This window comes from Tasmannia lanceolata, unplaced genomic scaffold, assembly GCF_043159265.1.
Source record: "Tasmannia lanceolata isolate RefF3 unplaced genomic scaffold, GAP_Taslan_0.1 ptg000003l, whole genome shotgun sequence".
NCBI classification, from domain to species: Eukaryota; Viridiplantae; Streptophyta; class Magnoliopsida; order Canellales; family Winteraceae; genus Tasmannia; species Tasmannia lanceolata.
The window spans coordinates 27,800,018-27,872,106 of NW_027518680.1; the positions used below are offsets into that span (position 1 = coordinate 27,800,018).

Sequence of the window (72,089 nt, forward strand, 5' to 3'; positions counted from 1 at the left end):
GATATCAACGAGTATTTAGCCAAGTCTTAGGATGAGAATGAGAGGGTATTGATTCTTAGATTTAGTTGATGAAGGATGGAGATTGAAAAAATAGAAGGTTTCTTATTTTAGAAACTTTACAAAATCTCAATCTTTTAGACTTAATAAACCCTAGAGATGGTGTCAAAGAGCTTTTAGCCAAGTTGTGAGATGAGGATGATATGGTATTGAATTTTAGATTTAGTATACGACGGATGGAGATTGAAAAATATAACTTTTCTTATTTTAGAAACTTTTTAAAACATCCATCTTTTAGACATATGAAACCCTAGAGATGATGTCAACGAGCTTTTAGCCAAGTTTTGGGGTCAGAATGAGAGGGTATTGAATCTAAGATCTTGTTGATGAAGGATCGAGGTTGAAAAAATAAAAAGTTTCTTAATTTAGAAAATTTGTAAAACATCAATCTTATAGACTTAGTAAATCATAGAGATGGTTTAAAGAAGGTTTTAGCCAAGTTGTGAGACATAGGGAATCCTAGAGATGGGGTGAAGGAGCTTTTAGCCAAGTTTTGAGGTGAGTATGAGATGGTATTGAATCTTAAATTTAGTTGATAAAGAATGAAGATTGAAAAAATAAAAAGTTTCATATTTTAAAAACTTTGGAAAACATCAATCTTTTAGACATAGGTAACTCTAGAGATGGTATCAAGGAGCTTTTAGCTAAGTTTTGAGATGAGGATGAGATGATATTGAATCTTACATTTAGTTGATGAAGGTTTAAGATTGAAAAAATGAAAGCTTCTTATTTTAGAAACTGTATAAGACATCAATCTTTTAGACATAGGAAACCCTACAGATGGTGTGAAGGAGCATTTAGCCATATTTTAGGATGAGGATGAGATGGTATTAAATCTTATATTTAGTTGATAAAGGATGAAGATTGAAAAAATAGATAGTTTCTTATTTTAGAAACTTTATAAAACATCCATCTTTAGATATAGGGGACCATAGACACGGTGTCAAAGGGCTTTTAACCATGTTTAGCGATTACGATGAGATGATACTGAATCTTAGATTTAGTTGATGAAGGATTGAGATTGAAAAATGAGAAAGTTTCTTCTTTTAGAAACTTTATAAAATATCCATCTTTTAGACATTGGAAGCTGTAGAGTGGATGTTAACAAGCTTTTAGCTAAGTTTTGGGATGGGAGAGGGTATAAAATCTTAGATTTAGTTGAAGAAAGATGGAGATTGAAAAAATAGAAAGTTTCTTCTTTTAGAAACTTTATCAAACATGCATCTTTTAGACTTAGGAAGCCCCAGAGATGATATCATCGAGCATTTAGCCAAGCTTTGGGATGAGAATGAGAGGGTATTGAATCTTAGATTAGGTTGATGAAGGATGAAGATTGAAAAAATAGAAAGTTTCTTATTTGAGAAACTTTATAAAATATCAATCTTTTAGACTTAGTAAACCGTAAAGATTGTGTCAGGGAGCTTTTAGTTAAGTTTTGAGATGAGAATGAGATGGTATTGAATCTTAGATTTAGTTGATGAAGGATAGAGATAGAAAAATAGAAAGTTTCCTATTTTAGAAACTTTATAAAACTTACATCTTTTAGACAAAAGAAACCCTAGAGATGGTGTCAATGTGCTTTTAGACAAGTTTTGGGATGAGTATGAGATGGTATTGAATCGTTGATTTAGTTGGAGAACGATAGAGATTGAAAAATAGAAAGTTTCTTATTTTAGAAACATTATAAAACATCCACCTTTTAGACATGAAACCCTATAGATGGTGTCAACGAGCTTTTAGCCAAGTTTTGAGAGTAGGATTAGATGATATTGAATCTTAGATTTAGTTGAACAATGATGGAGATTGTAAATTAGAAAGATTCTTATTTTAGAAACGTTATAAAACATCAATCTTTTAGACATAGGAAACCCCATAGATGGTGTCAAGGAACTTTAGCCAAGATTTTAGATGAGGATTAGATGGTATCGAATCTTTGATTTATTTGAACAAGGATTGTGATTGAAAAATAGAAAGTTTCTTATTTTAGAAACTTTATAAAATATCTAACTTTTAGACATTAAAAACCTAAGAGATGGTGTGAAGGAGCATTTAGCTAAGTTTTGAGATGAGGATGAGATGATATTGAATCTTAAATTTAGTCGATGAAGGATAAAGATTGAAAAAATAGAAAGTTTCTTATTATTGAAACTTTGTAAGAAATCAATCTTTTAGATATAGGAAACCCAAAAGTTCGTGTCGAGGAGGTTTTAGATAAGTTTTTAGATGAGGATGAGATGGTATTGAATCTTAGATTTAGTTTATATAGGATGGAAATTGAAAAAATAGAAAGTTTCTTATTTTCGAAACATTACAAAACATCAATCTTTTAGAGGTAGGAGACCTTAGACAGGTGTCAAGGAGCTTTTAGCCATGTTTTGGGATGAGGATGAGGTGATATTGAATCTTAGATTTAGTTGATGAAGGATGAAGATTGAAAAAATAGAAAGTTTCTTATTTTAAAAACTTTATAAACATTCTATCTTTTAGACATAGGAAGCCCTAGAGGTGATATCAACGACTTTTTAGCCATGTTTTGGGATGAGAATGAGAGGGTATTGAATTTAGATTTAGTTGATGGAGGATGGAGATTGAAAAAATAGAAGGTTTATTATTTTAGAAACTTTACAAAATATCAACCTTTTAGACTTAATAAACCCTGGAGATGGTGTCATAGAGCTTTTAGCAAAGTTTTGAGATGGTGTAAAGAAGGTTTTTGCCATCTTTTAGACTTAGTTTAGTTTACGATGGATGGAGATTGAAAAATTGAAAGTTTCTTATTTTAGAAACTTTATAAAACATTCATCTTTTAGACATATGAAACCCTAGAGATGATGTCAACGAGTTTTTAGCCAAGTTTTGGGATCAGAATGAAAGGGTATTGAATCTTAGATTTCGTTGATGAAGGATGGAGATTGAAAAAATAGAATGTTTCTTATTTTTGAAACTTTATAAAACATTAATATTTTAGACTTAGTAAACCCTAGAGATGGTGTAAAGAAGGTTTTTGCCAAGTTTTGAGATGAGGTCAGTTTTGAGATGAGAAAGTATTTGTTTTCATTCTTAGATTTAGTTGATGATGATTGGAGATTTAAAAAATAGAAAGTTTCTTATTTTAAAAACTTTATAAAGCATCCATCTTTTAGACATTGGAAACCCTAGAGATGATGTCATGGAGTTTTTTGCCAAGTTTTTTGGTGAGGATGATATGGTATTGAATCTTAGATTTAGTTGATAGAGAATGGAGATTGAAAAAATAGAAAGTTTCTTATTTTAGAAACGTAAAAACACATCCATCTTTTAGACATAGGAGACCCTAGATATGGTGTCAAGGGGCTTTCAGCCTAGTTTTGGGATGATGATGTGATGGTATTGAATCTTAGATTTGGTTGATGAAGGATGGAGATTGAAAAAATAGAAAGTTTTTTATTTTGAAAACTTTATAAAACATCAATCTTTTAGACATAGGAAACCTTAGAGATGATGTCAACGAGTTTTTAGCCAAGTTTTGGGATGAGAATGAGATGGTATTGAATCTTAGATTTAGTTGATGAAGGATGGAGATTGAAAAAATAGAAAGTTTCTTACTTTTGAAACTTTATAAAACATCAATCTTTTAGATTTAGTAAACCCTAGAGATGGTGTGAATGAGCTTTTAGCAAAGTTTTGAGATAATGATGAGATCGTAATTAATCTTAGATTTAGTTGATGAATTATGCAGATTGATAAAATAGAAAGTTTTTTATTTTAGAAACTTTATAAAGCATCCATGTTTTAGACATTCCTAAATTTGGTGTCCACACATAACATCTAACAGCTATGCCTAAAAAGAGTTGGTATCAGTATCATCTGTCATCAGAATGAGCACTTGAATCCACCGTCTCTCAGGGAGGCGGAGAAGACTAGAGCCAATCTAATGCCAAATAACCGTGCTACTTGTCTCCACATATCACATCTAATCCTAACTCATCATATCTAAGAAAGCGGTAAACAAACGCATGCATAACTATAGCTAAAGAGACAAACCTGTACGATGAGCAAATGCCAGTAAATGATAGCAAAAGTAATAATCAGTAATAGTAAAGAGCTACAGCTAAGCATGTGAGAGCTACAACTAAACATGTGAGTAATCAAATAAGAAAATAATCATAGTCTGAAAGAAGACATACTGTCATGGTCTTATGCAAGAAACAATGATAACTACAAACACAAACCCTATAGCACTAACAACAAACCCTAAGACTCTAATTATTTTTTGCCTGAATCTTGGATAGTCTCATGTTCATCTGAAGCAGCCTACGCATCATCGCCTCTACAGGAATTAAGGCCACATAGTTCTTGCACCTATTCTAAACTACAACGCCTAGCAAATCTGAGACTACTATCCTAGACTCAATCAACTATACTTGACTACTTGTTAATAGCTTATTGCATATGATTACTTAGGTTCCACTTGTTTGTGAGTTTTAAGACTCCATATATGTCCTAACTAATGCTAGTTAGCCCTAAACTAATGCAGGTGGACCCTACATCCTAAGTGTACTGGGCTGTGATCCTAAAGAAGATAATGAGCTATGGAGCTTTTACCCAAGTTTTGGGATGAGGATGAGATGGTAGTGAATCTTAGATTTAGTTTATTACGGATGGCGATTGAAAAATTGAAAGTTTCTTATTTTAGAAACTTTATAAAAACATCAATCTTTTAGACATCAGAAACCCTAGAGATGATGTCAACGAGCTTTTAGCCAGGTTTTGGGATCAGAATGAACGGGTATTGAATCTTAGACTTAATTGATGAAGGATAGAGATTGAAAAATAGAAAGTTTCTAATTTTTGAAACTTTATAAGACATCCATCTTTTAGACATACGAAATTCTAGAGATGGTGTGAAAGAGCTTTTACCTAAGTTTTGAGATGAGGATGGGATGATATTGAATGATAGATTTAGTTGATAAAGTATGGAGATTGAAAAAATAGAAAGTTTCTTATTCTAGAAACTTTATAAAACATCGATCTTTTAGACGTAGGAAACCCTAGAGGTGGTGTCAAAGAGGTTTTAGCCAAGTTTTGAGATGAGGATGAGATGGTATTGAATCTTAGATTTAATTGATAAAGGATGGAGATTGAAAAAATAGAAAGTTTCTTTTTTTAGAAAGCTTATAAAACATACATATTTTATACATAGGAGACCTTAGAGATGGTGTGAATGAGCTTTTACCTAAGTTTTGGGATGATGATAAGTTGGTATTAAATCGTAGATTAAGGTGATGAAGTTTGGAGATTGAAAAAGTTGAAAGTTTCTTATTTTAGAAACTTTATAAAACATCAATCTTTTTGACATAGGAAACCCTAGAGATGGTGTGAAGGAGCTTTTGGCCAAGTTTTGAGATGAGGATGAGAAGATATTGAATATTAGATTTAGTTAATGAATGATGGAGATTGAAAAAATATAAAGTTTCTTATTTTAGACACTTTATAAAATATCAATCTTTTACACTAAGTAAACCCTAGAGATGGTGTCAAGGAACTTTGCCAAGTTTTGGGATGAGAATGAGATGGATAAAAGCTCCTTGACATGATCTCTAAGGTTTCTAATGTCTAAAAGATATCAGTTTTATAAAGTTAATAAAATCTAAAACTTTCTGTTTTTTCAATATCCATCCTTCATCAACTAAATCTAAGATTCAATACCCTCTCATTCTCATCCCAAAACTTAGCTAAAAGCTCGTTGACATCATCTCTAGGGTTTTAAAACCATAAAAGATGGATGTTATATAAAGTTTAAAAAATAAGAAACTTTATATTTTGTCATTCTCCATCCATCATCAACTAAATCTAAGATTCAATAACAGTTCATCGCCATCCCAAAACTTGGCTAAAAGCTCATTGACACCATCTTTAAGGTCTAAAAACTTGTTTAAAAGATGGATGTTTTACAAAGTTTCTACAATCAGAAACATTCTGTTTTTTCAATCTCAATCCTTCATCAAGTGATTCAATGCTATCTCAACCTCATCTCAAAATTTGGCTAAAACCTCATTGACACCATCTGTAAAGTTTCCTATGTCTAAAAGATGAATGTTGTATAAAGTTTCAAAAATCAGGAACTTTCTATTTTTTCAATCTCCATCCTTGATCAACTAAATCTAAGATTTAATACTATCTAAACCTCATCTCAAAACTTAACTAAAAGCTCCTTGACACCATATAGATGGTTTCCTATGTCTAAAAGATGGATGTTTTATAAAGTTTCTTTAGATCAGAAACTTCCTGTTTTCCAATCTCCATCCTTCCTCAACTAAATCTAAAATTCAATACCATCTCATCCTCCTATCAAAACTTGGCTAAAAGCTCCTTGACACTACCATCTCTAGGGTTTCTTATGTCTAAAAGATAGATATTTTATAAAGTTTTTGAAATAAAAAACTTTTTATTTTTTCTCCATCCTTCATCAACTAAATTTAAGAATCAATATCATCGCTAACTCATCCAAAAACATGGCTAAAAGATGGATGTAGGGTCTCATAGATCTAAAAGATTGATGCTTCATAAAGTTTCTAAAATAAGAAGTTTTCTATTTTTTCAATTTCCATCCTTTATCAACTAAATCTAAGATTCAATACCCTCTCATTCTCATCTCAAAACTTGGCTAAAAACTCGTTGACATGATCTCTAGGGTTTAGATACCCTAAAAGATGAATTTAGAAGCTCCTTGACACCATCTCTATGGTTTACTAAGTCTAAAATATTGATGTTTTATGAAGTTTCTAAAATAAGAAACTTTCTATTTTTTCAATCTCCATTCTTCATCAACTGGATCTAAGATTTAATACCCTCACATTCTTATCTCGAAACTTGGGTGAAAGCTCCTTGACATCATCTCTAGGGTTTCTTATGTCTAAAAGATGAATGTTATGTAAGGTTTCTAAAATAAGAAACTTTCTATTTTTTCAATCTCCATCCTTAATCAACTAAATCTAAGATTCAATATCATTTCATCATTATCTCAAAACTTGGCTAAAAGTTCCATGACACCATTTGTAGGGTTTCCTAAGTCTAAAAGATGTTCGTTTTATAAAGTTTCTAAAATCAGAAACTTTCTGTTTTTTTAATTCTCATCCTCATCCTAAAAATTAGCTAAAAACTCCTTACACCATCTATAGGATTTCCTATGTCGGAAAGATTAATGTTTTAGAAATTTTCTAAAATCATAAACTTTTTATTTTTTCAGTCTCCATACTTCATCAATTAAATCTAAGATTCATTAACATCGCATCCTCATCTCAAAACTTGGATAAAGGATCCTTTACACCATCTCTAGGGTTTCATATGTCTAAAAGATAGATGTTTTATAAAGTTTCTAAAAGAATTTTTTTTTTAATACTTCCTCATCTTTCATCAACTAAATCTATGATTCAATACCAGCGCTAACTTATCCCAAAATTTGGGTCAAAGCTCCCTGACACCATCTCTAAGGTTTACTAAGTGTAAAAGATTGTTATTTTCTAAAGTTTCAAAAATAAAAAAATTTATATTTCTTCAATCTCCAACCTTCATAAAGTAAATCTAAGATTCAATACCGTGTCATTCTTATCCCAAAACTTGGCTAAAAGCTCATTGACACCATCTCATCCTAATCTCAAAACTTGGCTAAATGCTCCTTAACACCATCTCTAGGGTTTCCTATGTTTAAAAGATTGATGTTTTACAAAGTTTCTAAAATCAGAAACTTTCTATTTTTTCAATCTCCATCATTCATCAACTAATTCTAAGATTCAATACCCTCTCATTCTCATCCCAAAACTTGGCAAAATGCTCGTTGACATCATCTCTAGGGTTTACTAATTTTAAAAGATTGATGTTTTATAAAGTTTCTAAAATAATAAACTTTCTATTTTCTCAATCTCCAACATTCACAAACTAAATCTAAGATTCAATATCATCTCATCATCATCTCAAAACATGGCTAAAAGCTCATTGACACCATCTCTAAGGTTTAGGAAGTCTAAAAGATGAATATTTTTAACATTTCTTAAATAAGAAGCTTTCTATTTTTTCAATCCCCATCCTTCATCAACTAAATCTAAGATTCAATACCACCGCATCGTCATCTCAAAACATGGCGAAAAGCTCCTTGACACCATCTCTACGGTTTCGTAAATCTTAAACATAGGTGTTTTATATAAAGTTTCTAAAATAAGAAACTTTTTATTTTTTCTCAATCCTTCATCAACTAAATCTAAGATTCAATACCATCGCTAACTCATCCCAGAACTTGGCTCAAAGCTCCATGACACCATCTCTAGGTTTACGAAGTCTAAAAGATTTATGTTTTATAAAGTTTCTAAAATATGAAACTTTCTATTTTCTCAACCTCCATCCTTCATCAACTAAATCAATGATTCAATACCCTCTTATTCTCATCCCAAAACTTGGCTAAAAGCTCGTTGACACCATCTCATCCTCATCCCAAAACTTGGTCAAAAGCTCCTTAACATCATTTCTAGGGTTTCCTATGTCTAAAAGATGAATTATTTTATAAAGTTTCTGAAATAAGAAACTTTTTTTTTTCAATCTCCATCGAAGATCAACTAAATCTAAGATTCAATACCATCTAAAGGTCATCTCAAAATTTGACTAAAAGTCCCTTCACACCATATAGATGGTTTCCTACGTTTAAAAGATGGATGTTTTATAATGTTTCTTTAGATCAGAAATTTCCTGTTTTTCAATCTCCATTCTTTCTCAACTAAATCTAAAATTCAATATCAACTCATCCTTATCCCAAAACATGGCTAAAAGCACCTTGACACCATCTCTAAGGTTTACTAAGTCTAAAAGGTGAATGTTTCATAAAGTTTTTAAAATAAGAAACTTTCTATTTTTTCAAACTCCATCCTTCATCAACTAAATCTAAGATTCAATATTATCTCATCCTCATCCCAAAACATGGCTAAAAGCTCCTTCACACCATCTCTAGGGTCTCCTATACCGAAAAGATGGATGTTTTATAAAGCTTCTAAAATTAGAAACTTTCTATTTTTTCAATCATCATCCTTCATCAACGTAATCTAAGATGATATTAAATCTTAGATTTAGTTGATCAAGGATGCAGATTGAAAAAATCGAAAGTTTCATATTTTAGAAAGTTTAAAAAACCTCCATCTTTTAGACATAGGAAACCCTATAGATGGTGTCAATGAGCTTTTCGCCCAGTTTTGAGATGATGATGAGATGATATTGAATCGTAGATTTAGTTGATGAATTATGGATATTGAAAAAATAGAAAGTTTCTTACTTTAAAAATAATATAAAACATACAACTTTTAGACATAGGAAACCCTAGAGATGATGTCAACGAGCTTTTAGCCATGTTTTGGGATAAGAATGAGAGGGTATTGAATGTTAGATTTAGTTGATATCCATTGAAAAAATAGAAAGTTTCTTATTTTAGAAACTTTATAAAATATTCATCTTTTAGACTTACTAAACCCTAGAGCTGATGTCAACGAGCTTTTATCTAAGTTTTGAGATGACGTAATGGTATTGAATCTTAGATTTAGTTGATGAATGATGGAGATTGAATAAATAAAAAGTTTCTTATTTTAGAAACTTTATAAAAAATCCATCTTTTAGACATAGGAAACTCTCGAGATTGTGTTAAGGGGCTTTTAGCCAAATTTTGAGATGAAGATGAGATGGTATTGAATCTTAGATTTAGTTGATAAAGGATGAAGATTAAAAAATAAAAAGTTTTCTACTGTAGAAACTTTATAAAACATCAATCTTTTATACGTAGGAGACCGTAGAAATGGTGTGAAGGAGTTTTTAGCCCAATTTTGAGATTAGGATGAGATCGTATTAAATTTTTGATTTAGTTGATAAAAGACCATCTTTTATGGTATTGAAACCCTAGAGATGATGTAAACCAGCATTTTGCCAAGTTTTAGGCTGAGAATGAGAGGGTATTGAATCTTAGATTTAGTTGATGAAGGATGAAGATTGAAAAAATAGAAAGTTTTTTTTTTTTGATTGGCAAAATAGAAAGTTTATTCTTTTAAAAACTTTATAAAACATCAATCTTTTAACTATAGGAAACCCTAAAGATGCTGTCCAGGAGCTTTTAGCCAAGCTTTAAGTTGGGAATGAGAGGGTATTAAATCTGAGATTTTGTTGCTGAAGGATGGGGATTGAAAAAAATAAAAAGTTTCTTATTTTAGAAACTTTATAAAACATCAATCGTTTACACTTAGTAAACCCTAGAGATGTTGTCAAAGTGCTTTTAGCCAAGTTTTGAGATGACGATTAGATGGTATTGAATCTTAGATGTTGTTGATTAAGGATGGAGATTGAAAAAATAGAAAGTTTCTTATTTTAGAAACTTCATAAAACATCCATTTTTTAGACATAGGAAACCCTTGAGATTGTGTTAAGGAGCTTTTCGCGAAGTTTTAAGATGAGGATGAGATGGTATTGAATCTTACATTTAGCTGATAAAGGATGGAAATAAAAAAAATAGAAAGTTTCTTAAAGAAACTTTATAAAACATCCATCTTTTAGACATAGGAAGTGCTAGAGATGGTGTGAAGGAGCTTCTAGCCAAGTTTTGAGATAAGAATGAGATGGTATTGAAACAGAGATTTAGTTGATGAAGGACCATCTTTTATGATCTTTAAACCCTAAAGATGATGTCAACGAGCTTTTAGCTAAGTTTTGGGATCAGAATGAGAGGGTTTTGAATCTTAAATTTAGTTAATGAAGGACGGAGATTGAAAAAATAGAAAGTTTCTTAATTTAGAAACTGTATAAAACATTGTAAGCCCAATGATTTCCACCTTGGCATTCCCATCTTATTTTGATGATTCCAATACACAAGTGATTTATGATCACTAATGTGTTTGATCGTCTAAGTTGTAGATCACATTAGTGCTAAGACAACATTGCTTGGATTGAGGCCAAGAAGATCTCATTGGACCACATCATGAAGGCCAAAGACATCGAAGTCCAAGACGATGAAAACTTGAAGAATCGCATTGAAGATCGAAGTAAATTTAGATTGTATAAGATCCAATCTTAATTTAGATTTTAAGAGGCATTAATAAGTTAATCTCACACACCCTAAATATATAAGAGATTGTCCTTGTGGTGTTCTAACACTTTGGAACCCTCATAACAATCCCAAGTTGGTAAGAAATTGGAAGCCCAAAAACAAGAGTTGAAAATATGCTGCTGATAGGCTTCTCGGAGCTCCGAGCTCGGAACTCCGAGACATTCCTCGGAGCTCCGAGAAATGGTCCAGTAGACATTTTCCAACTTCTGTTTGTATTCCCGGAACTCCGAGAACAATATAACGGTCGAATTTTTAGTCATTGGAAATTTTCCAAGAATTACAACAATGCCACTGAACGGTCATATTTTGGTTTTCCTATAAATATGGGTATTCCTAACATACCAAACATCAATCCTAACACTCTAAAACTCTACTTGAATATCCAAAGAGTGAATCAAACTTGTTTATGCCTCTCATCCTCTAAGATTAGGATTTGGATCTATAGGCTCAATTTGTACATCCTCTACAATTTGTAAACCCTTGTGAGGGATTGTTTTTTGTTCTTTCTTTCTTATTCAAGAACTTTGTATCGGGCGAGTGTTCAGAGAAGCGTAGCCCACTCTCCGTGGTGAAGATCGCCACCAAGGTTAAAGGCGATTGGAATTGTAATTGGCATTGATCTTCGCCGAAGTTAAGAAGATCACATAGTGAAGCCATCAACGGGTTTGGTTGGTGGAGTGGAGTAGGCCTCGCGTTTTGAGGACCGAACCACTTTAAATATCGGGTGCACTCTCTCTTGAACTCTAGCTCTTTATTTTGCATTGCACCTTTAGATTTAACTTGTGTGCTTGAATTTCATTATTGATCTCTTAATTTCAAATTTTGGGTTTGAGTTTTAAAAAGGTTAAAACTTGCTAGCAACCTAAATTTCACCTCCTCATTAGTTGCCAATTCGGGACCACCCTTGGATTTTCAAACATCTATCTTTTAGAGATAGTAAACCCTAGAGATGTTGTGAAGGTGCATTTAGCCAACTTTTGATATGAGAATGAGAGGGTGTTGAATCTTTGATTTAGTCGATGAAGGATGGCGATTTAATAGCTAGAAAGTTTCTTATTTTAGAAATTTTATGAAAGATTAATCTTTTACACTTAATAAACCCAAGAGATTGTGTCAAGGAGCTTTTAGCCAATTTTTGAGAAGAAGATGAGATGGTATTGAATCATAGATTTAGTTGATGAAGGACTATCTTCTATGGTATTGAAACCCTAGAGAAGATGTCAACAAGCTTCTAGCAAAGTTTTAGGATGAGAATAGAGGGTATTGAATTTTAGATTTAGTTGATTAAGGATGAAGATTGTAAAAATAGAAAGTTTCTTATTTTAGAAACTTTTTAAAACATCAATCTTTTAGACATAGGAAACCCTAGAGATGGTGTGAAGGTGCTTTTAGCAAACTTATGAGATGAGAATTAGAGGGTACTGAATCTATGATTTACTTACTTAAGGATGGAGGTTGAGATTATGATGAGATGGTATTGAATCTTTTATTTAGTTGATGAAAGACCATCTTTTATGGTATTGAAACCCTAGAGATGATGTAAACCAGTATTTTGCCAAGTTTTGGGATGAGAATGAGAGGGTATTGAATCTTAGATTTAGTTGATGAAGGATGAAGATTGAAAAAATAGAAAGTTTCTTCTTTTAAAAACTTTGTAAAACATCCATCTTTTAGACATAGGAAACCCTAGAGACGATGTCAAGGAGTTTTTAGCCAAGTTATGAGTTGGGAATGAGAGGGTATTAAATCTTAAATTTAGTTGCTGAAGGATGGGGATTGAAAAAATATAAAGTTTCTTATTTTCGAAACTTTATAAAACATCAATGTTTTCCACTAAGTAAACCCTAGAGATGGTGTCAAAAAGCTTTTAGCCAAGTTCTGAGATGAGAATTATGTGGTATTGATAGTTGATGATGGATAGAGATTGAAGAAATAGAAAGTTTCTCATTTTAGAAACTTTATAAAAAATCAATCTTTTAGACATAAGAAACCCTCGATGTTGTGTTAATGAGCTTTTTGCCAATGTTTGAGATGAGGATGAGATGGTATTGAATCTTAGATTTAGGTTATAAAGTTTGAAAATTGAAAAAATAGAAAGTTTATTATTTTATAAACTTTATAAAACATCCATCTTTTAGCCATAGGAGACCCTAGAGATGGTGTCAAGGAGCTTTTAGCCAATTTTTGAGATGAGGATGAGATGGTATTGAATCTTAGATTCAGTTGATCAAGGGCCATCTTTTATCGTATTGAAACCCTAGAGATGATGTCAACCAGCTTTTAGCCAAGTTTGAGATGAGAATGAGAGGGTATTGAATCTAAGATTTAGTTGATAAAGGATTGAGATTGAAAAAATAGAAAGTTTCTTATTTTAATACTTTGTAAAACATCATTCTTTTAGACATAGGAAACCCTAGAGATGGTGTTAAGGAGCTTTTAGCCATGTTTTGAGATTAGAATGAGATGGTATTGAATCTTAGATTTAGTTGCTGAAGGATTGAGATTGAAAAAATAAAAATTTTCTTCTATTAGAAACTTTATAAGACATCAATCTTTTACTTTTAGGAAACCCTGGAGAAGGGGTCAAAGAGCTTTAAGGTAAGTTTTGAGATGAGGATTAGATATTGAATCCTAGATTTAGTTGATGAAGGATGGAGACTGAAAAATAGAAAGTTTCTTATTTTAGAAAATTTATAAAATATCAATCTTTTAGACTTAGTAAACCCCAGAGATGGATTTAAGGGGCTTTTAGCCAAGTTTTGAGCTGAGAACGAGATGGTATTAAATCTTTGATTTGGTTAATGAAGGATGGAGTTTTTAAAAATAGAAAGTTTCTAAAAATAAACATCAATCTTTTACCCTAAGAATACCCTAGAGATGCTGTTAAGGAACTTTTTGCCATGTTTTGATAAGAGGATTAGATGGTATTGAATCTTAGCTTTAGTTGATGAAGCCTAGAGATTGAAAAAATAGAAAGTTTCTTATTTTAGAAACTTTATAAAACATACATCTTTTGGACATAAGAAATCCTAGAGATGGTGTGAAGGAGCTTTTAGCCAAGTTTTGAGAAGATGATGAGATGATATTAAATCTTAGATTTAGTTGATAAAGGATGGAGATTGAAAAACCAGATAGTTTCTTATTTTAGAAACTTTATAAAACATCCATCCTTTAGACATAGGAGACCCTAGAGATGGTGTCCACGAGCATTTAGCCGAGTTCTGAGATGAGGATGAGATGGTATTGAATCATAGATTTAGTTGACGAAGGACCATCTTTTACGGTATTGAAACCCTAGAGATGATGTCAACGAGCTTTTATCCAAGTTTTGGGATGAGAATGAGAGGGTATTGAATCTTAGATTTAATTGATGAATGATGGAGATTGAAAAAATAGAAAGTCTCTTATTTTAGAAACTTTATAAAACATCCATCTTTTAGACATAGGACACCCTAGAGATGGTGTCAAGTAGCTTTTAGCCAAGTTTAGAGATGAGAATGAGAGGATATTGAATCTTACATTTAGTTGTGATGGATGGAGATTGAAAATATAAAAAGTTTCCTATTTTAGAAACTTTATAAAACATAAATCTTTTACACTTAGTAAACCCTAGAGATGGTGTCTAAGAGCTTTTAGCCAAGTTTTTAGATTTGGATTAGATGGTATTGAATCTTAGATTTAGTTGATGAATGATGGAGATTGAAGAAATATAAAGTTTCTTATTTTAGAAACTTCATAAAACATCCATCTTTTAGACATAGGAAACCCTCGTGATTGTCTTAAGGAGATTTTAGCCAAATTTTGAGATGGGGTAAGATGGTATTGAATCTTAGCTTTAGGTGATAAAGGATGATGATTGAAAAAATAAAAAGTTTCCTGTTTTAGAAACTTTATAAAACATCAATCTCTTAGACATACCCTAGAGATGGTGTGAAGGAGCTTTTAGCCAAGTTTTCAGATTAGGATGAGATGGTATTGAATCTTAGATTTAGTTGATGAAAGACCATATTTTATGGTATTGAAACCCTAGAGATGATGTCAACTAGCTTTTTGCTAAGTTTTGGGATGTGAATGAGAGGGTATTGAATCTTAGATTTAGTTGATGAATGATGGAGATTGAAAAATTAAAAGATTCTTATTTTGGAAACTTTATAAAACATCCATCTTTTAGACATAGGAAACCCTAGAGATGATGACATGGAGCTTTTAGCGATGTTTTGAGGTGAGAATGAGAGCGTATTAAATCTTATATTTAGTTGCTGAAGGATGGAGATTGAAAAAATAAATAATTTCTTATTTTAGAAACTTTATAAAACAATCAATCTTTTACACTTAGTAAACCCTAGAGATGGTGTCCAAGAGCTTTTAGCCAAGTTTTGAGATTTGGATTAGATGAAGGATGGAGATTGAAAAAATAGAAAGTTACTTATTTTAAAAACTTTATAAAACATCAATCTTTAAGACATAAGAAACCCTCGAGATTGTGTTAAGGAGCTTTTAGCCAAATTTTGAGATGGGGATGAGATGGTATTGAATTTTGGCTTTAGTTGATAAAGGATGAAGATTGAAAAAATAAAATATTTCCTATTTTAGAAACTTTATAAAACATTAATCTTTCAGACATAGGAGACCCTAAAGGTTGTGTGAAGGAGCTTGTAGTTAAGTTTTGAGATTAGGATGAGATGGTATTGAATCTTAGATTTAGTTGTTGAAAGACCATATTTTATGGTATTGAAACCCTAGAGATGATGTCAACCAGCTTTTTGTCAAGTTTTGGGATGAGAATGAGAGGGTATTGAATCTTAGATTTAGTTTATGAAGGATGGAGATTGAAAAATTAAAAGTTTCTTATTTTAGAAACTTTATAAAATATCCATCTTTTAGACATAGGAAACCCTAGAGATGATGTCATGGAGGTTTTAGCGATGTTTTGAGTTGAGAATGAGAGCGTATTAAACCTTATATTTAGTTGCCGAAGGATGGAGATTGAAAAAATAAAAAAATTCTTATTTTAGAAACTTTATAAAACATCAATCTTTTGCACTTACTAAACCCTAGAGATGGTGTCTAAGAGCTTTTAACCAAGTTTTGAGATTTGGATTAGATGGTATTGAATCTTAGATTTTGTTGATGAAGGATGGAGATTGAAAAAATAGGAAGTTTGTTATTTTAAAAACTTTATAAAACATCAATCTTTAACACCTAGGAAACCCTCGAGATTGTCTTAAGGAGCTTTTAGCCTAATTTTGAGATGGGGATGAGATGGTATTGAATTTTAGCTTTAGTTGATAAAGGATTAAGATTGAAAAAATAAAAAGTTTCCTATTTTAGAAACTTTATGAAACATTAATCTTTTAGACATAGGAGACCCTAGAGATGGTGTGAAGGGGCTTTTAGCCAAGTTTTGATATTAGTATGAGATGGTATTGAATCTTAGATTTAGTTGATGAAAGACCATCTTTTATCGTATTGAAATCCTAGAGATGATGTCAACCAGCTTTTTGCCAAGTTTTGGAATGAGAATGAGAGGGTATTGAATCTTAGATTTAGTTGATGAAGGATGAAGATTGAAAAATAGGAAGTTTCTTTTTTTAGAAACTTTATAAAACATAAATCTTTTTTTTTTTTTGATAATAAGCAGGGGTTAGGCAGGACCCCAACCAGGCATTATAAAAATAAAAAGAGATACAACTAGGGGGGCTGAAAAGCCAACAAAAAGGGAACATGCTCCCAACAACAGAGAACCCAAAGAGCAGAAATACGAAACATGGGTACTTACAATCTAAAGTACTCACATCCATCTTTCAGATATAGGAAACCATAGAGATGATGTCATTGGCCTTTTAGCCATGTTTTGAGTTGAGAATGAGAGCGTATTAATCTTAGATTTAGTTGCTGAAGGAAGGATTGAAAAATTAAAAGTTTCTTATTTTAGAAACTTTATAAAACAATAATCTTTTACACTTAATAAACCCTATAGATGGTGTTAAAGAGCTTTTAGCAAAGTTATGAGATTTGGATTAGATGATATTGAATCTTAGATTTAGTTGATGAAGGATCGAAATTGTGTTAAGGAGCTTTTAGCCAAATTTTGGGATGAGGATGAGATGGTATTGAATTTTAGATTTAGTTGATAAAGGATGAAGATTGAAAAAAGAAAAAAGTTTCCTACTTTAGAAACTTCATAAAACATCAATCTTTTCGACATTAGAGACCCTCAAGATGGTGTGAAGGAGTTTTAGCCATGTATTGAGATTAGGATGAGATGGTATTGAATCTTAGATTTAGTTGGTGAAAGACCATCTTTTATGGTATTGAAACCCTAGAGATGATGTCAACCAGCTTTTCGCCAACTTTTGGAATGAGAATGAGAGGGTATTTGAAGTACAGGTGTGACAATCCAAGAGGGGGGGTGAATTGGTCAATGAGAAATTTTAGGCTTAATTAAGGAAGATTAAAAATTAATCTTCTAATTAATCACTAATTAGTCTAACCCTTGTTCGAATATGTATATCAATAAAAGCTAGGATTTAGTCTTTCTAATCGTGCACATTTACTAACCCTTATTCAAATGGATATCATAACGCAATTAGGGTTTATAACATTTAACACAAGTGCATTTACTAACCCATGTTCAATTAAAGCATAACAAAAGTAAGGTTTGAAATTACCAATCACCACACGTGCAAGAGAGAGAGGGAAAGAGAAAAGAGCAAGCATCCACAAGGCACAAGATTTGTACTGGTTCGGTCACAACTTGACTTACTCCACTCTTCCAAGTTTACCTCCTTGGGATCTCCACTAAAATGATCAAGCCGTACACCTGACTCCTTCATCTCCAAAGGGAACAAACCCTTTATTTTCCATTCTCAAGGGCCAAAGCGAAGCCCCTCGCACGAAGCCTTAGCAAGGGAATCAAACCCTCACACATGATTCACCGTTCTTCACGGGCCGAATTAGATCCCCTTTTCTTCACCTTTCTTTACGGGCCGAAGAGAAGACCCTCTCATGAAGAACAAATTAAATGTAAAACTCTCAATGCCTCTTAATAGGCGGATTACAACTTTGTAAGCACACATTCACTCAAAGAAATAAACAAATAAAATCGCTATGGAGTGCCTCTTGATAACATGTAGAAATGGAAGATAAAAGAGGTTTTTAGCATTTGAAATAGAATGTTTAAGCTCAAGGAGAAATAGGATTTGATCTTTCTCAAAATGTTCAAAAGCTTATAGAGATAGATTTTAATGATGTATATATAGTGTATTCGAAAATATGACCATTTGGGGTAAAAATGTAAATAAACGGCTTGAAAAAGTCAAGCAGAAAATGCCCCAACGGCTAGTTTGCTCGACCGCGGCGGTCGACCGGGCTACGGCGGTCGTCCACCTCTATCGGGCGCCCTATTCTATTTTCAAATTTCTTACCGTCGCGGTCGACTGGCCACATGGCGGTTGCCCGGCGAAGGCTAACTGTTTACTCAAAAAATTTGGCTCAAAAACCTATCCCGGTTGACCGACCCGCGGCGTTCGTCCGTCCAAACCATGTAGGATTGTTCTGTTTTGAAACAGATACATATTCGCGGTCGCCCAGCTTAACTCGGTCGACCGGCCCGATAAAATTCGAGATGGCTTGGATTTCTAGGTTCCATCCCACGGTCGCCTGGCCTAGCCCGATCGACCGGCCCTGGTAAAAATTTCATTTTAACTTTAAAGATCAGGGTCTTTTGGGCTATGGTCTTTGGGCTTAAATCCAAGGTTTTCAAACCCATTTTTGGGTGTGTTGATAGTTTTCAAAGATGTAAAATGTTAAGTATAAAAACCATTTGAAAATCTTTTGAAAGTGCATTTAATCATAAAATCAAGAGGACTCCAAATACATTCTAAAAATAAGAACCTTGAGTCTTCTTGGAATGTCTTGGCTCCTTTGCACTTTCTTAGACTTCTTCAGCTTGGGTGAATATCTTGTCCTTGTCCTGGCTCTTGTGACTTGTCCTCCAATCTTCAATGCATGTTGAGGTACATGAGGTGTCACCATGGCATGTTCAACTCCAAGCTCCTTCTTGACACTTGCTTAGGGAACTTGTGGAATCTTCATGATGAGCTTCTTGATTCGAACATCTTCAAATGAAGATGTCTTCAATGTCGGTGCAATCTCTTGGTTCCTTTGCTCCTTGATCCACAAGCCATGTGTTGTGAAGAGTTGTGTAATGGCGACTATGACATGAAAATCCTGTATACAACACAACACCTCAAAGCAACACATCAGTCCATAAATGCTAATCAATTTAGTTTGCTAGTATCAAAACAAGAAGTTAAGGTGAATGATTAACACATGGAAACCCTTGGGCTTATAGTATTGAATCATAGATTTAGTTGATGAAGGATGGAGATTAAAAAAATAGAAAGTTTCTTATTTTACAAACTTTATAAAACATCCATCTTTTAGACATAGAAAACCCTAGAGATGGTGTCAAGGAGCTTTGAGCCAAGTTTTGAGTTGCGAATGAGAGGGTATTTGTAAGCCCAATGGTTCCATCCTTGGCATTACCTTCTTGTTTTGATGATTCCATACACAAGTGATTTTTATCAACTTTTTTTTTTTTTGATTTTGCAAGAAACCTTCGAGGGTTTTCTAGTGTGAGAAGCTCTGGGTTTTCTAGTGTGAGAAAATCTCCTCTTCGAGGAGATCATCTTCTTCCTCCGGCCAGCCGGCTGGAGGCCAAGGGCCCAAGCCCTTCTCGGTTTTCTCCTTCTTCCTGGGAAGCTATTCGGTCTGCTGTGAGAGATTTTGGAGGAATTCCAGTCCATGGAGATTCCTCCTGACCCGGGAAAGTCTGCTGTTTTGGACGGCCGTTTCTGGGCACATCCAAAACCAGCTGGTCTTGGCCATTCTCCCTCACCCCATGGAAATGTGCCTCAAGCAGTTTGTGGGCTTAAGGATAACTATTTCTTAGATGGGCTCCCTTCCTGTGTTGACGAAAAGCCATCTCCTCTCTCTGAACCAGGTATGAATTCTGTCCAGCGGGTGGCATACCTGAAAGAACTGTTCCCTCTTGAGGATCCTGAACCCTCAACCCATTTCAGGAGAGGTACTAGAGTGCACAAAAGGTTTACCATAACCCCAGCTCAGATTACAAGCTCTCTGAAAAAATCAAAGCAGAATTCTACAATTCCTGTGAAAACTCCTACTCCTCGAAAATCCCAAAGACCTGACCTCCAGTCCACACAAGAATTTCGTGCTCCTCCCCCTCCATCCTTGAGCTGCTTCTTACCTCTGAATCTGCAAGTTGGAGAAGAAGAGACAGCTGGAGGGAAACCTTCCATTTTGGGAATTTCTTCCATTACCCATTGCCCAACAGTTTCTGCTGTGACCCCTGACAGTCAACACCTACCACCTGACGTCTCCTCTGTCCCAACCTTATCTGTTCCCTCCTCATTCCCAACCAGCTCTGTTCTCTCTTCAGAACCCAGTCCTTTTTTAAATCAAAAGCTGATTGCAGCAGCAAAAACAGAGAAAATCAGCATTGCACCACACCCCCACTCATTTATCTTTTCCACCCCTGGGAATTATTCCCGCCCAATTGCAATTTCAAATGAAACAACTCCTTCTCCCAGCTCAGATTTTCCCGCCCACTCTGTTGGGACAGATCCAACGCCCATTCCCATGCCCCTGAAAACTGATGGGTCTGATGCTACTCAATCAGCAACAGGAGCTGCTACTACCCAAGCTAAAACCAGTCCTTGGAGATCCCTCTTTGGGGAAAAGTCTACTAAGGGTCTTCCAAAACTTGAGTTTGTAAACCCTGTAGCTGCTGATTCGGGGAAGAAGAGGATTTCTTTCGAGAATGAGGAGCTTGAGGAGATTGGCTGTAAATGGAGAACTTCTTTGGTGGGATACTTTATTGGTAGGAGGCCGTACTTCATGAATCTGAGAGAAAATCTCTCACGAAAGTGGAACCTTAAAGGAGAGCTGCAGATTTTTACTCTTTCTGGAATGGGTTTTATTTATTTCAGTTCACCTGTCTGGAGGATTGTGACTCAGTGCTGGAATCAGGGGAGCACTCCTATGCGGGGAGACCTTTGATTTTACGAAAGTGGAAACCAGGGACACCTCTCGAGAAGCTAAACCTTACCTCAATCCCTGTGTGGGTTCGTCTTCCAGGTTTGCCTCTTGAGTTCTGGAGTGCTAAAGGATTAAGTAAAATAGCCAGTTTCATAGGGAATCCTTTGTACATGGATTCAAGGACTGCTGAAGAAACAAGACTAAGTTACGCTCGTATGTGTGTGGAAGTGGAAGCAGGGGCAGAATTTCCCGAAACCATTCCCATACACACCCCTTATGGGATCCACAACCAAAAAGTGCAATATGACTGGAAACCATCAGCCTGTAAAACCTGTATTGACTTCAGTCATACCTCGGAAGCATGCCCCAAAAATGTTCAGGTTGCGCAGCACAACCATAAGCAGGAATGGCGACCAGTAAAAAATCCCTCTAAGCAACCCCTACAAGCAGTAAAACCTGCTAGAGACCGGGAGGAAAGGCCAGTCAAACCCACCTGTATATTCCCCCAAGTTGTGGAGCATAGCAGAATTCTAAGTGGTGTCAGTGCCCATGTGGTGGATACAGCAATCCAGATTCAAAACAGCTTTGATGCCCTGGCTGATGTTGAAGGAAATGAAAATGAAGAGGGGGAAGAGAGTGAGGATCAAGTCGAATCCAATATAGACGATCGAGATAAATTGGTAGGCTGTCTTGGAAAAGAATTCGTCCATGTCTCATCCTCATCAGGTGGAATTCCTGAGGAAAGCCCAGTTATGGTTGAAGCTCAAGTTCAGGAGGCTCAGGACTTAAATGGCCATGATAGTTCCCAACTCCATGCCTGCGTAATGCCTCCTTCTGGCAGGCCCATCAAACTTCTCCCACCCTGTTCTGATGGTAATTCTAGGAGCTTGGAATGTTAGGGGCCTTTGCTCCGAAACTAAAAGGGGGGATATAAAGCGGATCATCCAAGAGAATAAGCTCTCCCTCTTGTGCCTGTCTGAACCCAAAGCCAAGGAAGTCGACGTGCAGAGGTTCTTGTCTGAAATTAGCAAAAATTGGAAGTGCCAAACAAATTATGAATTCTGTGGCAAGGGAAGAATCTGGGTCCTCTGGGACCCAAAGGTGATATCCTTTCAAGTCCTCTATATGAATTCCCAAATTATCCACGGGGGATGTTACTGTATCTTGACTGGTCACTGTATTCATCTATCTGCTATCTATGCATCTAACGATGCTCCCGAGCGCAGGCAACTCTGGTCATCTTTAGTGGGGCTTGTTCCGGCTGCTCCGGTTCCTTGGATTGCCTTGGGAGATTTCAATATCACTCGTTTTGCAGATGAGAGATGGGGAGGAGCTGATCCAAACACCTCCGACATGAATGAGTTCAATGCTTGTATTGAGGACTGCTCTCTTCTTGACTTAAGATCCGTTGGGCAAACTCTCTCTTGGACTAACAGTTCTCGCACTGGTCACCTTAAACTTCGTAGGCTTGACAGAGCTTTAGTGAATGAGGAATGGCTACATGGGTTCCCAATCTCCTATGTTCACTACAAAAATCCTGGGTTGTCTGATCACTCCCCTATCATTGTTTCCACTTCCCCAGTGCAGTCTACAGGGGGAAAACCTTTCAAATTCCATAACATGTGGCTTTCTGATACTTCCCTCTATGAGGTTGTTGAGAGAGCTTGGCACCTGAAGATCAGTGGAAATCCAATGTTCAGAATCTTCAAGAAACTCCAAGGTACTAAGAGAGCTATAAAAATCTGGAATCATAATAGCTTCGGGAGGATTGACATCCTGGCTCCTCAATTCAGAAAAGATTTAGATGAGATCCAAACTAAGATTGGTCTGGACCCTCGGAACCTTAGCCTCAGAGCTGCGGAACAAGACATCAGAGAGAAGTTCACCCGGACTGCCCAGCAGGAGGAGAGTTTGTTTCATCAAAAATCCAGAGTTGACTGGCTTAATCTTGGTGACTCTAATACTGAATATTTTCACTCTGCCATGTCCATGCGCAGAAACCAGAACCAGATTCAGGCAATTGAAGATGATAATGGTGAGCTTTGTACTGAACCCAAGGGAATTGCGGATATCCTGGTTAATCACTTCTCTTGCTTGCTTAACCACAATTGCCCTATGACTGGAGATCTTCCTGCCCCCCAGTATAAACTGTCCCCTGATGATGCCCGTGACCTTGTCAGACCTTTCCAGGCCGAGGAAATAAAGGAGGTGGTTTTCAAGTGTGATGGGAACCGAGCCCCTGGTCCTGATGGCTTTAATGGGGTCTTTTTTAAGCACTTCTGGTACCTAATTGCGACTGAGGTTGTTGAAGCCATCCATTATTTCTTTCGAACTGGCAACCTCCTTCCTGCATTCAATACCACTTTCATAGCTCTGATTCCAAAATGTAGTGGAGCATCCTCCCCCAACCATTTTAGACCCATCTCCTTGTGCAATTTCTTCTATAAAATCATATCCAAGCTGCTGGCGTCTAGACTCAGCAAAGTTCTGAACAGGATTGTCAGCCCCAATCAATCTGCTTTCATCAAGGATCGGCTTATCCAAGATAATGTCCTCCTCTCCCATGGCCTGTGCCACAACTTCCACAAGGCCTCGAACACTAAAGCCTTATGTTTAAAGCTTGACCTGAAAAAAGCTTATGATTATGTTATTCATGAAGCCCTCCTTGGATTCATGAGAAAAATTGGTTTCCGCACCTTGTGGTGCACCTGGATTTCAAAGTGCATTGCCTCTCCTTCTTTCTCGGTGCTTCTCAATGGTTCTCCGAAGGGCTTCTTTCAGTCCTCTAATGGGCTAAGGCAAGGAGATCACCTGTCCCCTCTGTTATTCTGCCTGGTAATGGAAATCTTCTCCTGCATGTTGAATTCGGCTCAAGCCTTGGGTAAAATCAAAACTCCGTTTTCCAAAGGAAATCTTAATATAAATCATGTCATGTATGCTGATGATGTCATGGTTTTCATCACCCCAGACCTCGAATCTGTTGCAGGGATCAAGGAATGTCTCCAATCTTTCAAGCGCATTGCTGGTCTGGATGTTAACTTCCAGAAAAGTGAAGCTTTCTTGTCCGGCACTTCTGCTCAGCTCAAAGACCTGATTTGCTCTTCCCTCTGCATCAAGGAAGGTTCGCTCCCCATTAAATACTTGGGTCTCCCTCTGATTACCAAGAGACTGTCCAGCCACGATTGTCAGCCATTATTAACCAAAATTCGGAGCAGATTAGGCATGTGGAATAACAAAAAGCTATCCCGGGCGGGGCGAATCGAATTGATCAAAGCTGTTCTCACCTCATTCCAGATTTATTGGTCTGCTACCTACAACATCCCCAAGGAAATTCTGCTCGAGATTGAGAAAATATTCAGAAATTTCCTCTGGGGGGGGTTTGACCAACAGAATCAATACTCTCCAATTGCTTGGGCTTCGGTCTGTCGACCAAAAAGAGAAGGGGGTGTGGGGATCCGCAGCGTTGTTGATATCAATAGAGCCTCTCAATTAAAACTCCTCTGGCACATTGTTCAGAACAGGGAATCTCTGTGGGTTAGATGGTTCAAAATCAAATACCTCAAGAAAAGTTCCTTTTGGAATAGGCCTATGCCTTCGAACCCGGCCTGGGGGGTGAGAAGTATCTTTAATTGTAGAACTTTGGCGAAGCCCTTTATGTGCTACTGTGTGGGCAAAGGTAGAAACATCGATTTTTGGACTGACCCATGGCATCCGGATGGACCCGTCCACACTCAAACAACTGAAGGCGAGCTGTTCTGTCTAACTAAGCAGACATCCATTGAATGCATGCAGCAAGATGGAAGTTGGGCTCACATCCTCCACCAAGCTCACTTGCCCCAACTCCACAGGATTATGAAAACTGGGCTGTTCTCCCATCACGAAGTCGACAGAATTATTTGGAAGGGCAACCCAAATGGGAAATTTTCTCTCAGATCTGCTTGGAACCAATGTAGAACTCGTTGGGCTGAGGTTCCCTGGTTCAAGACTGTCTGGCATAAAGGCCATATCCCTAGGTACAGCTTCACCACCTGGCAAGCAATGCAAAACAGGCTCAGTACTCGGGACAGGCTATGCTTCCTCGGATCCCACAGAGATCTCAGCTGTCTGCTCTGTAATGCTGGCCCTGAATCGGAGAACCATCTCTTCTTTCGATGCTCCTATTCGGCATGGATCTGGAGATCTATTCTGTGGCGGTGTGGGTTCAGGAGGAAGCCGCTCAAGACCCTCTTACAGGAAGAAATGTGGATCCGGGAAAAGTTTAAAGGGGATGGGCAAGCCACCTCGATTATGCGACTTAGTTTCTGTGTGGTGGTGTACATGATATGGAGAGAAAGGAATAGCCGGCTGCACGGGAAGCACCCTTGCCATAAGACGAGTACCCTCCACAGTTGCCTCAGTATCATTCATTCTAGGCTTGCTCATCTTCACCTGGACGATGTTATTAGCCGGAAAAATGTTGCAACTGCTGCAAATTTTGGTCTTCCTTGTATCCAAGTGAAAATCGACGCTGTCTTCTGCTCCTGGATCAGGTCGGATCATGAATTTTACAAGATTAATACTGATGCTGCTGTTCACAATGGGATGGGTGGAATAGGGGGCTTAATTCGGAACTCGATGGGGGAGGTCCAAGTCATGTTCTCTCTTCGGTCGGGCTGTGAGGAGATCCATCTTCTGGAAATGAAAGCCATCCTCCATGGGATCATACTCGCGCGCACGGAAGGGTATGAATCAATCTGGATTGAATCCGATTCTTTGGTTGCAGTAAATGTGATCTTAGAAAAATGGGAGTGTCCCTGGAAAGCCATTCCAATTGTTGAAGAAATTCGTGACGCCCTCAGAAACACTCAGAACTGGAAATTGTCTCATATTTGGAGAGAAGCGAACGGGGCCGCAGACTTCCTGTCTAAGCCCGACTGTTGTTGCAAAGGAGCTGTCCTCCTCCCTTCTACTATCCCCCCAACTCTTAGGGATATCCTGGATCTTGATGCAGCCGGCCACCTTTACCCTCGTGTGTAGGGTTATCGATGTGACCTTCAGATCCGCAGCGGTGATCAATGCTGTGGTTAGTTGTTGGTGTTGGGGGGCTATATGTACCCCCAACTGTGGGATTCTTCTGCACTGCTCTTTGATTCTCCTTTTGGCTCTATGCCTTTGCTGCCCATCTGGGCCCCCCTTGTAATTCTTGCTTATTGGTTTTAATATATCTGGTCGGGGTCTGCCTAACCCCAGCTTACCAATCAAAAAAAAAAAACAAGTGATTTTATATCACTAATGTGCTTTTGATTGTCTAAGTTGTAGATCTCATTAATGTGCAATCAAGGAAGCTTGGATCAAGGCATTGAAGCTAAATTGGAATGCATTTGGAGTGCCAAAGCTAGGATGATCCAAGAAGCTTGGTGGACTTGAAGCCTTAAAGACCAAGAGAAGATTGTAATGCTTTTCAAGTCAATAGAGTTTGTACTCCTCTCTTTGTTTTTAGAGATGTCAAAGGCATTAAACATAGGATAAAATTTATTTGAAATTGTATTTGAAAATGTAGGATTAAATCCCAAAGTCCATGGCCCAAAAGTCCCAAAAGTTTTTAAAGTAAAAAAGGAATTTCATATAGGGCCGGTCGACTGGGCTATGCCGGGCGAGCGCGAGATGGAACCTGGAATTCCTGGCATCTCGAAACTTATCGGGGCCGGTCGACCGAGGTAGTCCCTGCCGACCGCGGATGTGTTGTTGTTTCATACAGAAACAATCCAGTATGGTTGGGGCGGACGCCCGCCAAGAGTCGATCGACCGAATAAAGGTTTTGAGCCAAATTTTTTGAGCGAACAGGTAGTCATCGCCAGACGACTGCCATTGGGTCGGTCGACCGCGACGATAGATAATTTGAAAATAAAAAAAGGCGCCCGATAAGGGCGGGCGACCGCTGTGGCCCGGTCGACCGTAGTGGCCTGGCAAAAGTGTCGTTGGGGATTTTTGTTGTTGACTTTTTCAACTCCGTTTTTTACAGTTTTACACCCAAACGGTCATATTTTCAAATGGGCTTTATATACACTATCTAAACCTTTCTAAACCATCTTTGAACATTATTTTGAACATTCTAAAGATCAAACCAAAGTGTTCTTAGTGCCTCTCTCATCTCTAACCAAGGAAGTGGATTAGGCTTAAATTTGTACATCTACATCCATCCTTTGTAACCCTTGTAAAGGGATTTTTAGTTTTCTTTCTTTGAAGAACATTGTATTTTTGGCGAGTATGAAGAGACGGGTAGCCATCTCAACAGCGAGTGTTGGAGACGCAGAGCTTTCTCCGGTTCGTGGCAAGTCTTACAAGGCGGAGCCGAACCATTATAATTTGGTTGATTCCCCGCCATTAAGGGAATCCGTAGTGAAAGCACCAAGAGGTCTTCGTGGAGTGGAGTAGGTCCTTGAGTGACCGAAACTATAAATCTCGGGTGTACTCTCTGTATTTCTCTCACTCTCTTATTTTGTGATTGTGCATTTGTGGTTTATTTTCATTTGTGTTTAAAGTTTTAATTTGCCATTTAGTTTTTCATTTCCGCAATTTTTTTTGTTTTAAAAAAAACCTAATTCACCCCCCTCTTGGGTTGCCATCACCCTTGGGATTTCACTTGGTATCAAAGCACAAGGCTCTTATTTAGGTTTTTGAAAAAAAAATTAAAAATAGAAGAGAAAAAGATAATGGCAACCCCATCTGGATATGTTGAAGGACAATCCGTTTATAGACCCACATACTTTAATGGTTCAAATTATGGGTATTGGAAAATCCAGATGGATTTCTTTTTACAATCCTTAGACTTTGAAATGTGGGAGTTAATTGAAGATGGATACATTCACAAGTGATAGAAGTGAGTGGTCGGTCGCTCAAAAGAAGAGAGCTGCGTTGAATGCTAAATGAGGGAACACAATCTTTTGTTCTCTATCTCCCGACGAATTCAATCGGGTGTCTACTTGTAATACGGTTAAGGATATATGGACAATCCTTGAAACCACTCATTAGGGGACTTCACAAGTCAAAAAATCTAATGTTAGTCTTCTTGTTAGTGATTTAGAAGCTTTTAAAATGAACGAAAATGAATCTATTTCCGAAATGTATTCTCATTTTACTAATATTGTTAATGAGCTTGAAGGTTTAGGTAAAACCTATGCAAATTTAGAATTGGTGACGAGGCTTCTCCGGTGTCTTCCATTTAGTTGGGACCCTAAGGTCACGGCGATCGAAGAATCTAAAGATCTTGACAATGTGAAGTTAGATGAGTTAGTTGGATCCCTCATTACAAATGAAATGAAGATGAAGAGAAGGGAAAACCAACAAGCCGAGGTTTCAAAACTCAAGGAGAAAGACAGAGGAAAATCCATTGCCTTCACCGCCAAATCATCTTCTTCCTCAAGTTCCGATAGCGATGAATTGGAAGCTTTCAAGAAGTTTAAGAAGATGTAGAAGACGAAAGGAAGAAAAGATAAGAAGAAAAAGGAGGAAAAGAAGGAGGATGACCCAATAAAATGCAAAATGCTATGAATGTGGCAAACCCGGACACATAAAGCTGGAATGCCCTCTCCTCAAGAACAAGAAGAAGAAATATCGGAAGAAGTTTAGAGCACACGTGGCAAATTGGGATTGGCTTAGTGATAGCACTAGTTCATCATCAAGTAAGAGCTCCAAAGAAGAAAAATCGAACTTCTGTATCTCGGCCCATGTTGAACCTATCGTATGTCTAATGGCCAACATCGAAGAAGATAAAAATGAGGTATGCTCCCATCCATCTTCTAGTTTAAGTTCTAATGATAATGAAATGATTTATAATGATGTTTGTGAAGCCTTGGATTTGCAAATGTCAAAAAATAAAGCTTTAAAGAAAAATCTTTCTCATATTTAAAACAAACTTGAATCTTTAAATCAAAACTTTTCTTCTAAGTTTCAAGCCCAAGCCAAAATGGAAGGAGATTTAAAGTTTGAAAATGAGACCCTTAAGAGTCGCTTGAGTGAACTTGAGACTCATGTTTTGAGCTTTCAAAACATGGCAAGTTCATCCAAGTCTTTTGAAGAGGAAAGATTTGAGTTTTCAAACTATTTAAATCATCTTCAAAATGAAAATGAGAGTAACAGCCCTAAAACTAGCGAGCTTAAGCTGAGAAGGTTGGACCGAGCCTTAGTGAATGATGAATGGATAAATACTCTTACAGATTCCTTTGCTATCTATCGATACCCTGGAACTTCTGATCATGCCCCCCTAATTATTCATCTCGCTGAGAGACATAATGAGATCAAGAAGCCATTCAAGTTCTTTAGTGCGTGGCTTATGGATCTCTCGATCTTTGAATGTGTTGAAAGAGCTTGGAGTATCAATTCTAAAGGTAATCCCATGTTCCGTCTCTCTCAGAAGCTTAAAAATACTAAACAGGCTATCAAGATCTGGAATCAAACAAAATTTGGGAGGGTTAATCTGATTGCCCCTGCTGTTAAGCAAGACCTTGACGATGTTCAAATTGCCTTAGCATCTAACCCAACTGATGTTCACCTTAGAAGCAGAGAATCCTCTCTCAAGGAGCGATTTTTCAAAGTCTCTCGGATGGAAGAATCCATGCGCAGGCAGAATGCGAGAGTGCAATGGTTAAACCTGGGTGACTCAAACTCTGCCTATTTTTACTCTGTTATGAATGCGAGAAGAAATCAAAATAGTATTGGGGGTCTACTCGATGTTCATGGTAACCTGACGACTGATCACTCCCAGATTGAAAACATCATGATCTCTTATTTCCAAAACCTGCTCAACTCTGGCACAATTTGTGAGAAGTCTCTGCTGCCCACCCCCTTCAAAATCCTTTTGCAGGAGGAAGCAGATTGGTTAACCCGCCCGGTCCCTGAGGAGGAAATCAAAGTTACGGTTTTCGAAATGGATGGAAACCGAGCTCCTGGTCCAGATGGCTTCAACGGCGAATTTTATCAGAAATTCTGGTACATTATTGGTGTTGACGTTGTGAAGGCCATTCAACACTTCTTCAAAAATGATACCCTTCTGGCTGAGGTAAACTCTACCAATATCACTCTAATTCCTAAATGTAGTGATGCGGCTACACCTGATTTGTTCCGCCCTATAGCCCTTTGCAATTTCGCATACAAAATCATTACTAAAATTATGGCCAATCGGATCCGTCATTTTATGAATGGTATCATCAGTCCTCTCCAATCAGCTTTTATAAAAGGGCGATCGATTCATGACAACATCTTACTGACGCAGGATGTTATTCATAATTTCCATCTGAAAAATGCCAAACCTGCAATCTGCATCAAAATTGACCTCAGGAAAGCCTATGATAAGGTGTCTCATGAAACCATTCTTGTATACATGACAAAAATGGGTTTTAATGAAAAGTGGTGTAGGTGGGTAAAACAGTGCATCTGCAGCCCATCCTTTGCTGTCATTTTCAATGGGAGCCCTCGGGGCTATTTCAAAGCCACCAATGGGATCAGACAAGGAGATCCTCTGTCCCCCACCCTCTTCTGTTTTATTATGGAAATCTTATCGGGTATCCTTACTGAAGCTATCAGTTCTGGTGCTCTCACATCCCCTTTCTCTACAGAAAATCTGCCCATTTCCCATTTGTTTTATGCAGACGATGTCATGCTCTTTGCGGATGCCTCTGTTGCCAATGCTATAAAGATCAAAGAATGTCTTGACAGATTTAAAAACTGCACCGGGTTGGAGGCTAACTTCAATAAATCAGAGATTATATTTGCTGGATGTAATCATAGGCTCAAGGGACACATTAGAAGGGTGCTGCAGATGAATGAAGGAGCCCTTCCCATGAAGTATCTGGGATTGCCCCTAACTTCTGGTAGACTGACCAATGGCGATTGTATCCCCCTCATATCTAAAATCCGTGGGAGGATTGCCTCCTGGACAAACAGGTTCCTATCTAAGGCTGGCAGGGTGGAGCTTATAAAATCTGTTCTGAACTCTTTCAGTGTCTATTGGTCCTCTGCTTTCAGACTTCCAATGGGAGTCCTCAATGAAATTGACAAAATTATGAGAATATTTGTCTGGGCAGGATCATCCATGGCCAACTCTTATCACCCCATCAGCTGGGATAATGTCTGCTCCCCCAAGGAGGAAGGTGGCTTAGGTATCCGGAGTATTTATGAGGTTAGCAAGGCTTTCCAACTAAAATGCCTGTGGAGATGTTTGAATTCTAAGGGCAACCCTTGGGCGGACTGGTTCCATTGGAAATATGTCAAAAGGAAGAACTTCTGGACAATGAAATACCCGTCCAACCCATCCTGGGGTGCTAGGGGCATTTTCCAAATCAGAGCTGTGGCTATGAGGTATATCTGCTACTCGGTTGGAAATGGTGCTGGAATTGATTTTTGGCGTCAACCTTGGCACCCTTCAGGGGCTCTGATTCAACGAACTTTCGAAGACCCTCAAATCAACTCAATCCCTCTCAATTCTACCATTAGTTCGCTGATGGAGGACGGAATTTGGGCTGAACACCTTGAATATTCTGGGGGGGGAGAATTAAACCTAATTATCAACTCTGCTCTTACAAATGAAGCTGACCCATACCCTGTTTGGAAACCTGAACCTAGTGGCAAGTTCTCTCTGAAATCAGCCTGGAATTTCATTCGGATATTGCGGCCCAAGGCAATCTGGGCCCCCTCCATATGGTTTAAAGGCCATGTGCCAAAGCATAGCTTCACTGCTTGGCAGGCCGTTCAAAACCGTTTGCTCACTCGTGACAGGCTACTTTTCTTGGGCAATTCAAGAGAAACCAGATGTCTACTGTGTAATTCGGACATAGAATCTGTCAACCATATTTTCTTTCGATGTGGTTATTCTGCATGGATATGGAGCTCCATCCTCCGGCGGTTCAATCAAAAAAGAAAACCCCTGAATTCTCTACCTGAGGAAGAAGCCTGGATAAGAATTCATTTCAAAGGTAGTGGTCAGTGTGCCACTGCCATCCGCATTGCCTTCGGGACTACCATATATCTTATATGGGCTGAGCGAAACACCAGAATTCATGGTAATCCTAGCACTCACAAACAAACCATTCTTCGACGGATCATTAGCACCATTAGAAACAGAGTTTTATTCCTCAATTTGTCAGATGAACCGGGCCACCGAAATCTATGCTTTGCAACACAATTCAAATGCCCCCTGTTCGCTGTCAACTCTTCCCCTCAATTCTGCCAATGGGAGAAACCGGGTGGAGACGTGGTAAAACTTAACTCTGATGCTTCTATGAAAGGGGATGCCGCTGGCATTGGAGGTATCCTTCGTGACTATACTGGGACTATTAGAGGCTGTTTCTCCTTGAATACTGATCTGAAATCCATTCATATTCTTGAAATGGATGCCATATTACATGGTCTTGAACTGGCGAGAAAACTGAATATCAGTAATATTTGGATCGAGTCTGACTCGTTGGTAGCTGTGAAGATTATGAATGGGAGCTGGGACTGCCCCTGGCGAGCTAAATCTCTGCTCAATACAATAATAAAACGTCTCCAAGAATTCCATAATTGGAAGGTATCCCATATATGGAGAGAAGCGAACCAGCCAGCTGACTATCTATCCAAGCCGGAATGCCCCTGCAAAGGGATGGACATAGAGGTCATGGGCATCCCTTCTCAGCTTGTTGAACTTGTTATTCAAGATTCATTGGGTACTCGCTATCCTCGATTGAGATGATTATTCCCATGATTCTTGTTGTTTATAATCGAGCTTTTGCTTTATGGGCTGTTTCTGGTGCTGCTAGGGGCAGTGAATTCATGAGACCTGGTGCAGGTATCTACTCTGCATACAGTTTCTCCCTGGCGGTTCCGAACTACCCTATCGGCAAGATTGTTAGAGATCTTTGTTTAATTTTGCCTCTTTTTTGCTGTTTATGCTGCCCATGTGGCCCCCCTTTGTAATTTCTCCCATCTTTCTAATATATCTGGTCGGGGTCCCTGCCTAACCCCAGCTTGCCCATCAAAAAAAAAAAAAATGAGAGGCTAAGGATGTGTCTATATGGTTTTATGATGGAGACAAAATTATAGACATTTAGAAAGGCTAGTGTAAGATCTAGAAGTGTATGAGGGAAAATCTCAGATTTGGATCTGAGATTTTGGGAGAAAATCTCAGATTTGGATCTGAGATTTTGGGACAAAATCTCAGATCTGGATCTGGAGATTTTTTGAAATTAAAGAGGGATGAGGAGAAAAGAGAAAGGGAGGAAGAGAAAAAAAAACCAGAGAGAAGGAGAAAGGGGATTTTGGGGAGCTTTCGTCTCCGGCACCATCTTCGGCCGGAGCTCCGCTCGGCCACCACCTCCAATCGATCCTCATCTCAGCCACCGCCACCATTTCCGACCTCCATCTGCAACCTCTACCATCACCTGCTACACCCAAACCCTCTTCTACCCTACCCTCTTCTAGCCTATCTCTTCTTCTCTGACCACACCCCGTCGGAATCCGGCGAAGCCACCGTCTCCGGTCGTGCCACCTCCACCCACCGACCAACTCCAGCCATCATCAAGCCTCGGTCCCACCACCGGTCAACACCACTTTTTTTTTTCTTTTTCTTCTTCTGATTTCTACTTCTACCACCACTAGCCGCTGGTCACCTCCACCCCCATTTTCTCCGACCAAATTGTTGGAATCCGGTGAACCCAAAACCATCAAATCCCATCTTCATTAGCCATCAATTTAATCCTCTAACCCAAAACCCATCCCACCACCGTACCTCCTCCATCATCCTCAAAACCCATTTTCGGCATCTCCTTCTCCGGCCATCACCTCCTCCGATCCTCACCACCACTATCACCCAAAGCCACTTCCACCATCGTTTTCTTCCCCCAAAACCCTATCCATTGAAAGTATCGTGAGGCAAAAACCCTATCCCCGCCCTATCTTTGACTCAGTTGTCTACTTTAGAGATATTATCGGAGAGTCTTTGACTCATTCATCTTTTCGTGGTATTATTAGAGAACCTATGTCTCAGTTGTACTCCTTCCTTGGTATTATCTGTTAGGAGTTTCTCCTTAGTGTTGTCGTCGTTCTTCTTTGTTAGAAACTAGCATAGTCTCATTAAAGCTTTTCTTATTTGTGATCTTAGATCATTCCCTCGTCTTTGGCGTTAGTTTACCTTGTTTAGGGGTTTCCCCTTTTAGCCCTAGGGTTCGGCCCTAGGGTTTTGCTTTGTATATTCCCTTAGGTCTTTGACCAAAAGGGTGAAAACTCTTTAAATTTCAAAAAATATTGGAAAAAGTTTTAAAATCCAAAAACATTGAATATTTTAAAAACTCAAAAAAATTAGAAATTCGAAACTCAAAAAAACATTTAAAAACTTTAAAAATGTCAAAAACATTGAAAACTTTAAAAATGTCAAAAACATTTGAAAAACTTTAATTAGAAGAGTTCGTTTTGAACTACGTTGGCTTGATCCTCTTGCGAGGTACGTAGTGCAGCTTGGGATTTATATCCCAAGTCCAACCAAACTTTTGTAAATAGCATTTTTTTAAATCTTTTGAATAAGCAACCTTTAAAACCTTGTTTTCAAAAGATCTTCCTCTAGAGTTAGGAGTTTCTCCTAGATAGAGAGTTTCAAAGTTAGGAGTTTCTTTTGATAGGCTGTTTTGTTTGTTTGCTTGTGTGCTTGTTTTAGAGTTAGGGGTCTGTCCTAGAGTTATAGGAGCGCCTCCATCCGGTCAGTCGGCGATTCACATCACCGAGTGATGACTAGAGTAGGGCACGTTAGTCCACCCTTTGTTTTCCTTAGGAAACACAGCCTAGTTACACATAGGTTGTAGGAACCACCTGCATTAGCTTAGGGCTAATCTGCATTTAGTTAGGGCATATAGGGTGTCCTAAAATTCACAATTCACTGGAATTTAAATAATCATACAAGAAACTTTAATAACTGGTCCGATCTTTTAGATCGAGTCTAGGATAGAGGTATAGGTGTCTTAGGCATCCTAGCTTTAGAATAGGCGCGAAGAACTACGTTGCCTTGATTCTCGTGGAGGCGAGGATACGTAGGCTTCTTTGGATGAATACCAGACCATCCAAGGACTCGGGCTAATCATTTAGAGTCTTAGGATTTGTTGTTTTGATGTGTTCTTACTTTCTTGTACTGATCATATACCTTTAGCTATAGCTTGCATGTGTTTGCACATCAGAACTTAGACACCCATTAGGCATGTCACTCATAACCTAGCTATGCTTAGGTGACACATCTTTCATTTTATTTTATGTGTGCTTATTATTTTATCCTCAGGAAATGCATGCTTAGGTAGACGATTCCTGAGGATTGTTCCCATTTCATATGATTTTTACCCAAACTTCTTTGGAGTTAATAAAATGGCATAAGAGACCAAGTGCTTGCACTCGGACGAATTGGGGGTGCTCTCAGACCTTCTCCATTCGTAACCAGGCACGAACCCATATATATTTCTGGTTATCCATTGCACAGAGGATTTGATTTTAGGGTTCCATGGCATATCCATGGATGGCGACTCTGAGTTTATTTTAGGTATGTCTCGGTTTCGAGCCTTGGCTCCGGATCAAGACATATCTCTTTTTTTTTACATCGCCACTCGTGCTATGCTATGAGGGTGGCATCCATTTTTTAGAGTTCCTTGATAGAGCTCTCCACACACGTGGATGATCCAGAGAGGGTGTTAGGGACTCGTTCCCTCTCGCCTACCTCAGGATCGGGGTCCACAGAGAGCTTACCTATTTCCTAGGACTTCAAATCAAACAATGTAAAAATAGAATTTTCATCAACTAAGAGAAGTATACGAAGGAACTCCTTAAGAAATTTGGCATGGATAGCTCACAAATCAAGCCAACTCCTATGAGTACTTGCACCAAATTAGAAAAGGATGAAATTGGCAAACCGGTTGATGAGAAAAAGTTTAGAGGAATGATAGGTAGTCTATTATATTTGACCGCTAGTCAGCCGGATATAATGTTTAGCGTATGTATTTGTGCTAGGTTTCAATCGGCTCCTAAAGAGTCTCATTTGAGTGCCGTTAAGAGGATATTCAAATATCTCAAAGGAACTCCTTCTTTAGGTTTATGGTATGAACGATCGAATGAATTCAACCTGGTAGGATTTTTGGACGCCGACTTTGCCGGTTGTAGAATTGATAGAAAAAGCACAAGTCGCACTTGTCAATTTCTTGGAAGGTCTCTAGTGTCTTGGTTTAGCAAAAAACAAAAATCGGTAGCCTTATCTACTACTGAAGCAGAATACATTGGGGCCGGCGCTTGTTGTGCACAAATCCTATGGATGAAGAATACTCTCATAGACTACAATCTTGCATTTAGTAATGTTCCAATCCATTGTGATAATACAAGTGCCGTCAACTTGACAAAAAATCCAATTCAACATTCTAGAACTAAGCACATAGAGGTAAGGCATCATTTCTTAAGAGATCATTCTCAAAAAGGGGATATTGAAATTAAGTACATCACACCAATGAACAATTGGCGGATATCTTCACAAAACCCCTTAATGAGGATCGATTTTGTAACCTTAGGAGTGGACTCAACATTTGGAGTTTAGATCAAGTGAAAGAGTTTGCACATGAAGCATGAATAGAAGACAGAATTCTCCTTATATATATATATATCTATATATATATATCTCTTGTTTTGATAGTGACTACATGGTTTTAGATGATCCAACCCTAACTCTAAAACTCACTCAATTGGTACCCATAGCCCACTTCATTTTAAGGGGGAGTCAGTACCATCACCCTTAATTAAGATACCTAAAACTTTTTTTTTTTTTGATGATTAAGCAGGGGTTAGGCAGGACCCCAACCAGGCACTAGAAATAAAAATTCGATACAACTATGGGGGCTGGAAAGCCAACATAAAGGGATCAAGCTCCCAACAACAGAGAGCCCAAAGCACAAGATAGCGAAACATGTAAAATTACAACCGATAGTACTCACTGCCTATCCTATCTGAGTCCATGAGCAGGAGGAGCGCCGGGGCGGCCAGGAAAGGGGGGAGAGCAGTACCTTTGCAAGGGCAGTTTCGTTTAGAAAGGAAGTCTGCTACACTATTTTCTTCTCGCCAAATATGGGAAATCTTCCATTGGAGGAAAAAGGAGAGTAACTAACGTATTTCCTTAGTACAGGCAAAGCATTTCCATGGAGTTTTAGAGGTGCCATTGATAACATCTGCCGCAATTTTAGAATCGACTTCGATCCAAATATTGGTCAAAAAAGTTCATTTGTTATGCTGTGGGAGCTGAAAAAGGTATAAATTTTTGGAAGGATCCATGGCATCCAAATGGACCAATTGACTCCCAAACTTCTGTGGGAAGGATAGTTTACAACATCCCTCGCACTGTGACCATTGAAGACGTTCGGCTGAATGGTACTTGGGATACCACTCTTATCTCCCCCCCGTATAATTTGGGTAGCATCCTTCACTCGGCAATTTATCACCTATCCTCTGTTGATAACACTGTTATTTGGAAACCAGAATCGAATGGTAAATTCTCTATGCGCAGTGCTTGGGAGCAAATTTGTCAAAAAAATGAAAAACCTTGCTGGTTTCGATCTATCTGGTTCCATGGGTATATCCCTCGACATTGTATGATAGCTTGGCAAGCGCTTCAAGGTAAACTCAGCACTATTGATCGCCTTCAATTTCTGGGCAGCTCAAGAGATCCTCGGTGCATCTTGTGTAATCAAGATCAAGAATCTCATGATCACTTATTCTTTAACTGTGCATTCTCTTCTTGGATTTGGCAAAACGTTTTACGGAGATTTAAGCAGAGAAGAAAACCAGCAAACTCCCTTAGAGCGGAAGAAGAATGGATGCGGTTCACTTTTCGAGGGAAAAGTCAGATATCTACCGCCTTTAAAATTGCATACTCTGCTGCGATCTATAGCATTTGGGCTGAAAGGAATTGCAGAATATTTAACCAAAAGTCGACTCACAAGCAAATTGTGCTGCGAAACATCCTATGTGTTATCCAAAATAGAATATCCTACCTGCTGTTATATGACTTGAAATCTGATAGGAATGAAGCTATCGCTGCCAACCTCAGGATATGTCTGATTCCTCGCCGTTGCTTTCAAAAGTTTTGTAGCTGGATACCCCCAAGCCTTCCTTCCTCAAGCTGAATTCTGATGCTTCGCTCTCCGGAGACTATGGCTCAATTGGAGGTCTTATTCGAAATGAAAAAGGAGAACCATATGCTATGTATTCTGTCAATAGACTGCCTGATTCCATAAATGTCCTTGAGTTGGAAGCAATTGCATTTGGGCTTAAATCTGCCCTTCAATTGAAATTTCAGCACATCTGGATCGAAACTGATTCCTCGATTGCGGAAAAAATCATATCTGGAGTTCTTTGCTGCCCTTGGAAACTGCTTAACACGCTGGACTCTATAAAACTCTCCCTCTCCTCTCTCACTTCATGGAAAATCTCTCACGTCTGGAGAGAGGCAAATAGAGCAGCTGACTTTCTGTCCAAAGTGGATTGTATGTGCAAAGGCGCTAATATAGCTACCAACCTTATCCCCTCTGCTCTTGCTGCTATTATTACTGATGACTCCTCTGGTAAGGTTTACACTCGGCTGTAACGTGGGCGCAGATCCTGTTCTTTTTTCCAGATTTTGGGCTTCTTCCCATAGTTTCTATGTCGATTATTTTGAGCCTTCTTTTTGGATCCCTAATTGGTCGGGAGGGTTTTCTTCCATAACTCAAGGGATTGAGTGGCTCCAGTCCTTAATTAGAATGCTCTGGTTTTTGGACAACAGGGAGTCTGTTCCCTTTGGAAATTTGGGTAATCCTCCGAATGGAAGCTGTTTTTTCTCTTATTTTTCTTGGCTGTTGTTGTGCTGGGAGCTTGTTCCCTTCTTGTTGGCTTTTGAGCCTCCTTAGTTTGTATTTGCTCTTTATTTCAATGAATCTGGTGGGGGTCCTGCCTAACCCCAGCTTGCCAACCAAAAAAAAAAAAAAAAAACGAGAACAGCTTTGATTTCCAGCACCAGAATCTCTTCGGACTCAACATTAACTGAGAACATAGATACGAGAAATCCGTTATGATTCCGGATTGCACCTCCCATACCTCCCCCATCAGTAGATAGAGATGCATCAGAATTAATTTTGAAAGACCCCTGATTCGGTTTGCTCCAACAACATACCTGAGGAGAACGGATTTTGGGACAGAAAGCACAACCAAAGTTGGCTGCAATGGACCTGTTAGTTGGAGTATCCACATCTTCCAGGTGCAAGCCAAGAATTTTTGTTCGAATGAGAGATAGAGTTCTGGATAGGAGAACTGATTTGGGAACAAAAGTATTGCGAAAAATTCGGTGATTCCGCTCAGACCAGATGTTGTAAATGGTGGCCTCCAAAGCAATAAAAGCTAATTTGGAAGTTTGCCCGGCACCCTTGAAGTGGTTTGCCAGCCACAGCTCTTTCTGAATAAGATCAGGTTCTGGGTTGCGTCATAGCTGAAGGTTTCGAAGAATTGATTTCCATACCCAATTTGAATAGCTACACTGGAAAAAGAGATGGTTAACAGATTCTGGCCCAGAGTTGCATAAAATACAGTTTCTGCTGATAGTAGGGTCAAGAAATGGGAGGTTATCAGTTGTGCTAAGACCATTGCTGAGGGCCTTCCAAGTTACAAGAGCATGCCGAGGGATGTGCCCGCTGAACCAAATTCGCGAAGCCCAAACCGGTTTTTCAAAGTGAGGCCTAGTAACTTCCCACCCACTTTTAGTAGAGAATATACCATTACTGTTTGGTTTCCAAATAGGAGTATTTGTGGTAAGAGACTTTTCCTGAGTGAGGGATCCAAGGTTCAGAATAGGATTCCAGGATCCTTCATGATGCAGCTGCTCGAGAGTCTTCAAGGATGACAGGGAGGAATCTGTTCTGTGCTTGGAAATGATGGAAGAAATTACTCCCCTCGGATGCCACGGCTCGGACCACAGATCAATGGCTGCTTCATTGCCCACTACGCAGCAGATGTGAGGTTTAGCCAGGTCTCTACTTTTGATGATACTTCTAATCCCCCATGAAGGCTTTGAAGGCAGCTTAATAGTCCAAATTTTTTTTGATTTGATATATTTCAGGGAGAACCATTGGGCCCAGAGGGTATTCTTTTCAGCAATGATAGACCATACCTGCTTGATTCGGAGAGATACATTGATGTCCCTTAGGTGACGAATACCAATTCCTCCTTCGCTTTTAGGACGACACATTGCATTCCACGAAATTGAGTGGTGGGATTTTTTTCCTTCAGAACTTCCCCAGATGAAGGTCCGAAAAATACTCTCAATAGAGTCAATTACCCCCTTGGGGATATCAAAAGCTGAGGACCAATAGATCATGAAACTGTTTAACACCGTTTTAACAAGCTCGATATGACCAGCTTGGCTTAAGCTCTTGCTAGCCCAACTGACAATGCGTTTCCGGACTTTAGTGATCAGAGGAGCACAGTCGGAGACAGTGAGTCTCGATGTAAACAACGGGAGACCGAGGTATCTTATCGGGAGACTTCCTTCATTGAACCCCAGAATTTGCAGTATATCAAGTTTATCCCTGAGAGTAGTGCCCCGGAAGTAGATTTCAGATTTAGAGTGGTTAGCCTCCATCCCAGAAATCCTATGGAACATAGTCAGACAAGAAGAAAGAATGGTGGCATTGCTGGCAGTTCCCATTGCAAAGAGCATTAGATCATCTGCAAATAGCAGATGAGTAATGGCAAGGGTGTCTTGAGAAAAGCGGGTGGAAAGGGTATTCGAGGAATAGGCATTGTCGAGAAGGACAGAGAGCATTTCCATGGAAATAGAGAAGAGGAGGGGTGAGAGGGGATCTCCTTGGCGGAGGCCATTAGAGGAATTGAAGTAGCCTTGGGGGGAGCCATTAACCAGGATAGAAAAGGAAGAGTGTAAGATACATTTTCTATCCAGCCCAGCCAGGTTGAATTAAAACCTTGCTTGGCCATGAAGGATAACAGAGCTTGACGGTTAACGTTGTCAAAAGCTTTAGCAAGATCAATTTTCAGGCACATGGCAGGGGAGGGGGAGGGAAGGTGAAAGCTATGGAGAAGGTCATGGGTGAGAAGAATATTGTCCTGAATTTGCCGCCCTCTAATAAAGGCAGATTGGGACAGACAGATAAGGTTGGAAATTACGGACCGAAGGCGGTTGGCCAGGATTTTGGTTATTGTTTTATACAAGAAGTTGCAAAGAGATATTGGGCGATAATGGGAAGGGGAGGAGGTATCAGGGCCTTTAGGAATGAGGGATAGGAAAGTAGCATTGACAGATTTGAGAAGCTTACCAGATTTAAAAAAATTCTTTATAGCAGCAATGAACTCATCTCCCAGCAGGTACCAAAAGGATCGGTAGAATGAGGCATTGAAGCCGTCCGGACCAGGGGATTTGTCTCCATTAGATTTCCAAACTACATCTTTAATCTCCTCCGAAGTAATGGGGGTTGTTAAGAAGTCAGCCTCCCCAACATTCAGAGTTTGGATTGGATCAGGGACAGCAGCAGTCTGAGATTTACCATGATTAAGAATCCTAGAGAAGTGGCTGATCAGAATGGAAGAGATTTCAATAGGGTCAGTGGTTTGAGTGCCATCCTCTCTTTTCATAGCAAGAATATTGTTTTTGTTTTGTCTTACTTTCAAATGAGAGTAAAAGAATTTGGAGTTCGAGTCTCCCAATTGAAGCCATTGGGCTCTGGATTTCTGCTTGAGAAAGGATTCTTCGAGGGAAGTGTATTTCAGCAAGTCATCCCTGATCTGAGCTTCCTGTTCAATGAGGTGGTGACTGGCAGGTTCTTTCTCTATAGAAGCTTGGATCTTTAACAAGGATTTTCTGATGATTGGCACTTGAATGTCAATTCTACCAAAAACCTCTCGGTTCCAGTCTTTGATTTGGTTCTTGACCATTTTCAGCTTTTGGACAAGAGAGAACATAGGATTACCTTTCACCTTATGAGCCCAGGCTCTTTCTACAATAGGGTAAAGAGATTTGTCATCCAACCACATGTCCATGAACTTGAAGGGTTTAGGGCCAAGAGATTGGTGGTTTGAGCAGGACACAATGAAAGGGCTGTGGTCAGAAATTCCAGGGGGGATGAATTCAGTATAGGAGTTCGGGCAGGTATGCAACCATTCTTCATTAACCAAAGATCTATCGAGCTTGGCCATTTTCAGATTTCCCGGCTTACCTTTGTTATTCCAAGTAAGATTGAGACCCACAGACCGAAGATCAGTAAGGGCACAGGTGGAAAGGCAAGAGTTAAATTCCTCCATCTGAGCTATGTTAGGAGGGTACCCATATCGTTCTTCCTGGCTCCGGACAGCATTAAAGTCTCCTAACACAATCCAAGGCGTCTGGTTAACAGACGCAATAAGTTCCAACTTAGACCACAGATCTCTCCTTGAAATGTAATAATTGTGAGCATAGACTGCTGTCATTCTAAAGAGCATTCCAGATTGGATGACTTCCACCTCACAGTGAATATGCTGGCTAGATTCCTCAATTATCTTCACTTTGATCTTAGCACTGTCCCAGAGGATCCAAATTCTACCTTTGAGAACACACGAATAGTTGCCATGAGCATCCCAGCCTTCACAACAATCTTTAACATAGTCCTTCATCTTATGGCTCAATGCCTTGGTTTCGAGCAAACAACAAATAGAAGTCAATGAGCTCGATATAAAACTCTTAATTTCTCCACGTTTAGAGCGGGTGTAGAGACCCCGAGTATTCCAAACAGAGATTAACTTCATTGGGAGGCCAGAGTAGAAGGATTCTCGGCTCCAGGGTCAGCAGAAAGAGGGGGTGAATGGCAATTCAGCTGGGGATTGACAGTACCTGGGTCAAACAGAGATGGCTTGGGTGAGAGAGTAAGAGGTTGAACAGAGGATACAGGCAATAGCATCATAGATTGAGAAGAGGCTAGGGGAGAGGAGTCAAGAGTGGGAACAGATAGGCAGACGGAATTAGGTTCAGCACAGACTGTTGGGATGCTCAAATTGGGCTCTTCTGGGATTTCTGAGTCTAAGGAGTCAAGGATACTGAAACCATTATGTATACTGATTTGAGGCTTTGGGTGGGCATCAGGGATTACGGAGGGATTATTGAAAGGGGGGGAAACAGGTAGGGACTTTTCTACAGGTTCAGAAGCTTTCTTTATCCATTCCTGTTTAGACTTAGGGAGGGGCAGAGGGAGGAGGGGGCAGCGATCCGCAGAATGACTGAAATCTCTGCAGGTAATGCAAGCTTTTGGTTTCCAATCATATTCAACAGCTTGGAGGAATGTACCTGAGGGGGTGTCAATGTCAATTGAGTCGAGGAGTTCGTCTTCAGGGGAGATTTCAACACATACTCTGGCAAAGTTTAGATGCGTGCCTGCAGCAGTAATGGTGTCCATGAAGAGAGGATGGCCAATAGTACTAGCTAACTTCCCCAACCCACTGGGGGTCCAGAATTTGAGATGAAGTACGGGGAACCTAAGCCAAATAGGGATGGAAGAGAGCTTTCTTTTCTCCAAGGAACACTCTGGGGACCATTTCTGAAGAATAAGAGGTCTCCCACCGTAGGTTGTAATGGGTGCCTCGAGCACTTTAATACAGTCTTCAGGTAAAGAGAATTTGAATAAAATGAAGTTTTTGGGAAGGGAGGAGATTAGAAAATCTCCTTTAAGCTGCCATTTGCATTGGAGGTGCTGCTTAAGAGAGGAGAAGAACGGTCTTCTGCCAAGAAAGAATCCCAAGAGACAGTTATTCCATTTATCCATTGCCTCAGCGTAATCCTCTTCGACAAAAATTGCTTTCTTTTTCCCCTTGTCCGAGATAGAGGAAGAGAAAAAAGGGAGTTTAGATTCAGGCTGAGAAGGGATAGGCGGGGGAGAAGAGAGAATGTGGGCCCAGGAACGAGTGGGGTTAGGATTAGGGAGCAGAGGAGGCAATCGGTCTACAGGAGGCAGAGGGGGCAAAGGAGCAGTAGGCGGGGAATTTTTGAATTTCGAATTTGAAAGGTTAGGGTCTAGGAGATCTGTGTTTAGATTAGCATTTCCAGGGATTTTGAGGAGAGTAATATGGTTTTGAGAGACAGATTCAAATATTCCCGCATTTGCTAAATTCAAATTTTTGGGCGGGCTAGCAGATAGGGGGGAAAAGGCTGAGTCTTGCTTTGGGATTTGGGCGAGATCAAGATCAACGGAGGAGGGAGAAGCGCTGGAATCCTGGGGCCAGACAGGCTTTGTCGGAAAGGACAGAGGGTGGTTGGGCATCAGGCAAGTAACCGCTGGTTTGGAGCTATTTTTGGCCATGGATACAAAAGGGTGGTTTTCTCCTTACCCAAAAAGGAACCGGTCTTCAACCTCTGGCCATCTGAGCTCGAGGGAGAGATGAAGCTTTCGCCTAAGGATTTGCTAAAGGAGTGAGATGGGGAGACCTCCAGATCTACTGAAGAGGAAACTTTGGGGTGCCAGGGTGCCTCAGTTTTTTTTTGCGAATTATAAGGAGAACTGGGTAAGGATCGAATAGGTTTTGTAAAGATTTTATGAAGCCTAGTGCCTTTCTTCCAGTGGGTGCTAGGATCAAATCCCAGATCTTGGGTCTGAAGCTTACCAAGGTCATCCAAAGAGAGAGAGGGAAAGAGTTTTGGGCGAGAGGGAGAGACATGAGAATCAGGGAGATTAAGGTGACCAGCTGGCCAGTATTTCTCCTCACAGGCTTTGGCCTTTTGAAGCTGAGCTAAGAGGGTTGGATTTGGTTTTCCTTCTCCCTTGCCCAGGAGGGAATGACCAAAAGCATATGCTCCACGAGGGGGAGACGATTGTCCCATGCTGTCCCTTGAAACTAAGCTGGGAAATGGAAGATTCGAATCCAAGCTGGGAACAGAACTATGTTTGCCCGGATCTGGAGGAATGGTTTCCATGACAGGAACCTCTAAGAGAAGAAGAAGAAGATGAGAGGAAAATTTTCTCTCACTAGAATTTCAGAATCTCAGAGTTTCTCTCACTAGAATCTCATTTTCACGCCATCATCTAAACCTTCGGTAAGTCATATGTGTGATTCATGCATTGGATCATGGTTTCACTTGCAATTTGAAATATCATATGTAACTATGTTCTCCTTACATTAAAAAAAAAATAAAAATTCTCGGAACTCCGAGATTTTGTTTCGGAACTCCGAGAAAATGGACAGAAGGAACCTGGAACGGTTCTCGGAACTCCGAGACAATTTCTCGAAACTCCGAGATCTCGTCCACGTTGTCCTCGAAGCTCCAAGAATCGAGATAGTAGGAAAAAAATGTTCTCGGAACTGCGAGAATATTTCTCGGAGCTCCGAGAATCGGGCCAGGAACGTTAAAAGCCCTGGACCTGGTTCATTTTTTCTTTTTTTTTTCTCTCCTCTTTCCCTCTTCTTTCTACTACTCCTCAAACCCTAACTCCATATTCCTCGTTTTTTCTTCATTTTCTCCATACATCCACCTCCAAAACCCTCTTCTCCCTTCAACATCACTCTCTTCTTCCTAAAACCCTAGTTTTTTCCATTCAAACCCTAGGATTTCACCCATTTTTTTATTTTTTTTCTTTCTTCCTTTCTCTATTTCTCCTATTTTCCTCCATTTTAGGGCTATTCTCTTTTTTTTTAACACATTATCCTTCTCTACACCCCCATTTCCTCTCACCATGCCTCCTAAAACCAAAGATCTCAACATTGGGGGTTCCTCCCAAGTTGCAGACCCTGAATACGTTCCTGAAGAATTTCCTTAGGAAAAAGGGCCTTCACGGAAGAAGGAGGCATGGTGAACTAAATCTAGCTACAATCTCCATCATTGATAAACTAAATCGAATATTCAATACCATCTAATCATCATCTCAAGATCTAGCTAAAAGCTCTCAAAACTTGGTTAAAAGCTCCTTAACACCATCTATAGGGCTTGCTATGTCTAAAAGATGGATGTTTTATAAAGTTTCTAAAATCAGAAACTTTCTGTTTTTTCAATCTCTATCCTTGATAAACTAAATCTAAGATTCAATACCATCTCTCATCTTCATTTCAAAACTTGGCTAAAACCTCATTTCCACCATCTCTTAGGTCTCTTATGTCTAAAAGTTGGATGTTTTATAAAGTTTCTAAAATTAGAAACTTTCTATTTTTTCAATCTTCATCCTTGATCAACTAAATCGAATATTCAATACCAACTAATCCTCATCTCAAAACCTGGCTAAAAGCTCCTTAACACCATCTATAGGGTTTGTTATGTCTAAAAGATGGATGTTTTATAAAGTTTCTAAAATTAGAAACTTTCTATTTTTTCCATCTCAATCCTTGATCAACTAAATCTAAGATTCAATACCTTCTCATCCTCATCCCAAAACTTGGTTAAAATCTCCTTGACACCATTTCTAGGGTTTAATATGTCTAAAAGATTGACATTTTATAAATTTTCTAAAATAAGAAACTTTTAATTTTTTCATTTTCCACCCTTCTTCAACTAAATCTAAGATTCAATACCATCTCATCCTCATCCCAAAACTTAGCTAAAAGCTCAGTGACACAATCTCTAGGATCTTCTATGTCTAGAAGATGGGTATTTTTTAAAGTTTCTAAAATAAGAAACTTTCTATTATTTCAATCTCCTTCCTAAATCAACAAAATCTAAGATTCAATATCATCTCATCTTAATCTCAAAACTTGGCTAAAAACTCCTTAACACAATTTATGGGATTTCCTATGTCTAAAAAATTGATTTTTTTTAAAGTTTCTATAATAAGAAACTTTCTATTTTGTCAATCTCCATCATTGATCAACTAAATCTAAGATTCAACACCATCTAATCCGCATATCAAAACTTGACTAAAAGCTCATTCACACCATTTATAAGTCTAAAAGATAGATATTTTACAAAGTTTCTAAAATAAGAAACTTTGTATTTTTTCAGTCTCCATCCTTCTTTAACTAAATCATGATTCAATATCATCTCATCATCCTCTCAAAACATAGCTAAAAGCTCCTTGACACCGTCTATAGGGTCTCTTATGTCTAAAAGATGAATGTTTTTTAAAGTAACTAAAATAAGAAACTTTTTATTTTTTCAATCTCCATCCTAGATCAACTAAATCTAAGATTCAAAACCATCTCATCTTCATCTCAAAATATGGTTAAAAGCTCCTTCACACGATCTATAAGGTTTCCTATGTCTAAATGATGGACGTTTTATAAAGTTTTAAAAATCAGAAACTTTCGATATTTTCAATCTCCATCTTAGATTTAGTTGATGAAATATGGAGATTGAAAAAATAAAAAGTTTCTTATTTTAGAAACTTTGTAAAACATCAATCTTTTAGACTTACTAAAGCCTAGAGAAGGTGTGAAGGAGCTTTTAGCCAAGTTTTTATATGAGGATGAGATGGTATTGAATCTTAGATTTAATTGATGAAGGATGAAGATTGAAAAAATAGAAAGTTTCATATTTTAGGAACTTTAAAAAATATCCATCTTTTAGACATAAGAGATCCCAGAGATGGTGTCACTAAGCATTTAGCCAAGTTTTGAGATGAGGATAAGATGGTGTTGAATCTTAGATTTAGTTGAAGATGGGTAGAGATTTAAAAAATTAAAAGTTTCTTATTTTAGAAAATTTATAAAACATTAATCTTTTAGACATAGTCAACCCTAGAAATGGTGTCAATGAGCTTTTAGCCAAGTTTTGGAATGACGATGAGACGGTATTGAATCTTAGATTTAGTTGATCAAGGATAGAGATTGAAAAAATAGAAAGTTTCTGATTTTAGAAACGTTATAAAACATCTATCTTTTAGACATAACAAATCCTATAAATGGTGTTAAGGAGCTTTTAGCCAAGTTTTGAGAGCTTTTAGGCAGGTTTCGAGATGAAGATTAGATTGTATTGAATCTTCGATTTAGTTTATCAAGGATGAAGATTGAAAAAATAGAATCTTCTTAATTTTAGAAAATTTTTAAAATATCCAACTTTTAGACATTCGAGACCATAGAGATGGTGTGAAGGAGTTTTTAGCCAAGTTTTGAAATGAGGATTAGATGGTACTGAATCTTTGTTTTAGTTGATTAAGGATGGAGATTGAAAAATAGAAAATTTCTTATTTTGGAAACTTCATAAAACATCAATCTTTTAGACAGAAGAAACCATAGTGATGGTTCCAATGGGCGTTTAGCCACTTTTTGATATGTTGATGAGATGATATTGAATCTTAGATTTAGTTGATGAAGGATTGAGACTAAAAAAATAGAAAGTTTCTTATTTTAGAAACTTTATAAGACATCCATCTTTTAGACATAAGAACCCCTAGAGATGGTGTGAAGGAGGTTTTAGCAGGGTTTTGAAATGAGGATGAGAGGGTATTGAATCTTAGATTTAATTGATCTAGGAAAGAGATTGAAAAAGTAGAAAGTTTCTTATTTTAGATACTTTTTATAACATCCATCTTTTACACGTAAGAGACCTTAGAGACGGTGTTAAGGAGGTTCCAACTATTGTTTGGGGAGATGATGAGATGATTGAATCTTAGATTTAGTTGATGAAGGATGGAGATAAATTTTATTATTTTAAAGACATTACAAAACATCCATCTTTTAGTTATAAGAAACCCTACAGATGATGTCAACGAGCTTTTAGCTAAGTTTTGGGATGAGAATGAGAGGTATTAAATCTTAGATTTAGTTGAAGAAGGATGGAGATAAGAAAAATAGAAAGTTTCTGATTTTAGAAACTTTGAAAAACATACGTCATTTAGACATAGGAAATCCTAGAGATGGTGTCAAGGTGCTTTTAGCTAAGTTTTGGGATGAGGATGAGATGGTATTGAATCGTAGAATTAGTTGGTGAAGGATAGAGATTGAAAAATAAAAAGATTCTTATTTTAGAAACTTTATAAAACATCCACCTTTTAGACATAGGAAGCCCTATAGATGGTGTGAACGCGCTTTTAGCCAAGTTTTGAGATTAAGATTAGTTGTTATTGAATCTTAGATTTAGTTGATCAAGGATGGAGATTTAAATTGAAAGTTTCTTATTTTAGAAATTTTGAAAAACATCAATCTTTGAGACATAGGAAACCCCATAAATGGTGTCAATGAGCTTTTAGCATTGTTTTGAGATGAGTAGATGGTATTGAATTTTTAATTTTTTTTTTTGATGGGCAAGCTGGGGTTAGGCAGGGACCCCGACCAGATATATTAGAAAGAGGGGAGAAATTACAAAGGGGGGCCACATGGGCAGCATAAACAGCAAAAAAGAAGCAAAATTAAACAAAGGTCACCAACAATCTTGCCGACGGGTAATTAGGAGCCGCCAAGGAGAAACTGTAGGAGGAGTAGAGAGGACCTGAATCAGTTCTCATGAATTCATTTTTGATTTATTTGAACAAGGATGGAGATTGAAAAAATAGAAAGTTTCTTTTTCCGAAACTTTAGAAAACATCCACCATTTAGACATATGAAACCCTAGAAATGGTGTCAGGAGGTTTTAGCTAAGTTTTGAGATGCGGATGAGATGATATTGAATCTTAGATTTAGTTGATGAAGGATGGAGATTGAAAAAAGAAATAAAGTTTCAAATTTTAGAAACTGTATAAGATATCAATCTTTTTTACTTAGGAAACCCTACAGATGGGGTGAAGGAGCTTTTAGCCAAGTTTTGAGATGAAGATGAGATGGTATTGAATCTTATATTTAGTTGATAAAGGATGAATATTGAAGAAATAGAAAGTTTCTTATTTTATAAACTTTATAAAACATCCATCTTTTAGATATAGGGGACCCTAGACACGGTGTCAAGGAGCTTTTAACCATGTTTTGGGATAACGATGAGATGATACTGAATCTTAGATTTAGGTGATGAAAGATGAGAATTGAAAAAATAAAAAGTTTCTTATTTTAGAAACTTTATAGAACATCCATCTTTTAGACATAGGAAACCCTAGAGATGATGTGAACGAGCTTTTACCCAAGTTTTGGGATAAGAATGAGAGGGTACTGAATCATAGATTTTGTTGATTAAGTGTGGAGATTGAAAAAATAGAGAGTTTCTTATTTTAGAAACTTTATAAAAATCCATCTTTTAGACATAGGAAACCGTAGAGATGGTGTGAAGGTGCTTTTAACGAAGTTTTGGGATGAGAAAGAGATGATATTTAATCGTAGATTTAATTGGTGAAGGATGGAGATAAAAATAGAAAGTTTCATATTTTAAAAACTTTATAAAACATTCATCTTTTTAGACATAGGAAACCCTAGAGATAGTGTCAATGAGCTTTTAGCCAAGTTTTGAGAAGCGGATGTGATGGTATTTAATCTTAGATTTAGTTGATAAAGGATGAAGATTGAAAAATAGAAAGTTTCTTATTTTATAAACATTATAAGACATCCATCTTTTAGACAGAGGAAACCCTAGAGATGGGGTCAAGGATCTTTTAGCCCAGTTTTGAGATGAGGATGAGATGGTATTGAATATTAAATTTTGTTGATAAATGATGAATTTTAAAAAAAATAAAAAGTTTCTTAATTTAGAAACTTTATAAAACATCTATCTTTTAGAAATAGGAAATCCTAAAGATGGTATCACGGAGCTTTTAGCTAAGTTTTGAGATGAGGATGAGATGATATTTAATCTTTGATTTAGTTGATGAAGGATGGAGATTGAAAAAATAGATAGTTTCTTATTTTAGAAACTTATAAAGTATCCATCATTTAGATATATGAGACCATAGAAACGGTGTCAATGAGCTTTTAGCCAAGTTTTGGGATGAGAATAAGAGAGTATTGAATCTTAGATTTAGTTGAAGACGGATGGAGATTGAAAGATAGAAAGTTTCTTATTAAGATCCATCTTTTAGACATAAGAAACCCTAAAGATTGTGTCAAGGTGCTTTTAACCAAGTTTTGAGATGAGGATGAGATGTTATTGAATCGTGAATTTTTTTCGTGAAGGATGGCGATTGAAAAATAGAAAGTTTCCTATTTTTAAAACTCTATAAAACATCTATCTTTTCGACTTAGGAAATCCTAGAGATGGTGTCATGGAGCTTTTAGCTTCTTTGGCAGATGAGATGATATTGAATCTTTGATTTAGTTGATGAAAGATGGAAATATAAAATATAAAGTTTCTTATTTTATAAACATTATAAGACATCCATCTTTTAGATATAGGAAACCCTAGAGAAGGGGTTAAGGAGCTTTTAGTTCAGTTTTGTGATAAGGGTGAGATGGTATTGAATCTTAGATTTAGTTGATAAATGATGAATTTTGAAAAAATAGAAAGTTTCTTATTTTTGAAACTTTATAAAACATCCATCTTTTAGACATAGGAAACCCTAGAGATGGTATGAAGGAGCTTTTAGCTAAGTTTTGAGATTAAGATGAGATGATATTGAATCTTTGATTTAGTTGATGAAGGATGGAGATTGAAAAAATAGAAAGTTTCTTATTTTATAAACTTTATAAGACATACATATTTTAGACTTAGAAAACACTAGAGATGGGGTGAATGAGCTTTTAGCTCAATTTTGAGATGAGGATGAGATGGTATTGTATCTTAGATTTAACTAATTAAGGATTGAGATTGAAAGAATCTAAAGTTTCTTATTGTAGAAACTTTGTAAAACATCCATCTTTTAGACATAGAAAACCAAAGAGATGATGTCAACGAGCTTTTAGCCAAGTTTTGGGATAAGAATGAGAGGGTACTGAAACATAGATTTAGTTGAATAAGTATGGAGATTGAAAACGTAGAAAGTTTCGTATTTTAGAAACATTCTAAAACATCCATCTTTTAGACAAAGGAAACCCTAGAGATGGTGTCAATGAGCTTTTAGCTAAGTTTTGAGATGGGGATGAGATGATATTTAATATTTGATTTAGTTGATTAAGGGTGGAGATTGAAAAAATAGAAAGTTCCTCATTTTAGAAACTTATAAAACATCCATCATTTAGACATATGAGACCATAGAGACGGTGTCAAGGATGAGCTTTTAGCCAAGTTTTGTGATGAGAATAAGAGAGTATTGAATCTCAGATTTAGTTGATGATGGATGGAGATTGAAAAATATAAAGTTTCTTATTTTAGAAACTTTATAAAACATCCATCTTTTAGACGTAAGAAACCCTAAAGATGGTGTCAATGTGCTTTTAGCCAAGTTTTGGGATGAGGATGAGATGGTATTGAATCGTAGATTTTGTTCATGAAGGATTGAGATTGAAAAATATAAAGTTTCTTATTTTATAAAATTTATAAAACTTCCACATTTTAGACATATGAACCTAATAGATGGTGTCAACGAACTTTTAGCCAAGTTTTGAGATTAGGATTAGATGGTATTGAATTTTAGATTTAGTTGATCAAGGATGGAGATTTTAAAATGGAAAGTTTCTTATTTTAGAAACTTTATAAAACATCAATCTTCTAGACATAAGAAACCTCATAAATGGTGTGAATGAGTTTTTAGCCAAGTTTTGAGATGGGGATTTGATGGTATTGAATCTTTGATTTATTTGATGGATGGAGGTTGAAAAAATAGAAAGTTTCTTATTTTAAAAACTTTATAAAACATCCATCTTTTAGACTTAGGAAACCCTAAAGAAGGAGTAAAGGGGCTTTTAGCCAAGTTTTGAGATGAGGATGAGATGGTAGTGAATTTTAGATTTAGTTCATAAATGATGGAGATTTAAAAAATAGAAAGTTTCTTATTTTAGAAACTTTATAAAACATCCATCTGTTAGACGTAGGAGACCCTAGAGATGGTGTCAATGAGCTTTTAGCCATGATTGGGATGAGGATAAGATGATATTGAATCTTAAAATTTGTTGATGTAGGATGGAGATTGAAAAATAAAAAGTTTCTTATTTTAGAAACATTGTTAAACAACTATCTTTTAGACATAAGAAACCTAAGTGATGATGTTAACGAGCTTTTAGCCAAGTTTTGGGATGAGAATGAGAGGGTATTAAATTTTAGATTTAGTTAATAAAGGATGGAGATTGAAAAAATAAAAAGTTTCTTATTATAGAAACTTTATAAAATATCAATCTTTTAGACATAGAAAACCCTAGAGAGGATGTCAACGAGCTTTTAGCAAAGTTTTGGGATGCGAGTGAAAGGGTATTAAATCTTAGATTTAGTTGATAAAGGACGGAGATTGAAAAAATAGAAAATTTTTTATTTTAGAAACTTTATAAAACATCCTTATTTTAGACATAGGAGAACCTAGAGATGGTGTCAAGGAGCTTTAGCCGTGTTTTGAGATGAAGAAGAGATAATATTGAATCTTAGATTTAGTTGATTAAGGATGGAGATTGAAAAAATCGAAAGTTTCTTATTTTAGAAACTTTGTAAAACATTTATCTTTTAGACATACGAAACCTTAGTGATGATGTCAACGAGCTTTAAACCAAGTTTTAGGATTAGAATAAGAGGGTACCGAATCTTAGATTTAGTTGATGAAAAATGAAGTTGAAAAATTAGAAAGTTTCTTATTTCAGAAACTTTATAAAACATCCATCTTTTAGACATAAGAAACCCTAGAGATGGTGTCAAGGTGCTTTTAACCAAGTTTTAGGATGAGGATGAGATGGTATTGAATCGTAGACTTAGTTGGTGAAAGAAGGGGATTGAAAAATAGAAAGTTCCTTATTAAAGAAACTTTATAAAACATCCATATTTTTGACATAGGAAACCCTAGAGATGGTGTCAAAGAGTTTTTAGCTAGGTTTTGAGATGATGATGAGATGATATTGAATCTTTGATTTAGTTGATGAAGGATGGAGATTGAAAAAATAGAAAGTTTATTATTTTAAAAACTTTATAAGACATCGATCATTTAGACACAGGAAACCCTGGAGATGGGGTGAAGGAGCTATAAGCTAAGTTTTGAGATGAGGAGGAGATGGTATTGAATCTTAGATTTAGTTGATAAAGGATGAAGATTGAAAAAATAGAAAGTTTCTTATTTTAGTAACTTTATAAAACATTAAATTTTTAAACTTAGTAAACCCTAGAGATGATGTCAAGGAGCTTTAGCCCAAGTTTTGAGATGAGGATGAGATGGTATTGAATCTTAGATTAGCTGATGAAGGATGGAGATTGAAAAAATTGAAAGTAACCTATTTTAGAAACTTCATAAAATGTCGATCTTTTAGACATAGGAAACCCTAGAGATATTGTGAAGGAGCTTTTAGCTAAGTTTTGAGATGAGTATGAGATGATATTAAATCTTTGATTTAGTTGAGGAAGGATAGAGACTAAAAAAATAGAAAGTTTCTTATTTTAGAAACTTTTTAAGACATCCATCTTTTAGACATAGGAACCCGTAGAGATTGTGTCGATGAGCTTTTAGCCATGTTTTGAGATGAGGATGAGAGGGTATTGAATCTTAAATTTAGTTGACAAAGGATGGAGATTGAAAAAATTGAAAATTTCTTATTTTGGATACTTTATAAAATATCCATCTTTTACACATAAGAAACCCTAGAGTCGCTGTTAAGGAGCTTTTAACTATGTTTTTGGGTGATGATGAGATGATATTTAATCTTAGATTTAGTTGACGAAGGATCGATATTGAAAATATAGAAAGTTTAATAGTTTAAAGACTTTATAAAACATCCATCTTTTAGCTATAGAAAACCTTAGAGATGATGTCAACGAGCTTTTAACCAAGTTTTGGGATGAGAATGAGAGGGTATTAAATCTTTGATTTAGTTGATAAAAGATGGAGATTTAAAAAATTAAAAGTTTCTTTTTTTTTTTATTGGTAAGCTGGGGTTAGGCAGACCCCGACCGGATATATTAATACGAAAAGTTTCTTATTTTAGAAACTTTGTAAAACATACGTCATTTAAACTTAGGAAACCCTAGAGATGGTGTCGAGGTGCTTTTAGCCAACTTTTAGGATGAGGATGAGATGGTATTGAATCGTAGATTTTGTTGGTGAAGGATAGAGTTTTAAAAATAAAAAGTTTCTTATTTTAGAAACTTTTTAAAACATCCACCTTTTAGACATAGGAAACCCTATAGATGTTGTCAACGAGCTTTTAGCCATGTTTTGAGATGAAGATTAGATGTTATCGAATCTTATATTTAGTTGATCAAGGATGGAGATTGAAAAAATAGAAAGTTTATTATTTTAGAAACTTTAGAAAATATTTATCTTTTAGACATATGAAACCCTAGAGATGGTGTCAATGAGCTTTTAGCTAAGTTTTGAGATGAGGATGAGATGATATTGAATCTAAGATTTATTTGATGAGGGATGGAGATTGAAAACAAAAAAAATTTCTTATTTTAGAAACTGTATAAGACATCAATCTTTTAGACATCGGAAACCCTACAGATGGTGTGAAGATGCTTTTAGCCAAGTTTGAGACTAGGATAAGATGTTATTGAATATTTTATTTATTTGATAAAGGATGAAGATTGAAAAAATGGAAAGTTACTTATTTCAGAAACTTCGTAAAATAACCATCTTTTACATGTAGGAGACCCTAGACACGGTGTCAAGGAGCTTTTAACCATGTTTTGTGATAACGATTAGATGATACTGATTCTTAGATTTACTTGATGAAGGGGGATTGAAAAAATAGCAAGTTTCTTATTTTAGAAACTTTATAAAATATCCTTCTTTAAGACATTGGATGCCCTATAGATGATGTCAACGAGCTTTTAGCTAATTTTTGGGATGAGAATGAGAGGGTATTGAATCTTCTTTTTGAAACTTTATAAAATATCAATCTTTAAGACTTAGTAAACCCTAAAGATGGCGTGAATGAGCTTTTAGCCAAGTTTTGAGATGATGATGAGATGGTATTGAATCTTAGATTTAGTTGATGCGTGATGAAAATTGAAAAAAATAGAAACTTTCATATTTTAGAAATATTATAAAATATCTATCTTTTAGATATCGGAAACCTTAGAGATGTTGTCATGGTGCTTTTAGCCAAGTTTTGAGATGAGGATGAGATGATATTGCATCTTAGATTTACTTGATAAATGATGGAGATTGAAAAAATTGAAAGTTTTTTATTTTAGAAACTTTTTAAAACATCCATCTTTTAGACATATGAAACCCTACAGATGATGCCAACTAGCTTTTAGACAAGTTTTGGGATGAGAATCAGAGGGTATGGAATCTTAGATTTAGTTGATTAAGAATGGAGATTGAAAAAATAGAAAGTTTGTTATTTTAGAAACTTTGTGAGACATCAATCTTTTAGACATAGGAAACCCTAAAGATGGTGTCAATGAGCTTTTAGCCAAGTTTTGAGAAAATGATGAGATGGTATTGAATCATAGATTTAGTTGATAAATGATAGAGGTTGAACAAATATATAGTTTCTTATTTTAGAAACTTTATAAAACATCAATCTTTCAGGTATAGGAAACCCTATATATGGTGTCAAGGAGCTTTTAGCCAAGTTTTGATATGAGGATGAGATGATATTGAATCTTAGATTTAGTTGATGGAGAATAGAGATATAAAAAATAGATAGTTTCTTATTTTAGAAACTTTGTAAGACAACTATCTTTTAGACATAGGAAACCCTAGAGATGGTGTAAAGGAGCTTTTAGCCAAGTTTTGAGATGAAGATGAGATGATATTTAATCTTAAATTTAGTTGATAAAGGATGGAGATTGAAAAAATAGAAAGTCTTTTATTGTAGAAAGTTTATAGAACATCCATCTTTTAGGCATAGGAGACCCTAGAGTAGGTCTCAAGGAGCTTTTAGCCATGTTTTCGAATAATGATGAGATGATATTGAATCTTAGATTTAGTTAATGAAGGATGGAGATTGAAATAATATAAAGTTTATTATTTTGGAAACTTTTTAAAACATCCGTCTTTAAGACATAGGAAACCCTAGAGATGTTATCAACGAGCATTTAGCTAAGTTTTGGGATGAGAATGGGAGGGTATTGAATATTAGATTTAGTTGTTGAAGGATGTAGATTGAAAAAGCAGAAAGTTTCTTATACTTTACAAAATATCAATCTTTTAGAATTAATGAACTCTAAAGATGGTGTTAATGAGCTTTTAGCCAAGTTTTGAGATAAGGATGAGCTGGTATTGAATCTTAGATTTAGTTTATGAAGGATAGAGATTGAAAAAACAGAAAGTTTCTTATTTTAGAAACTTTATAAAACATACATCTTTTTTACATAAGAAACCCTAGAGACCAAGTTTTGGGATGAGGTTGAGATGGTATTGAATCGTAGAATTAGTTAGAGAAGGATAGAGATTCAAAAACAGAATATTTTTTTATTTTAGAAAATTTATAAAACTTCCACCTTTTAGACATAGGAAACCCAATAGAAGGTGTCAATGAGCTTTTAGCCATGTTTTGAGATTAGGATTAGAAGGTATTAAATCTTAGATTTTGTTGAACAAGGATGGAGATTGTAAAACAGAAAGTTTCTTATTTTAGAAACCTTATAAAACTTCCAACTTTTAGACATAAGAAGCCCTAGAGATGATATCAACGAGCTTTTAGCCAAGTTTTACGATGAGAATGAGAGGGTACTGAATCTTAGATTTAGTTGATGAAGGATGGAAATTGAAAAAATAGAAGCTTTCTTATTTTAAAAAGTTTATAAAAATCAATCTTTTAGACATATGAAACCCTAGAGATGATGTAAACGAGCATTTACCCAAGTTTTGGGATGAGAATGAGAGGGTATTGAATCCTAGATTTAGTTGATGAAGGATGAAGAATGAAAAAATAGAAAGTTTCTTATTTTTGAAACTTTACAAAACATTAATCTTTTTTACTTAGAAAACCTTGAGATGGTGTCAATGAGCTTTTAGTCATGTTTTGGGATGAGGATGAAATGATATTGAATCTTACATTTATTAGATTAAGGACGGAGATTTAAAAAATTAAAAGTTTCTTATTTTAGAAACTTTGTAAAACATCCATCTTTTACAAATAAGAAACTCTAGTGATGATGTCAACGAGCTTTAAGCCATGTTTTGGAATGAGAATAATAGGGTATTGAATCTTAGATTTAGTTGATGAAGGAAGGATATTTAAAAATTAGAAAGTTTCTTATTTTAGAAACTTTATAAAAACATCCATCTTCTAGACATAGGGAACCCTAAAGATTATGTCAATGTGCTTTTAGCCAAGTTTTGGAATGAGGATGAGATGGTATTGAATTGTAGATTTAGTTGGTGAAGGATGGAGATATAAAACATCAATCTTTTAGCAATAAGAAACCATGGAGATGATGTCAACAAGCTTTTAGGCAAGTTTTGAGATGAGAATGAGAGGGTATTGAATCTTAGATTATAAAAAAGAAACTCTCTATTTTTCAATCTCAATCCTTCACGAACAAAATCAACGATTCAATACCAGCTCATCCTCATCCCCAAACTTGGCAAAAAGCACCGTGACACCATCTCTAGGGTTTCGTATGTCTAGAAGATGGATGTTGAAATCATCCATCATAAAGTTTCAAAAATTAGAAATTTTTTATTTTTTCAATCTTCATCCTTCATCAATTAATTCTAAGATTCAATACCCTCTCATTCTGATCCCAAAACTTGGCTAAAAGCTCGTTGAAATCATCTCTAGGATTTCTGATGTCTAAAAGATGGATGTTTTATAAAGTTTCTAAAATAAAAAAAACTTTCAATTTTTCAATCACCATCCGTAATAAACTAAATCTAAGATTTAATACCATCTCATCCTCATTCGAAAACTTGGATAAAACTTCATAGCCCATTGTCTTCTTTAATGTCACAACCCAGGGCACATAGGATGTTGGGCCCACCTGCATTAGTTTAGAGCTAACTAGCATTAGTTAAGACATATATATGGTGTCTTAAAACTCACAAACAAGTAGAACCTAACTAATCATATTAAATTAGCTATTGACAATTAGTCGGGTCTAGTTGATTGAGTCTATGATAGCTGTCTTAGATATGTTAGGCATTGTAGTTTAGAATAGGTACGAGAACTACGTGGCCATAATTCCTGTAGAGGCAGGATATGTAGGCAGCTTCGGATGAACATCAGACCATCCAAGATTCAGGCAAAAATATAATTAGAGTCTTAGGGTTTGTTGTTAGTGCTTTAGGGTTTGTGTTTGTGGTTATCATTGTTTCTTTCATAAGATCATGACAGTATGTTTTCTTTCAAACGGTGATTATTTTCCTATTTGATTATTCACATGTTTAGCTATAGCGCTCACATACTTAGCTGTAGCTCTTTACTATTGCACATTATTACCTATGCTATCATCTACTGGCATTTGCTCATTGTGCAAGTTTGTCTTTTTACCTATAGCTATGCATGCGTTTGTTTACCCGCATTTGCTCACTGTGTAGGTTTCTCCCTTTAGCTATAGTTGATCATTACTTCTCCGCCTCTCTGAGAAACAGTGGATTCTAGTGCTCATTCTGATGACAGATGATACTGATACCAACTCTTTTTAGGCATGGATGTTAGATGTGATATGTGGACACCATCTCTATGGATGTCTAAAAGATGGATGCTTTATAAAGTTACTAAAATAAAAAACTTTCAGTTTTTTCAATCTCCATCCTTCATCAACTAAATCTAAGATTCAATACCATCTCATCATCATCTCAAAACTTAGCTAAAAGCTCATTTACACCATCTCCAGGGTTTACTAAGTCTAAAAGATTGATGTTTTGTAAAGCTTCAAAAAAAAATAAACTTTCTATTTTTCAATCTCCATCCTTCATCAACTAAATCTAAGATTCAGTACTGTAAGCCCAATGGTTTCCACCTTGGCATTCCCATCTTATTTTGATGTTTCCAATACACAAGTGATTTATGATCACTAATGTGTTTGAATGTCTAAGTTGTAGATCATAATTGCTTAAAGACAAGATTGCTTGGATTGAGGCCAAAGAAGCTCTCATTGGACCGCTTATGAAGGCCAAAGGCATCGGAGATCCAAGACGAATGAAGACTTGAAGAATCGCATTGAAGATCGAAGTCAATTTAGATTGTATAAGATCCAATCTTAGTTTTAAATTTTAAGAGGCATAAATTAAGTTAATCTCACACACCCTAAATGATTATGTGATTGTCCTTGTGGTGTTCCAACACTTTGGAACCCTCATAACAATCCCAACTTAGTGTAAAGTTGGAAGCCCAAAAACAAGAATTGAAAATCTGCTTGACATAGGCTTCTCGGAGCTCCGAGCTCGGAACTCCGAGACATTCCTCGGAGCTCCGAGAAATGGTCCAGTAGCTTTTTTCCAATTTCTGTTTGTATTCCCGGAACTCCGAGATTTTTTCTCAGAACTCCGGGAACATCTCTCGGAACTCCGAGACCACTATAACGGGAAGACATATAGCCGTTTGGAACTTTGCCAGATTTACGACAATGCCCCTCAAACGGTCATATTTGGTTTTTCTATATATATATGGGTATTCTAAACCTCTCAATTATCAATCCTAACACTCTTAAACTCTACTTGAACATCCTAACAGTGAATCAAAGCTTATTTATGCCTCTCATCTTCTAAGATTAGGATTTAGATCATAGGCCCAAATTTGACATCTTCTACACTTCTTGTAAACCCTTGTGAGGGATTTTTGTTCTTTCTTTCTTATCAAGAACTTTGTATCGGGCGAGTGTTCGGAGAAGCGTAGCCCTCTCTCCGTGGTGAAGATTGCCACCAAGGTTAAAGGTAATCGGAATTTGTAATCGGCACCGATCTTCGCCGAAGTTAAGAAGATCACATAGTGAAGCCATCAACGGGTTTGGTTGGTGGAGTGGAGTAGGCCTCGCTTTTTTAGTACCGAACCACTTTAAATCCCGGGTGCACTCTCTCTTAAACTCTTGCTCTTTATTTGCATTGCACCTTTAGATTTAACTTGTGTGCTTGAATTTCATTATTGATCTCTTAATCTTCAATATTAGGTTTGAGTTTTCAAGAGGTTAAAACTTGCTAGCAACCTAATAATTTTCACTCCTCATAGTTGCCATTTCGGGACCACCTTGGAATTTCACTTGGTATCAGAGCCTTGGCTCTTAAAAGATTTTTCTTCTCTTAAAATGTTTGGTAAATTTTTCTTTAAAAATTTTAACAAGGAAAGATCATAAGATCTTTGGCAACTTTCTATTTGTGAAATGGCAAATACAAATGGAACCGGTCTTCCGGAAGGCCATTCCACAACGAGACCTCCCTTCTTTGATGGGTCCAACTATGGTCATTGGAAGACAAGGATGCGCATCTATCTTCTTTCGATAAATGTGGAGCTTTGGCACATTGTTGAAAATGGCTACACTTTGCCTTCCAAGCCATTTGAAGAATGGAATGTCGTAGAGAAAAGGCATGCAAATTTGAATTACAAAGCTATAAATTCTTTGTTTTGTGCCCTATCTACGGAGGAGTTTAATAGAGTAGCTCTTTTTGATTCCGCCAAGATTATTTGGGATACACTTGCCGTTACCCATGAGGGAACATCACAAGTCAAGGATTCCAAAATAAATTTGTTAAAGAGCAAATATGAAATGTTTAAAATGGGTCAAAATGAAAGTATTTCCGAAATGTATACCCGATTTTCTAAAATTTCAAATGAATTAGCTAATCTTGGTAAATCTTATCCTACTGATGAGCTTGTGAGAAAATTGCTTAGGTCTCTTCCTCCACATTGGGATCCAAAGGTAACCGCCATACAAGAATCAAAGAATCTCAAGACATTTACTGTGGAGGAACTCGTAGGATCTCTCATCACCCATGAGATGCTCCTCAGTAGCCGACAAGAGGAGAAGAAGCCAAAAGAGAAAGAAAAAGAGAGTCGATCTCTAGCTCTAAAGGTCTCCAAGGTAAAAGCGGACTCATCATCCTCAAGTGAGGCGGATAGTGACGAAGAAGAAGCTTTAAGAAAATTTAAAAGTTTATGGAGAAAGAAGCATAAAAAGGATGAAAAGAAGAAGAAAGAAGAAAGTGATGTTGAGGGAGTTATAAGGTGTTACAATTGCAAGAAGGCCAGACACAAAAGACCGGAATGCCCTCTTCTCAACTCATCCTCCTCGAAGTACAAGGGAAAGAAGAAGGATTGGAAGAAGCACAAGGCTCTAGCAGCCGGTTGGGATGCTTTGAGCACCTCAAGAAAGAGCTCAAGTGAAGGGGAAGAAAATAGCCTCATGGCATTCTCCCATGAAGTTGAGGTAAAATCTAACCTCTCTTATAATTCATCAAGTAGTGATAGTGAAAAAATATCCTATGATGAATTGTGCTCAACCTTGCATTCTCAAATTTCTAAAAATAAAGTTCAAAAGAAATCTATTTCAAAATTAGAAAATGATCTTAATTTTTTGAGGAATGAATCTTCTTCCAAATCCCAAGCACAACTTGAAATTTTTAAACTTGAGATTGAAACCCTTAAGGGTTGTTTGGATGAGAAAACTTGCCAATTAGCACAATTTCAAAATATGGCAAGCTCTTCCAAATCTTATGAAGATGAATTCAATGATTCTTTAAATCAAATAACACATCTTCATAATGAAAATGAACGGTTAAGATTATGTCTCCATGGATTCTTAAATGGTGACAAAATTATTGACACAATCTTAAAGAAAGCTAGTCATAAACCTACTCATGCATTTTATGATAGAACTAGTTTATCTAACCCTCATGTTAGATGCCATTATTGTGGAATAAATGGTCATATGATTCTCTTCATATGTGCTTAGCTTAGGGGCTTATGCTTAAATTTGAATATCTTTTTATGGTTAATTTAATATCCCCTCTTGTATTGACTTTGTTTTCCAAATAGAGGGAGTTCTATGTTTATCTTTTTCCTTAAAAAAGGGGGAGCTTAAAATTGTAAATTTTATCCCTTTATTTTTTCTTTTACCCCATCTTTTTGATAGATGGCAAAGGGGGAGAGAAATCTCATGTAAGGAAATATATGCATGCTTTTATTGAAAATCTCTTGTGCTTGTCATCATCAAAAAGGGGGAGATTGTAAGCCCAATGGTTTCCACCCTGGCATTCCCATCTTATTTTGATGATTCCAATACACAAGTGATTTATGATCACTAATGTGTTTAAATGTCTAAGTTGTAGATCATAATTGCTTAAAGACAAGATTTCTTGGATTGAGGCCAAAGAAGCTCTCATTGGACCGCTTATGAAGGCCAAAGACATCGGAGATCCAAGACGAATGAAGACTTGAAGAATCGCATTGAAGATCGAAGTCAATTTAGATTGTATAAGATCCAATCTTAGTTTAAGATTTTAAGAGGCATAAATTAAGTTAATCTCACACACCCTAAATGATTATGTGATTGTCCTTGTGGTGTTCCAACACTTTGGAACCCTCATAACAATCCCAACTTAGTGTAAAGTTGGAAGCCCAAAAACAAGAATTGAAAATCTGCTTGACATAGGCTTCTCGGAACTCCGAGACATTCCTCTGAGCTCCGAGAAATGGTCCAGTAGCTTTTTTTTCAATTTCTGTTTGTATTCCCGGAAGTCCGAGATTTTTTCTCGGAACTCCGAGACCACTATAACGGGAAGAAATATAGCCGTTTGGAACTTTGCCAGATTTACGACACTCTTAAACTTTGCCCAATTATCAATCCTAACACTCTTAAACTCTACTTGAACATCCTAACAGTGAATCAAAGCTTATTTATGCCTCTCATCTTCTAAGATTAGGATTTAGATCATAGGCCCAAATTTGTACATCTTCTACACTTCTTGTAAACCCTTGTGAGGGATTTTTGTTCTTTCTTTCTTATCAAGAACTTTGTATCGGGCGAGTGTTTGGAGAAGCGTAGCCCACTCTCCGTGGTGAAGATTGCCACCAAGGTTAAAAGGTAATCAGAATTTGTAATCGGAACCGATCTTCGCCGAAGTTAAGAAGATCACATAGTGAAGCCATCAACGGGTCTGGTTGGTGGAGTGGAGTAGGCCTCGCGTTTTGAGGACCGAACCACTTTAAATCTCGGGTGCACTCTCTCTTAAACTCTTGCTCTTTATTTGCATTGTACCTTTAGATTTAACTTGTGTGCTTGAATTTCATTGTTGATCTCTTAATCTTCTATATTAGGTTTGAGTTTTCAAGAGATTAAAACTTGCTAGCAACCTAATAATTTTCACTTCTCATAGTTGCCATTTCGGGACCACCCATGGAATTTCAAGTACCATCTCATTCTCATCCCAAAACTTAGCTAAAAGCACGTTAACATCATCTCTAGCGTTTCCTATGTCTAAAAGATTGATGTTTTATAAAGTTTTTAAAATAAGAAATTTTTTATTTTTTCAATCTCCATCATTCATCAACAAAATCTAAGATTCAATACCATCACATCATTATGCCAAAACTAGGCTAAAGGCCCCTTGACACCATATCTAGGGTCTCCTATGTCTAAAAGATGGATATTTTTTAAAGTTTCTAAACTAAAAAACTTTCTATTTTTTCAATCTCCATTCTTTATCAACTAAATCTAAGATTCAATACCATCTCATCCTTATCTCAAAACTTAGCTAGCTCCTTGACACAATCTCTAGACTTTCTAAAAGATGGATGTTTTATAAAGTTTCTAAAATAAGAAACTTTCTATTTTTTCAATCTCCATTCTTCATCAACTAAATCTAAGATCCAATGCCAATACTTCCTCATCTCAAAACTTGGCTAAAACCATTTTTACACCATTTCTAGGGTTTACTAAGTCTAAAAGATTGATGTTTTATAAAGTTTCTAAAATAAGAAACTTTCTATTTTTCAATCCCCATCCTTCATCAACGAACTCTAAGATTCAATAATCTCTAATTCTGATCCCAAAACTTGGCTAAAAGCTCGTTGACATCGTCTCTAGGATTTCATATGTCTAAAAGATGGATGTTTTATAATGTTTCTAAAAAAAGAAACTTTCTATTTTTTCAATCTCCATCCTTCATCAACTAAATCTAAGATTCAATATCATCTCATCATCATCCCAAAACAGGCTGAAAGCTCCTTGACACTGTGTCTAGGGTCTCCTACCTCTAAAAGATTGATGTTTTGTAAAGTTTCTAAAGTAAGAAACTTTCTATTTTTTTAATCTTCATCATTTACAAACTAAATCTAAGATTCAATACCATCTCATCCTCATCCCAAAACTTGGATAAAAGCGTTATAGCCCATTGTCACAGTCCAGTGCACAAAGGATGTAGGGCCCACCTGCATTAGTTTAGGGCTAACTAGCATTAGTTAGGACTTATAGGGAGTCATAAAACTCACAAACAAGTGGAACCTAACTAATAATATTTAATAAGCTATTAACAATTAGTCGGGTTTAGTTGATTCAGTCTAGGATAGCAGTCTTAGATATATTAGGCATTGTAGTCTAGAATAAGTGCGAGAACTACGTGGCCATAATTCCTGTATAGGCGGGATACGTAGGCGGCTTCGGATGAACATCAGACCATCCAAGATTCAGGCAAAAATATAATTAGAGTCTTAGGGTTTGTTGTTACTGCTTTATGGTTTGTGTTTGTGGTTATCATTGGTTCTTGCATAAGGACATGACAGTATGTTTTCTTTCAGACTGTGATTATTTCCTTATTTGATTACTCACATGTTTAGCTGTAGCGCTCACATGCTTAGTTGTAGCTCTTTACTATTGCTAATTATTACTTTTGCTATCATCTACTGGCATTTGCTCACTGTGCAAGTTTATCTTTTTACCTATAGGTATGCATGCGTTTGTTTACCGTATTTGCTCAGTGTGTGGGTTTGTCTCTTTAGCTATAGCTGATTATTACTTCTTCGCTTCCCTGAGAGACAGTGGATTCTAATGCTCATTCTGATGACAAATGATACTGATACCAACTCTTTTTAGGCATGGATGTTAGATGTGATGTGTGGACACCATCTCTAGGGATGTCTAAAAGATGGATGCTTTATAAAGTTTCTAAAATAAAAAACTTTCAGTTTTTTCAATCTCCATCCTTCATCAACTAAATCTAAGATTCAATACCATCTCATCCTAGTCTCAAAACTTGGCTAAAAGCTCCTTGACACCATCTCCAAGGTTTACTAAGTCTAAAAGATTGATGTTTTGTAAAGTTTCAAAAAAATAAACTTTATATTTTTTCAATCTCCATCCTTCATCAACTAAATCTAAGATTTTGTACCATCTCATTCTCATCCCAAAACTTGTCTAAAAGCACGTTGACATCATCTCTAGCGTTCTTATTTCAAAAATATTGATGTTTTATATAGGGCTGGCAACGGGGCGGGTCGGGGCCGGATGTTGCATTCCCCGCCCCCGCCCCCGCATATGGTTGAATTCCCCGTCCCCGCTCCATCCCCGCTTTCGGGGGATCCCCATCCCCGCCCCGCGGGGAATGCTTACCTCCCATCCCCGCCCCGCGGGGAATGCTTACCTCCCATCCCCGCCCCGTCCCCATCCCCGCCCTGCGGGGAATGCTTACCTCCCAATCCCTCTTTGTTTTTTAATTTTTGGAAACTTTAATAACTTTTGAATTTTGACTTTTGAGTCTTTGACAGCTGTTTCAAACTTTCAATAGTAAAAGGCAATATGCCAATATGAGTTAGTGCATTTATAAAACATGGCTGCCAATATCAGTAGCCTATATAACAAAAAAATTAATTTTTGCACTACAACTACAAGAATAAAGGAAAGGTTTCACCGTTTCAGACTCAGTTTCGCTGTTTCGATTACATTGGTAGTATTACTATGCGGGGCGGGGCGGGGCGATCCCAGATCCATCCCCGCCCCCGCCCCGCACAGGGGAATCACTTTTGCCTCCATCCCCGCCCCGTCTGGATACGGGGATTCCCTGCCTCGTTCGGGGCGGGGCGGGGCGGATCCCCGTCTTCACGGGTGAAATTGCCGGCCCTAGTTTTATAAAGTTTTTAAAATAAGAAACTTTCTATTTTTTCAATCTCCATTATTCATCAACTAAATCTAAGATTCAATACCATCACATCATCATCTCAAAACTAGGCTAAAAGCCCCTTGACACCATATCTAGGGTCTCATATGTCTAAAAGATGGATATTTTTTAAAGTTTCTAAAATAAAAAACTTTCTATTTTTTCCATCTCCATTCTTTATCAACTAAATCTAAGACTCAATACAATCTCATCATCACCTCAAAACTTGGCTAAAAGCTCATTGAGACAATCTCTAGGGTTTCTATGTCTAAAAGATGGATGTTTTATAAAGTTTCTAAAATAAAAAACTTTCAATTTTTTCAATCTCCATCGGTCGTAAACTAAATTGAAGATTTAATACCATGTCATCCTCATCTCAAAACTTGGCTAAAAGCTCCTAGACACCATCTCTAGGTTTTACTAAGTCTAAAAGATTGATATTTTATAAAGTTTCTAAAATAAGAAACCTTCTATTTTTTCAATCTCCATCCTTCATCAACTAAATCTAAGATTCATTACCCTCTCATTCTCATCCCAAAACTTGGATAAAAGCTCGTTGATATCATCTCCACGATTTCTTATGTCTAAGAGATGGGTGTTTTATAATGTTTCTAAAAAAAAAAACTTTCTATTTTTTCTATCTCCTTCCTTCATTAACTAAATCTAAGATTCAATATCATCTTATCATCATTACAAAACATGGATAAAAGCTCATTCACACCGTGTCTAGGGTCTCCTACCTCTAAAAGATTGATGTTTTGTAAAGTTTCTAAAGTAAGAAACTTTCTATGTTTTCAATCTTCATCATTTACAAACTAAATCTAAGATTCAATACCATCTCATCCACATCTCAAAACTTAGCTAAAAGTTTTTCGACATCATCTTTTGGGTTTCCTATGTTTAAAATTTCAAAAATAAGAAACTTTATATTTTTTTCAATCTCCATCCTTAATCAACTAAATCTAAGATTCAATATCATCTCATTCTCGTCTCAAAACTTAGCTAAAAGCTCATTGACACCATCTTTAGGGTTTCCTATGTCTAAAAGATGTATGTTTTATAAAGTTTCTAAAATAAGATATACGAATTTTAAGATTTCAATTTTAATTGAAACCTTATTTCAAATATCATGTCAGAAAAGTTACTTTTCTTGCAAGAATTGGCCTGAGGTGTAAACATGAAAGTTTTTGAAAATATTGTAAACAACATCTTTTATGTTTTCTGATAAGACCAGTTCCAAATGCTTCAAGAGTTATACTTATTATAAAAATTCTGTTTTGAAGGAATAAGACCGATTTGTGCAATTTGATGTTTTAACTTTTACGGCCATTTGCAATATGATTTGACCGTAGTCATATACTAAACAGATGTTCTTTGGTCTATATTCTACAAGTTATAAGTTTACAAGTTTTAATAATTCATGCATTTGATTGGAGTTTTTGAGGGTGCAAAATAGGGATAATATGAAATTTTGTTTAAAAGTGTGTTTTGGGTATGAATCGTAGTTCTACCACCTCATACGACTTGTGCTGGATGTTGAAGACCAGAGAAAGGTATTGATTTAGAAAATCTTAATGTTGTAGGATTTGAAGAAGAAAAAGAGAAAGAGGAGAGAAAGCGAAAGCGAAAGGGCAAGGATAAAGTGATTCCTAGTAAGTGATATGGTACCTGTCAGTATGCATTACTTGTTATGCAAACCACGAACGTAAAAGATGTGTGATGTGAATAAGAAAAATTAATATTATATAGATAGGTATGCATATTTATATAAGGGTGTACATACATTGGTTTATATAGGTATATATATGTCCTCATTTGAATGCTTTTGGTTTGTTTCGCTATTCTTCTTACTTGATAAGTGTAGAATATTTGGCCATCTGTATTATTATTATTCAATTTATTTAGATCCGTTCTTGTATGGTTGTCGAACATACATTAAATCTGAAACGCTGCCTCTGCACATCATAATCAAGATCCCCCCAGTGGTGTATCTGGACATGGTCCCCCCAGTGGTGTATCTGGACATATGGTCCCGCCAGTGGTGTATCTGGACATTATAGCATGGTCCCACCAGTGGTGTATCTGGACATCATATTCATTTTTAATCTGAATCAGCATATGAGTTTAAATTTGAAATTACACTTGAATTTGTACTTGAACTTGGATCTGGATCTGAAATTGAGAATGAGCATGACTTAGAGATATTTCTGGCAAGATAAACAAGTTATATTCAGTCTACTTTGATATAAACTGGAAAATGCTACAATACTATATATAATATCTTGAGCAGTAGTAGTTAGTGATATACTGTTAGATTACTATATTACTTACTAGCCCTATGCTAATGTGCGTGATGTTGCACACTTCAGACTCCGAGGCATTTCCTGTGTTCGACCAGTCTATTCCGAAGCCAGTGTACCGAGGTTGAGTTCGAGAGAACGTGGCTATACTAGAGTGAGTATGGCAATGTCTTTTGATTTTGTTGCTATATATATATATATATGTAAAGAGACCTTGAGAGGTTTGTATAAATGAATGAAAGAAAGTTTTTCTTATTTCATTGTCTTCTAGTTATTTGTGGATATTATGTTCTTACCATGCTGTTATGAATCTTTGTATATTTAGAGGCCTTGGACACTTGATGGGTTCGCCTAGCAAGTGTGCGGCGCCTGTCACATGCCCCAAGGGTTCTCGGGTCGGGGGCGTGACATCATCCTCATCTCAAAACTTAGCTAAAAGCACCCTAACTCCATCTCTAGGGTTTCTTATGTATAAAAAAGATTGATGTTTTATAAAGTTACTAAAATAAGAAACCTTCTATTTTTTCAATATTCATCATTTATCAACTAAATCTAAGATTCAATACCATCTCATCCTCATCTCAAAACTGAGCTAAAAGCTCCTTGACCCCATCTCTAGGGTTACCTATGCCTAAAAGATGGATGTCTTATAAACTTTATAAAATAAGAAACTTTCTATTTTTTAATCTCCATCATTCATCAACTAAATCAAAGATTCAATATCATCTCGTCCTCATCTCAAAAAAGCTAAAATCTCATTGACATCATCTCTAGGGTTTCCTATGTCTAAAAGATTGATGTATTATAAAGTTTCTAAAATATGAAACGTTCTATTTTTCAATTTCCATTCTTCCCCAACTAAATCTACGATTAAATACCTTGTCATCTTCATCCCAAAACTTGGCTAAAAGCACCATGAAACCATCTCTAAGGCTTCCTATGTCTAAACATTAATGTTTTAGAAAGTTTCTAAAATAAGAAACTCTCTAATTTTTCAATCTCCATCCCTCATCAACAAAATCTAAGATTTTGTGCCCTCTACTTCTCATCCAAAAAATTTGCTTAAAGCTCGTTGACATAATCTCTAGGGTGTCCAATGTTTAAAAGATAGATGTTTTACATAGTTTCTAAAATAAGAAAATTTTAATTATTTAAGTCTCCATCCTTAATCAACTAAATCTAAGATTCAATACCATCTCATCCTCATCTCAAAACTGACCTAAAAGCTCCTTGACCCCATCTCTACGGTTTCCTATGCCTAAAAGATTGATGTCTTATAAAGTTTATAAAATAAGAAACTTTCTATTTTTCCAATCTCTATCCCTTCATGAACTAAATCAAAGATTCAATATCATCTCATCCTCATCTCAAAACTTGGCTAAAAGCTTCTTGACACCATCTCTAGGGTTTCCTATGTCTAAAAGATGGATGTTTTATAAAGTTTCTTAAATATGAAACTTTTTATTTTTCAATCTCCATCCTTCACCAACTAAATCTACGATTAAATACCATTTCATCCTCATCCCAAAACTTGGCTAAAAGCACCTTGACACAATCTCTAGGGTTTCCTATGTCTAAATGATGAATTTTTATAAAGTTTCTAAAATAAGAAACTTTCTATTTTTTCAATCTCCATACTTAATCAACTAAATCTATGATTCGCCACCCTCTCATTCTTATCCCAAAACTTGGCTAAAAGCTCGTTGACATCATCTATAGGGTTTCCTATGTCTAAAGGATGGATGTTTTATAAAGTTTCTAAAATAAGAAACTTTCTATTTTTTCAATCCACATCCTTCATCAACTAAATCTAAGATTTCATATAATCTCATCCTTATCTTAAAACTTGGCTAAAAGCTCCTTCACGCCATCTGTAGGGTTTCCAATATCTAAAAGATTGATGTCTTATACTGTTTCAAAAATATGAAACTTTTTTTTTTTCAATCTCCATCCTTCATCAACTAAATCTAAGATTCAATATCATATCATCTCATTACTGGGGTTTCTTATTTCTAAAATAAGAAACTTTCTTTTTTTTAAAATCTCCGTCCTTAATCTAGGAAATGTAAGATTCAATATCATTTCATCATCATCCTAAAACACGGCTAAAAGCTCCTTGACACCATCTCAAGGTTTTCTAAGTAAAAAAGATTAACGTTTTGTAAAGTTTCAAAAATAAGAAACTTTCTATTTTTTCATTCATCATCAACTAAATCTAGGATTCAATACCCTCTCATTCTCATCCCAAAACTTGGGTAAATGCTCGTTGACATCATCTCTAGGGTTTCCTATGTCTAAAAGATTAATTTTTATAAAGTTTTTAAAACAAGAAACTTTTATTTTTTCAATTTTCATCCTTCATCAACTAAATCTAAGATTCAATACCATCACATCGTCATCCCAAGATTAGGCTAAAAGCCCCATGACACCATATCTAGGGTCTCCTATGTGTAATCGATGGCTGTTTTTTAAAGTTTTTAAAGTAAAAAACTTTCTATTTTTCAATCTCCATTCTTTATCAACTAAATCTAAGATTCAATAACATCTAATCTTCATATCAAAACTTGGCTAAAAGATCATGGACACCATCCATAGGGTTTCCTATGTCTAAGAGGTGGATGTCTTATAAAGTTTCTAAAACAAGAA

The 72,089-nt window shown here is 36.7% G+C and overlaps 2 protein-coding genes across 2 annotated transcripts; both read left to right on the top strand.

Moving 5' to 3' along the window:
• The first annotated feature begins 19,972 nt into the window (after positions 1–19,972).
• Positions 19,973–26,245, top strand: LOC143869136 (uncharacterized). The gene is made up of 3 exons (XM_077376244.1): positions 19,973–21,055; positions 21,181–22,102; positions 22,218–26,245. The coding sequence occupies exons 1-3, from the start codon at positions 19,973–19,975 to the stop codon at positions 26,243–26,245; spliced, it is 6,033 nt and encodes a 2,010-aa protein (XP_077232359.1).
• Positions 26,246–29,174: 2,929 nt separating this feature from the next.
• On the top strand, positions 29,175–32,933 carry LOC143869152 (uncharacterized). Its single transcript, XM_077376246.1, has one exon. It carries the CDS (start codon positions 29,175–29,177, stop codon positions 32,931–32,933), a length of 3,759 nt encoding a protein of 1,252 aa, XP_077232361.1.
• The last annotated feature ends 39,156 nt before the right edge of the window (positions 32,934–72,089 follow it).

Coding starts and splice junctions, on each gene's coding strand:
- LOC143869136 (XM_077376244.1), top strand. CDS start 19,973: ATGGAGATTCCTCCTGACCCGGGAAAGTCTGCTGTTTTGGACGGCCGT. Junction 21,056..21,180: donor GTAAATGGAGAACTTCTTTG/GTGGGATACTTT, acceptor TATTTATTTCAG/TTCACCTGTCTGGAGGATTG. Junction 22,103..22,217: donor TCTCCCACCCTGTTCTGATG/GTAATTCTAGGA, acceptor CTGAACCCAAAG/CCAAGGAAGTCGACGTGCAG.
- LOC143869152 (XM_077376246.1), top strand. CDS start 29,175: ATGGAAGGAGATTTAAAGTTTGAAAATGAGACCCTTAAGAGTCGCTTG.